The 54,811-nt window shown below is 37.1% G+C and overlaps 1 protein-coding gene across 1 annotated transcript; it reads left to right on the plus strand.

Moving 5' to 3' along the window:
- Positions 1–748: 748 nt before the first annotated feature.
- On the plus strand, positions 749–44,502 carry atp1b3b (ATPase Na+/K+ transporting subunit beta 3b). The gene is made up of 7 exons (XM_055195681.2): positions 749–1,025; positions 17,674–17,802; positions 25,815–25,913; positions 26,358–26,545; positions 31,550–31,600; positions 40,035–40,121; positions 43,493–44,502. The coding sequence occupies exons 1-7, from the start codon at positions 920–922 to the stop codon at positions 43,661–43,663; spliced, it is 831 nt and encodes a 276-aa protein (XP_055051656.2). The 5' UTR covers positions 749–919; the 3' UTR covers positions 43,664–44,502.
- Positions 44,503–54,811: the final 10,309 nt, after the last annotated feature.

Below are 54,811 nucleotides of genomic sequence, written 5' to 3' on the forward strand. Positions count from 1 at the left end.
TATAGCTATATATACAATTTATAAATTGGACATTTTATAGTTGTGCTGTTTCATGCAAACTCATTTAGAGTTATGACTTCCCTGGTGAAAAAAACTATAAAACCATTACAGAAAATTCTAATGGTTTATTGGGAATTTTATTGGTTCTAATGGAATATGGCCCAAAACACAATACAGTGTATTGTTTTTTGTTGGTCCCTAATGGTATGTATTGGTTTTATGTACTGGTTCTAATGGAATATTGCCCAAAACACACTACAGTGTAGTGGTTTTAATGGTAAAAGCTAATGGTTCCTACTGGTATTTTAATGGAAATCATTAGAATTTTCTGTAATGGTTTTGTTTTTTTCAGCAGGGTTATTCAGTTCTGTAGCCTACATATTTTTGCATGCATATATTACTAACATGTAAAAGAGATTTTATTTTTTTATATAGCATTTCATAATGAATCAGTAAACGGGTTTCTGTTGTAAATGAACGCAACTAGTTCGACAGCATGTCCCGCTATAGGCGGAAATGCAGCTCAGTAGCTTTATGTATTCAACACTAGGCACGTGCCTATAGTAATCGATTTAATAAAAATAAAAATAAAACAGTAAAATGAGCTTCAGTCTCTCTTTTATTAACACATTTGCGAGTTATACAAACTACGAGTGTTTTTGGTGTATCTTCTTGTGTAAATTATGTCTAACTCTCATCATTTAGATGAGGCTCTTGGAAATTGTTCTGCCGCCGCACTGCGCATGCGCGTCAAACGCCGCTAGTGAACAGCCAGCCAGACCGCCGGACGACTGCTGCAGTCTAGAGTAGCGTGGACGGACCGCACACTTCATTTACTTCCCAACGCAAAGGTATCAACGCTTCTTTGATTCGTCTCTACCCATCGTCCTCAAACTGGTTTATACATCCCTTTCAAAGCATGGCCAACAAAGAGGAGAAAGCTGACGAGAAAAAGACGACTTGGAAAGATACGATCTACAACCCGCGGACAGGGGAATTCATCGGGCGCACCGCGAGTAGTTGGGGTAAGTCGTCGTTATTAAGTCCCCGTAGTAACCAATGCTTATAATCCTCCAAAATATATTAAACTATAACACGTGTGTGTGGCAATTCAATAAATGCCAACAGATCTGCAGCGTTTCACTGAATTCATGCAATAACGGTCCTGGTTATTTTAATGCTCTGTTGCATTACCAAATGGTTTATCGTAGACATGTAACCTGAGGTAAAAGCCAAATAACGGCACTCGCTTTCATGTCTATGTAGTGTCGATTATAATGTGGCATTATGTGCAATTCAGCGTGCGTATTAAACATTGCGTGTTCTCTCAGTATCTGTGTCAAGCAAGTCATTTAAATGGTTCTGGCAATATTTAATAAGGGCATTACCAAATTTACCTCTAAAAGCACCCGGCGATCGATCGTATTTAATGTCCTTCTTTGAAGAAATGTGCAGTCAGCTTAACCGAACCTGCTTTAAAATGCTTTTAGACGATATTTATTGATATGTGGCTCAATATATTAACAAGTCTGCGTCTGATTCCTCTTCATACTGCAGTGGTCATTTGTGAGATGAGGGGAAATCATTACCGTCATTACGATTCTGAATCTTAACAGATCTTGAATGCAATGGGATTTTAGCGATTAGTCGCACTTATCGTACAGTTGTACACGAGGCTTTGGGTCTATGAATAGCTGTTCATGTATATCGCCTTGCTATCTCACGACAGGCCACTCACATTCAATGAGAATTGATGCGTGGCGGTATTTAATTTGTGCGTTAAATGAAATAAGCGATTCGCGTCGGTTTGTTTGAACGCTCGATAAATCACCGCTTATGCAGTCTGCACCTGCGGTGTTTGATTCATTATCATTTCAAATATTCCTCGCTAATGAACACAACGACAGATACCGCGGTAAATGCTTGTTGGAAATGTTGTTACATTAAAATGAGTCGCGGCGGTAAAAGTGTCAATGCACCCGTTCTTTGAGAATGCTTCAGCTGTCAATCATTCTCGGCCTCGGTGACGTAGCATCCGCATTCATTGGATATGCAAATGAGCATTGCTTTGGTGGATGAGAGGAAATTTCCACATCCCTTGACACAATCGGTTCATGATGGTGGTGATGGGATGAGGAGGTTGTAAAAAAGATGCATGAGTAATGTCTTCGGAGCACTTGAAAGTATTACACTATTTGAATGTCTTAAATATTTAGGTCTTATAAAGATATATCTTTATAATAGTGTCCATAATTATTAATGGGGGTTGGGAGCAATTTCTTAAAAACCCAGTTGCTTGGTAACCAGCTTTGCATGGAACTATTTCCTAGCATGTCGGTCATACGATCGGCCCGGCCATGTTCATAATGCTAAACTCTGCGGTTCCTCTTCTTCATCGGGATGGGTGTTCCTTGATGCATGAGCTCGACGCCTCCACTCCCCTCCTTTCTGTCTTCCTCCCTTTCCTCTCAAGGTCAAACCGGATCTTCGCAGGCTCCTGTAGCTAGAGGCCTTCTGAAAGCTGATGTGAAATTCAAATATAACAATCTGTATTATGACACAATGTACATGCATGCTAATTTATAGTTGCGCTTGTGTTTAATTTACAAAATAAGAGTCCAGTTATTGTGTTAACCTGTGTTTGTTCCTCTCTAGGCCTGTGTTTTTATGTGTCATGCACTGCCTGTAGTAGTGGTTGATCAATATCTAAATATTAATTATTATTATTATTATTATTATTATTATTAATATACTGTTTATTTACTTCTGTTAATAAGCAAATTGGACAAGGTTGTATGCATAAGGACATTTCTTGATGGCGTGTTTAAAAATAGTTTACTGTGTGATGATGTAGCAATTCGTGAAGTAAAGAAATGGAAATGGAGTTTGAGGCTTTTAGTCTGCGTATGTTAGCTTTGAGACTGTATGCTAATAAAATGTATCAAATTAACTTCTAGCAGTTATTGAGATTTAACATTTACAGTCTGTCAAAACAGACTAAATGTATTGACGACTCGTCTTGCGTATATAGGCCCATAGATGTTTTTGTCCTAAAATGGGAGCGCATCGCAATTTCTCCTGTCTCCGTCTAGCAATAACAGTTAGCAAATGATTCAAGGCTGTGACGTTCTGTAAACCAAAGGTTATTAGCTTTTAAAGGGGTCATATTATGAGATTTTTCTAAAGATGTAAAATAAGTCTTTGGTGTCCACAGAGTGCGTATGTGAAGTTTTAGCTTAAAATAGATAATTTATTATAACATGCAAAAATGTGTCATTTTTGGGTGTGTCCTTTAAAATGCAAATGAGCTGATGAAATGCAAAAACTGATCTCCAGGATGGTGGTTTGTTGAAATTGAACCTTAATTTTGCTGTAATTTTTTTTCTCTTTCTTTCTCACTGCACTAAATGACTGTGGTTGAATAGTGCAGATTAAGGGTGGTATTATTGTAATTGGACTTGCTGTCTACGTCACCAAACAGGCGAAATCTGAATCACCTAATTTTTTTTACATGCTTGCAGAGAATCGTTTCCCAAAACAAAGTTACTGGGTGAAAGTTACTCACATTGGCTATGTTTAAATGCACAAAATTTTGTCAATCCGATTGAATTTAATACGATTGAAAGTTAAGACAATACAGTTTAAATGTTCGTTTACAAATTATAAAGAATCCGAACAGAAAATCTGCGAAAGTGCACAGCCAGGGTTGCCAGATTTGCGTATCAAAACCATCTAAATGGACATTTAAAACTTGCCCAAAAGCATCCCAATGACTATTCACAGCCCAAATACCAAAAACTAATGAATGAAATACTTTCATCTTTAACCCACAGAAAAAACAACAACTGGTGGAAACAGTTTAAACAGTAGCCCAAATCTAAACTCGACAAAAAAGCAGAGGACTTGGCAACGCCTCGCTGCGGACAGCATCTCTCGTCGAGTTCAGGCTTTATCTCTGGATTAAAGTCAAAGCGGAGTTGGAGAAAGTTGTTCTTAAGTAGTTTTCAGATATAGGGAATGAAAACACACTTTTCAAAAGGCACAATGCTATTTTATTGCTTAAAGTAGCCTAATGATGTAAAAGTACATACAAACGTGGCAGAATGTACAGCGCGTGACCCCATTAACGTTACCTTATTAATGCGTGATGCGATTGCCTTGCTGTTGCGTGTGACGAGAATCATGTGATATAAGAGGTTAAAATAAGACGTGAACCTGAGCACAAATGTTCTGCGCATGAGCACAATGTATTTTTTCATACGATTGAGAAAATACTACAATTCACGCGTTTACATGCATACTTTTCTCCTGCTGATCGGATCACAAATCGGAGTACACCACCGTTCGTCCTCAATCGTATTGATTAAGGTGTTTACATGAAGGCTTTTCAATACGATTGAGCCATCAATACAATTACAAACTGATTATTTGTTTGCATGTAAACGTATCTATTGTCTAGGTTGATAGAAGTACTGGGGACCCAATTATAGCAATTGAACATGAAAAAAGTCAGATTTTCATGCTATGACCCCTTTAAGTAAAGAGAGGATGAGCCTTTCCTCATGTGTATATGAAGCCATTTCACGGGTTCTTCAGTCATCTGAAATGTATCTGCATCATGCATCCAAACCTGTGACCTGGTAATTGAAAAAAGTACACACAAGAGAATTCGTCATTGCTTCTGGTCTGCTCTTACATTTCCCTAGAGAACGATGAGGAGAAACAGAGTGATGGAGGAAGGATGGGTTGTGAAGAGATAAAAGGATCAGGCTCGAGTTAAACGACAGATCCGGCTCTTCGAAACATCTGCACCCTGATGCATGTCCGTATGGATTAGCACAGATTAACGCTTCTCAATCTAGTGTTGATTTTAGCAGGATTAGCGATCAGGCTAATCTGTCTCGGCTTCTCACGCAGTTGCACTGAATCTGTGATGGGATAGAGGGCTCTGAGTCGAGCTTCTCAAACAGCTTGTAGGATCCCAGGACATATTTACCATGGCCAGTTTAAACTGATGAAAAGGAGCGTTGTTTTTCAGATAGGAGACCGGCTATGTGGCACAGTGGCAGTGATGAATTTATATGAGCGACAATGACCTATTTTCTGTGTTTCATCAATGAATTTTCCTGCTCCTGTTTGTCCTTTTAACAGAGCCTGGAAATGTGATTAAAGCATGAGTTAAACAAGTTTGGCTTGTAACTGAGGTACAGCTGAGTTGCTTTTCATTCACATAAAGTGGTATAAGGTGCTATGGGAAAGCCATTTTCCAAATTCTTGAAATAGTTCACAGTAAACTGATAATTCTGACGCAGTCTCACCCTTATGCATTCTAAACCTATATGCTTAAGTTGCTTTCATGCTGTTTGAATTTTTAAAATTCTCTTCTGACTTACATTTTTTTCATACATAGCTCATAGTTACCATGGCTGTCAAGATGATTGATTTTGATCAAGACAAGATTAACAAGCGCAATAAAAGTGTCATGTCTTACACTTTTCATTGGCTTACAGATGGTAAATGGACTGCAATTATATAGCGCTTTTTACAGACCAATGGCCGTCCAAAGCGCAAAGTTTTTGCCTCACATTCACCCATTCACCCACACATTCATACAGTGATGGCGGTGTCAGCCATGCAAGGCGCCATCCAGCTCGTTGGGAGTGGCTGGGATTAGGTGTCTTGCTCAAGGACACCTCGACACTTGGTCAGATGGAGCCGGGAATTGAACCACCAACCTTCCGATTTTTAGACAACCTACATGAACCACTGATCCACTGCCGCCTTAAGATGCTGTCACTTTGTTATTGTATGTAAAAGAGCTTCATGAAAATTCTGTACAATTCTCATGTTTGTTGTACAGAAAAAATCCATTCAGATTCTAAAGGAAATAGTGGATTTTAATTATCTTTGAGTGAACTATTCCTAATACATGGTGATGGACCCTCTTCCCAGTGACTGGCTTGGATCCATTTTGTCCTCCATGGTGAACAACGGGTGGGAATTGGCATCTTGCCTCATTTAATCGGATAATGTTCGAAACCCATTAGAGAAATCTTGTAGAGTAATTTTTTAAGCTTTCTGGCTTAGGCCTGTGACACACTGGACGATTCTTGGGAGACCACAGACATGAGGACAGTTTGAAGAGATTTTTCAGGCGACATGCCTGATAATAACGTTTTTACAGTGACACGAGATCTCACGGAAACACGAGATCAAACATGACTTGAGGAATAAAAACAAATGTTCGATATTTCTTGCATGACACATACATACGTGACGCATTAATACTCATCTTTCATGTCATGTTTGTGGGTGTCGTCTTTCAGCTATAAAAGCATGCAACATCCGGTTGATGCTTGTTCGTTTTCTTTGGCTTTTGTGGCTGTGCTGTTGGAGGCAGCCCGATCAAGAGATGGAATTTGGTATTGTGGATCCTCTGAAGCAATTATGAGACACAAAAAAATCACAATGACACCACACACCAAAGGATGTGCTTTTTTTTTTTTTACAAAAAATCAGTTGTGACAAGCCAGCAAAACGGGCCAAGCCCTCCTCCGATCGCCGGTCCAGAATCTTCACGGCCATTTGTAGCTCAATGACAATGCAACATTTTGGAAGAACTACATTTGCTGAACTCCTGTTGTCTTTTCCATAGACTCAATAATTGTACCTGAGCTATACTAAGAGGTCAGAAAATCAGAGATTTAAGATGGGATTTTATTGACAGGGGCCAATAAGCAATCACCTCTTGGATCATAGCATCAACATACTCAAGTGATGCACTAAGAAACAACACCCTGGCAACAACTCGCCCTACAAAATTCATGCGAATACATTTCAGATCTTCTAATGAGGGCAGAGAAAGTGTATCTGATGGTGCTAGCACGAGCGTGTGAATGAATTAGCACCAGCCTGAGGGAATCGGTCTCTTTGTGTTTGGCCTGGAGGAGGGATTCTGGCAGTTAGGAAATTCATACTGGGAGACTCAGCTGTTCTCGGGCACTTCTTCCTCACACCATCACTTGTGTTCATCCTCTCTCCCCCCATATCGACTTGTGTATGTAAACATTTATTACACTTTGTAGAAAATGTCAAGATATTTGTCATACATCATTATTTATTGCTATTTAGCCCTAAGGGATTGCAATGTATCTGTACTATACACTAAACATAAAGGCTGCATCCGGAACTGCTTACTTCCATACTATATAGTAGGGGAAGCAAGTAGTTTGCCTGAATTCATAGTATTCAAAAAACAGTAGGCGAAAGGTACCTTTACTCGCCAATGAGACCCACGGGAGAGGAGATATACAATGAAGAAGACAACAGAGGGGCGTTGTTTCATAAAAAATGCTAGAAAACAGTAATGCAACTCAATTCAAATGCATATATATATATATATACACCAGCAGCGGTAGAGGCGTCAAGCGCGAGTGATTGCAATGTTAAGTCAATGTGAAGACCCGTTGACCTGCGCCTGGAGGTCTCGCGGCACGAATTAGTCATTTAGCGAGGCGCGGTAGACACGAATCCGCCTCATTCGCGCATCTAGTTCACGCGAATGGCGCGAATTGAGCATCTGGGGTGGTGCGTGCGAATGCTGTTTTTTGTGCATTTTGTGTTTGACGCGAATTTGCGGCCGACACTCGAGTTGAAAAATTTTAACTTTGGCGGAATTTTGCGCCACATTAACCAATCAGGAGCCTGCTTGCTGCTGTGGCGGTAGCCCCGCCCGTACTCACTCATTCAACATGAAGGAATGCTTGATATTGTCCGTAAGCAGTCACCCGGAGCTATACGACACGCGTTCTTATTTCTATAGAGGCAGGAATAAAAAGGACCTCGCTTGGAAGAGTGTCAGTGAGAACGTCGGGCAACCTGGTAAGTTGTAAATACACATTTCACTTTTGAGTCACGTGACGTTTATCGACCCACGCCATTTATTTTCCCCCTATGGTAAGGTTACCAAATACAAATTGGTAACTCTTTCGATAAATGCACAATCAACGTCAGTCATCTTGCAAACAGACAACCGCATAGCACTTGCCCCTCCCACAAGAAGCGGATTTTGCCTCTGACGCGCGTCAAATGCTTGCTTTTTCCGCGCGTGTACTTCGCTCTAGACGTACAAATGCATTCAAATTGTTCAAGTGGCAAACTAGGCGCGGTAAACGTGATTTTGACGCCTCAAACGTGGTTGGTGTAAACGCAGCATTATGATGAAATGTGTCACGTAATGTATATCAACATGGCGGGTGTAGTATGTCTGAATTCATTCATAAGACTCAAAGACTCACAATATTGTAATATCGCATACAGGCATATATCAATGTATTATATTACAGTTTTATAACAGTTTTGTTATAACAAATCTCATTGAATGAGGGGCTGAAAAATGATTGCAACAGCACTGTGCTGCCTTACTTTTGTTGTATTGTATTACCCCACCGTGGTAAAACGATACAATGATAAAATGATACGACAGTAGTCCCATACGCAAGGGTTTTTGGGCTTTGTCTTTTAACCTGTTGTATAAAACAATGTCATACTTGCATAAATGCATGTCAGCATGCCAAGATTTTAAGCTGAATTACAGATGCCACTTTGCCGATTTTTCACTACTTTTTATGTAAGTGGAGAACCTAAAACCCCCTTAACCATGCTAAAGTCTGCCATTGTTTGGGTAAATAAGTAGTCTATCAACTCATTGGCTAAACCAGTAGTTGACATGTCGGGGTGCTCAGACAAACAGAGCAGTGTTTGAAAGCATCACAGAGTCGCAGTGTTTACAACCTTCAAGTCAGCCTATGAATGGCTCGGTTATAGCCTCAGATTACACTGAGATGAGCGGTGTTTTCGTAGATGGGGTTTTTTACCAAAAAATTGCGTATTAGCTTAAATTGAAGTTAATTGTAACATAAATGACAAATAATATTGTTCATCATTAGCCTAACTGTATGTGATCTTGTGGATATATAGACTTGTTGCATTACACTAAATTGAGTGATGTGCAGTCATAGGTGTGTATTATAGCTTTTCATGGGAATGTGATGCTTTTTGAGATTTGTAATGGATTGTTTTTGTACGAACAGACCAATACCTGATGCTCACACAGTTCTGATTAAGTTTAGTTAAAGGTCATCTGAGAATATCAAATGCAGTAGTAACATTGAATGCATACTTAATGTTCAGCACCTCTGAGATATTGGGTTAAATGTGCATAAGGTTTCTAATTAGTTAAGTCTGATCAAATGTTTAAATGTTGTCCGAGGCATACTGTTGAGTCATTGAAAGTGATTAAATAATGTTTTCACAGGTAGTAATTTAAAAGAAGAATCGTGTGCTTCCCTATTCAACTATTTTTTGTCTTTACACAAAAAGCTTTACATTTGAATAAAGCCGACACAAAATCAAGCATTTATGTCGCCGAAATCCTGTGGGTACTGTAAAATACCATATTAAAGGCAGCACTTCTGTCTTTACAATTAGTTGTGCTTGTTTATGTGAACTCTTGTAGTTAAAGTTCTAGTATGTAGCTCAGGAGTATCAACTTGCAGAAAAACAGATGGGAGGTTCTCTCACATTGTAAGCCACGGTACGGTACCCTAAATTACCCCCACAACACCACCAGACTGGACCCTAGTGTGACTCCACACATCCTCACCCCCAACTCCTGCACAGAAGTATTTTTAACCCAGCGTAAATGAACAGCGCAGTGAAGTATCTGCTACTTAAGTGGGTTAGATTTCTCAACAGCTGAGAGAAGCCCAAGAGACTTTCCTTCTGGAGTTTTATTGTCTTGGGCCTTTTATTGTGTAAAAGGGTTTTAAAGGGGAAATTACTGTTAAACTGGCTTAATGCAGTTTATACAGTGTACTTCTGCAGAATTACTCGAGTTTTAAATGATCAATGAAATTAAAAAGAAAAGCACCACCAGCAATACCAACAGTGCTGAATTAAATTGCAAAAATCATTTTGTATTCATTCTTACTGCTGCTTTTGCCGAGAGTTGCAAAGGGGCGGAACGTTTTCTGGAAGATTCCATTGGAACCTAATCTGGGGAATTTTGGAAAAAGTCCAAAATGGAAACCTAAAGGCAATTTATGGGAATTATTTGGAAACTTAGGCAAAATTAATATAGATTAAGCCATATACATACATAAATAAACATTTTGTTGCATGCAAGGTAATAGAAATTTTTAAAATGACGTTTAAAAAGAAAAGAAAAAATACCCCAAACGTTTAAAAGGTTTTAAAAGTGTGTATTGTTACAAAAGATTTTTATTTTAAATAAATTGTTCTTTGCTATAATAGATCTGTTTTTCTTTTACTTTTTATACATCAAAAGTCCTGATACTTGCACTCATCAAGCCTGGATTATTTGATCAGAAATCATTCTAGTAAGCAGTGTGCTCAGTGCATGTGATTTTTGCAAGATTTCCTTGTTAAATGCAACTTTGAGATTTTTTTTAAACTCCTAGTTTATTCTGATTAATTCCCATGGAAAGTTTTCAGCCATGAAAATTCACAGAATGGCCCTGTCCCAAATGGCACACTCCGAACTTGTGGACTTCCTCTAGAGTCCACACTTTGTTGACATCATCTAGTGCAGACCTTGGGGACCCATGACACCAGTCGTATTGTGGGACATACTCGAGCTTCACGTCAGACATAGAAAGAGAAGTTGCTCATTACTGTGAACTCCTCCCATCCGTTATCTAATTGCTCTTTCCCAAGGTCTTCTGGGTTGGTAAAGTGTGTGAAACCGCATCAATGGTGCAAAGGGGGCGCTGATAAGGACACTTCAGAGCGTAAAGATATGTACAGATGGGACACCCTACAGACTCGTAGACTAAGCGAGCATGCGCAATTTAAGGCCACGAGACTGAAAGTCCACATGAAGTGTGCCATTTGGGAGAGGACCAATTTTGCAACTCTACTTCTGCCGCAACCCCTTTGACCAAACAAACCCCTTGCCCCTCGAAACCGAGTGAAGGGGAAGGGGTAAGACAGATCGTTCGTCTAAAAAATGAGACACCACTCGATTACCGTTTGCGTCACCTTCCCTTGCCGCTAACTGGCTGCTACGTAAACAGTAGGGGTGTAACGGTACGTGTATTCGAACCGGACCGTTTCGGTTCAGGGCTTTCGGCACGGTGCACACGTGCACCGAAAGGCCGAATGCATTTTGTGTGCGCCTGTGCGGAACATAATACGTGCGTTTCCGCACGAACATATTAAGTGGCGGAAGTCTCCTCGTTCAGCGCAAGTCTTCTGTCAAACATATAACATAATTCGGCCCGCAGAAAGATTTTTATTTACTTAATTGTATATCCGTTTGATTATTGATGTAAACGTTTACGTGTCGTATCTAAAAGCGCATGTTAAACGCATGTCAACGCGCTGCTTTGTTCTTTCAAAAGTGAGTGAGAGGTTGCGCGTCTTTCGTTGCTACGCATTCATGAGACGTGCTTTCTGTGACAGCGAGAATAAGGAATGCGTGATCAGATTTTTCATCTGCACCTCACGTCAATCATATTGTCACAATGCGATCAGCTGGTCGGGACACGGAAGAGCTGTAACCCGGGGTTACTCAGCTGTTACTCAGCTGCGGAGGGGTTCGTTAGTAAAGTCACAGGCAGCTTACATTGACAACACAAGCAAAGAATAGGAGAAACGTGCAAAAGATCATGGCTATGCATGCAACTCACTAATCTCAAAATGAGTGTATAATAAGTATATCATCATGTTGCTTGCTATGCAGTTACACATAGAGCAGTAATATTATTTTTATACAGAGATGGTACATAGCCAATTCAATACTGTGAGGTAAACAATCCAAATAAATCAAAACAGAAAATTTTTGGTGGCAAAAATGTAGGCTAATTGTTCATAAATGTATTCAGGAATTGAATTTGTTAGTTCAAGGTTTTAGTAGAAAAAGTTTAAGAGAAGGTTAAGAAAAGAGTTACCTTCTGTTATAAAATAATGTAAAAAAGAACTTTGCAGTAGTATTTTATTTATTATTTTTTCATTTTATATATATTTTATCTGTTATATTTTAATAAAGTGTTTAAAAAAGTGTAAACAAATTGTAAAAAAAAGTTTAAAGTAATAAACAACCTGCAGTTTAATGTTTGCATTTTTCCCTTACTGTACCGAAAATGAACCGAACCGTGGCTTCAAAACCGGGGTTCGCACCGAACCGTGATTTTTGCGTACCGTTACACCCCTAGTAAACAGATACGCGTTGACACAAACTAAGAAGATGCCGTCGTCTCAGGTAGTGGTATCGATTGCCTGAGCTGAGCTCAACAAATAGTGCATAACTTAGCTGCTAGCTAGCACCTTAACTAGCGATTCAAAACAAAAACATTACAATTAAAACCGCTTGAATATTTTATTAAAAGTATCATAAAACATGAGTGTCATAATATAATCTCAATTAAACTGCTGAAAATAACGTTACTTTCATTTGTGCGACTTCTTGACAGTTAGATGTTCAGCCATAAAAAATCTTGATACCGGCTCTTCTGAGAAATTCCTACATTAATGTTTACCCCTCTCTTTCAAGTTTGGTCCTTATCACACTTCGTTTCAAGGGCTATGTATCCCTACGCCTTGGCCCTAGCCCTTGATCAAACTGAGAATTGAGACGCCACTTCACCTCACATGAACGCGCAAAACCGAGGGGTAGGGTAAGGGGAAGAGGTAAGACAGAGAAATGAGACGCACCCTAAAGCTGATAGGTTGATCCAGTAGATGTGTGGGCACTGAAACAACTCGATGTGGATGAGGTAAAACTTTTAATGGGCCAGTAAGGAAATATTAAAAATGTCCTTATAATGGCCACCATTGCATCTATAAATTCATCATGATGCTCTAGAATAGAGTCATCATAAGGGGATTTAGGCCCTCAAAGTCCGGACCTCAACCCAATTGAGCAAGTTTGAGGCGAGTTGGAAAATAAACTGCACTTGTACATTCAAAGGAAACCTTTTGGCTTGAGTTGCAGAGGGGATGAGATAACACTACTGATAAAGATCTGAGAAAATATATTGACAATATGCCAGAGATATGTGCTGCCATTGCTGCAAAAGGTGGACATGCCAAATATTAAAGTTAAAAGTGAATAAAAACAGTACGACTGACTTCATCTGATATTTGTTGTGCTCAGAGCAACTATCATTATGAAATCATATTTTGGAGGCAAAAAGGTCAGTATTTTCAGATCTGTCAAATAATTTTAGCCACTGCTGTAAAATGTATTGTGTAGTTGAACACACATCAGTTGTTTGTAGAGTGTTGTTGGTATTGACCCAGTGAGATCAGAAACACAATTTAAGAGCCATTAGCAAGAGCAAAGATGGAGCGAGAGAGATGATGAGTGGCTTTCTGACAGTGATGGCTGGCTACTTATCACAGCAATGATAATCCTATCTCACTTACTGAGTACAGAGTAGGATCTCTTTGTAAGTATTTTCCAATTGCCCAGTAGCGTCCTCAGAAGTGGACGGGGTATTTCCCTCACAGGGTATTTTTTGCCAACTCATGGGAGTATCGAATTTGTGAGGAATGCTTGTGTTTGGTCTGAAGGGAACTTAAAATGTAGCCATTGGTAAATGGGTACAACCTACAGTCAAATTTTTGATGCAACAACAAATGTGGAGAAATATCGTTTCTCTTGAGTATTTGCACCTCTGCTCATCGGCAGGTTTCAAGCTCAATATCAGTCTAAATGACATCAGACCCTGACAATCACTAGAAATGTAAATGTGTCCTGGTTTCAAATCAATTAAATCCTCAGAGACTATGTGTCGTCTGTTGAATAATGAGCAGAAAATGAAACCTGTTGGTTTGCGTGTGCAAATTAATTTGCTGACAAATCAGATTGCAACATGTCTGGTTGCCATGACGATAACTTCACATCCTTCACATCTGCTGCTCTTCACGTCCTCTCAATCTCAATTCAGAGATTAAGAGATGGTCACTGTAAGTGTCCATTCTTCAATTAGTTTTGGTTTTAAAAATCTATTTTAAGAATTGTTACTGCAGGACTATTTAAAGCAAAGAGCATGTAAAAAATGCTCATAGTTGCTTAGCTACAAAAGACGGCACGGGAGCTTGACCTTGGGCTGCGTTTACATGCGTTTTAGGCTGCATTTTTCCCCCAAATGTGACCAAAGGCTGTCAAGTCTTGAATATACAAACCATTATAAAAGTATACAACAAGTCATCTGAAGAACAGACCAAATGGAAGTAATTATTGGCAGAAAAACCATAACTTTTATATCTTATAAAAACATTAGGGTGTGCCGTATCGGATTGGATGAAAAATATGAGATACAGAAGTACTTAATAGCATTTGTCTTTGACAAATGAGACGCTTCAATGAATCAATGTTGGTCTTTTACTTATTTCAAGCAACAGTATAGCTTCAGTGAATGTGAAATAAAGCGCCTAGCAGCATGTTTTGTCCAATATTTTTATTATTAAGTTTATAAATTACTTTAGATTACATGTCATTTTCATACATGACAATTTCTCCAACAGATATTCATGATTATTGTTCATTTGCATGTCTTCATGACTGATTCAGCAGGAGAATATTATGACAGCGAACAGAAATACAAAGTGTGTGTGTGTACCTGGTAATTATCACGTTGTGGGGACCAATTGCCCCCACAAAGATAGGAATACCCGTGTTTTTGTGACCTAAATGTCCCCATGAGAAAACAAGCTTATAAATCAAACTAAATTATGTTTCTTAAAAATGTGAAGTAGTAGAAGGGTTTCTGTGATGGTTGGGGTTAGGGAATGGGGTAGGTAAGGGGAATAAAATATACAGTTTATACAGTATAAAATTAATTACGTCTATGGAATGTCCCCACAAAACATGGAAACCAGAATGTGTGTGTGTGTGTGTGTGTGTGTGTGTGTGTGTTCATCTCCTCAGGCCAGTGCTGTGCCATCACTAAAGTGTCCTCCCCCAGATATTATTTATAGTTAAAGTCTACCTCAGAGACATCATAGCAAAGAAGAAATGCTTCTAAAATAAACCAACCCCACTCCACCATACTCTCTCAATGGATCTCTCACGCTCTTACACACAGAACATTTTATTTTTACCGTGTTTTTATGTTTCTTTGCTGCTATTTATATTCCTCTCTCTCCACCCTATAAGTGCCAATAGTATTGTTGTGAGATTGAATGTGTAATGGGAAAAGAATGGTATTCCCGGAGTTGCATTAGAGACTACATTATCAATAATATGGTATGAATAATGATAGTCATTCAGCACAATGATGAACTATATATCAATGTCCATGTTGTTGCTGTCTTATCCCATCACAATACTGTCATGTATCGTGTTTAATGTTTTTTCTTTTCCATTTCTTTTTCTATTCCCAAACCCTTATTGACGAGTTTTGTTGTCCCCTACAATTTTAATGATACCTTGCTATACAATGACATTTTCTGACGTACTGCGATATTGTCATCTGTTACCACCATGGTACATTGAGTTGCAAAATTCTGGGAATTTTAGAAACTTTCCATGGGAATATATGGAAATTGTGGCACACAGATGAAGATAAGTCAGGTGTCAAGGAAGCTTATGTTTGTATGTGATACAGTTTGTATAAATTACAAAAAAAGTACGAATTATTTTGTTTAATTCCTTAAGTTTACAACTCGGAATATTACCAAAATTCCCATGCTTTGCAACCCTAGTGGTACCGCTACAGTAGCTTTCATTTGTTTTTATAAACTCCATCTCTGATACACAGCAGATCGAATCTTTCCTAATAAAAAGGAATAGTGATAGTTCACCCAAAAATGAAAACTACCCCATGGTTTACTACCCCCCCCCCCCCAATCTGTCCTCGATGTATACGGTTATATTTTTTCAGACAAAAACAATCGGAGTTATATTATAAAAATGTCCTGGATCTTCTAAGCTTTATAATGGTAGTAAATGGTGCTTCTGATATGAAGCCCAAAACAGTCTATCCATCCTTTACAGAAGTAAACCACATGGCTCTTGGGGGTTAATTAAGGCCTTCTAAGGGTAATCAATACGATTTTGTAAGAAAAATATTAGGGATGAGCAGATAAATCGGCTGATGATGCTTGCTATGCGTCTCAATGTATTACAGTGAAATGCCGCTACATCCAAAAGACAGAGGGCGCTCTCGTGTAGAAACTCAATATGTGCTGCAGAAGAAGAACCATTACACACGCGTCTACAGGAAAAAGCTGTACATAATATCGGTTGTGCTATTCAGAATTGTTATCGGACCGGTATTACAAGTACCGCCATTACAAGTACCGCCATTTATCACCCCCCAAATCAATATTTAAAACCTTACAATCTCAAATAAATAGCTTCCGGTAATGACGCGCGCGTTCACGAGAGCATGCTTTTTCATCATATTCTCATTATTATATTAATGGAGATTTTGTCTCACAAATGTTCCACCTAATTTGTCATAAATGGAGTGCAAGACCTAGGGAAACATTTCATGTCCTTGGGAACATTTTGGATAATTGAAAACCCATTGAGCCAAAACATTTAAATATCTATGTGTACTGCAAAGAATAGTTTACCAGCCCTGTTTTTATTTCAATTATTATCATTTAGCTGTTACATTCTTCATTTCATTATTCACCTCAACCTCGATTTCCAGGTATACTTTTTCCCCATGTGTGTGTAAGTGTGGTTTATAATGTCAAGGCTATTTGACAGCACAAAATTATACAACATTTCGATCACAAACGTATTTGTCTTTTCCTTTGCTGCGTCTGAAATCGGTACTGTGACAGTTAGTACTGAATTAGATGAAGTACTTACTGCTTTATTGTTAAAAAAAAAGTATATTCTGTATAGTATGTGTAGGTGCAGTATATACATTTAGGACATACTGCATCGCCATGTTTTCATTGTCATGACCCATTTGAAAATCTGGCTGGAAGTAGTAGGTCATCCAGGTTCTTTTTACCTGCTGTTGTGAATACTATGAATTTGAACACACAGTAATATGCTTATTTTCGCGTACTATATAGTAGGTGTGGGCGATAAATCGCCTGCGTTTCTCATGCGCATCTCATCAGTTAAGCCGGTTTCATAAGTCGTTAATCACCATCACCTGCTTTCAAATGGAGCAGCATTTACTACACAGAGCCGTATTTCACTGAGCAGCTAGGCAAAAACCGCATTCATAATCGTGGACAAGTCGCATCCGATAATGTATGCGATTTTGCCGAGCTTCTCAGTGAAGTACGGCTGTGTGTCATTGTAATTTAACTTCATAGCTACAATTAGGGCTGTGCAATTAATTGTTTTTATTTTCAATTTTTGATTCAAACAATTACAAAAACAAGATAATTGAGGTAAAACAATTAATAATTAAAATATAAATTGCATGCCGCTGGACCGATGTGTTTGTAAGGCACATCTAAAGCACAACTGCTTTGACATGTGTAGACTATTGTAATACTTGCTCAATAAAAAATTTAAATAAATGCATGTTTTCATACAAATGACCCCCCCCCCCCCAATAATCGTGATTTTGCCCATAACCGAGCAGCCGGAATGGCAATATTGTGCAAATGTGACCACAATAGAGATGATGCACTAGAATTACATTTTTCTTTCTCTCTTTCTTTCTACAGGTCTTATTTTCCTCTTTTATCTGGTCTTCTATGGATTCCTGGCTGGAATGTTCACCCTCACCATGTGGGTGATGCTTCAGACTCTGGATGATTACACTCCCAAATACAGGGACCGAGTGGCTAATCCAGGTAAACAATCCCAAGTCCATTAGAGGAAGGGTTTACTGGGCTTTCACAAAGGAGAAAATTTATACACTCTTATTGTTAGGGGACTTAAAAATTGAAGAAATGCAATTGAAATGTGTGTGATGTTGCACTTTTCAGTTTTTAAAATAAAGTAATTTTGAAAAAAAAAAAATTAAATGCTGCAAACTCGAAGGCTCCTGATATACAATACATGTGACCCTGTCTGTGAAACCCAAATAAAGTCCTTTTTTTTGGTCATTTTTTACAGAAAGTCATTCGATATAAATTAAAGAACATTTGGGGAAAATATCACTTGGTATCTTTGAAATGTATCAAATCTTTGACAAGAAAATCATGTTTTTGAGAAATTCCAATGTAAAGATAAGCGTTTATGTAAAACTGCAACACAGTTGAAGCATAATCTTCTAATAATTAAGTGCAGTGTCAATAAGTTCATTTGACTTCAGTATTTTTCATATAAGTGTTATAAATAAACACTTGAGTATTGTTTCTTGATAGCTTAGTTTTTAATCTATAATTTACAGCAATAAACACAAATTGCATGTTCTTGTCATTTTTAATTTCATGATGACTACTTTGATGCTTTAAATGTCAAAATTTTATTATTCGACTTTATCCAGGTTTTCACAGGCCGGGTCACATATATCAGTGCTTAAAGCTATGTTGTCCTTTAGGTCTCCTCATTGGGTTGCCATGTTGACATCACATGATGAGTCTTGTCTTGCAGTTTGACCACATTCATAAACACAGACGTCAGGGAAACTCGCCTCAGGCGCTGGTATTTTACAGAGAATGCCCACATATAATTCTTACTGATAAAACCAGAGAGAGAAAACAGTGAGGTTGATGCATATGCGTCGGTAGGAATACCATGATACGGCATGATTACCAAATTGCTATGCCCTTATATTAAACTGCTACACTTAGTGGGTGTGTTTCCCAAAAAAAGTTCTAGGATTCTTTAAGGTAAACTTATAGAATCGGATGTGATTCTTCCGGATTAATCCGGAATTTAAGCTTTTCCGACCTGAAAATGAGGCTTTCGTGAATCATGCAAATCCAATTTCTTTGTGTGTGTGTGTGGGGGGGGGGGGGGGTTGCAAGGCAAAGTAGTCTATTTATTTGTCACAATGGAACTTCATTCAAAGCAGAGCTCACCAAAGAGCTTGCAGACGGATCTCCGGCGTGTGGTCAGGGCTCCAGACTGCCCCCAAATGGTGGCATTTTGCCCCTAAAATTTGAGAGTGTGCCACTGAATTTTACATCCAGTCGCACATGTGCAACCAGTAAATTTGACCTTTTTTTCCAAAAGTGCACAATAAAATGTGACACTGAATTTGAAACGGCACATTGTACTTTCTGCATCTATCCTTGAAGTATTTATTAGTAATACAGTGGAAATTAGTAGAAATGTGAATATTTGGTTAGCATGTTGATTTACGGTGTGTGCCCCTAAATTTTCTGGTTGCGCCCCTAAAATTTTCAGTTGGGGGCCACTGTGCTCCTTTTGAAAAAAGTTAGTCTGGAGCCCTGTGTGGTGTTGGCTGCGAAAAAAAAATAATGCGTTCGCCGACAAATAGTATGAGAGGAACACATCTTTCTCTCTCAAACAAACTAGCCAATCAAAAGTAGATTGGGGAGGGTTCTTTGAGGTGTGGCTGAGATTCAGCTGCAGATGCCGCGCAGAAGTCATAACAAGTTAACGTTGTCAGCAGGATGAAGAGTAAGTATATGAAGCAGACGACCTAATTGATAAGGGACTTAAATCAGTGGTGCTGGGCATGAATAGAAGGAATAGGCAGAGACGGGCAGCATTTTAAATTTAAGAGAACCAGCCAGGTGTTTGCTGATTTTACAAAACTGTCCGTTTCAAATCAGGCTATGCCAGTAATGTAAATATCAGATTTCTCGTCGAGGTGAAATGCTGTCTCGCAATATCAATATAAAGTTGCGTTTGTGTCAAAACGTTTGCTTGCGTTATATTATTCTGTAATCACATACATTAACGCACGCAAATACGTGAATCAGATCCAACGTCATCCTGACGAACACACGCATGCGTTTGCTCCTCTTAATGGTTTGTGAATCTGGCAGTAACACTGCCGATTACAAAATAATATAATGACAAACACACACATTTGTGGATCTGGCTGTGAAACGCGTAGCTTTTGATTTTTAGATGCTTTGCCAAAAGAACTAACGTTATGCAAAGACAAATGCACTTGACTGCCTTTCCAGAAAGTCACAACATTTGAATTAAGTAACTTTAATCTTACAATTAGAATTTAATCTTTAAATTCTGCGTTCAAAGGTTTGTAATCAATAATTAATCTGTATTAAATGCCCCCACTAATTATTCTATAAACATTAAACATGTTTTGACCAATGGCGAATGTCATTTATCAAGTTGTGTATGTGGCTTGTGTGCCGCCTTATTATTACAATATGCAACCAAAGGGCACAAATTTGTTTACAAGAACATAAAAATCCTCATAGATGTAGTCACTTATTTTTACTCTCAAAATGCACCACATTGATGTATTTACCTTTTTAAAAGTTCAGTCTGATGCAGTGGCAAGGCTACATAATGGTCAGGGTGGCACTTGCCCCTTTGAATTATTTGAAATTATTCCATGGTCTGTTTAAATACTCGATTCTGATTGGCTGGAAGGTGTGCATTAAAACTGTTTAATGCACAGGTAGTTCTAGTCAGTTTAATTACAGTTAGAAATAATCTGCTACTATAAACATTGGTAACCATAAAAACACAGTTACACTTGCAGAGAGAGCGAGCGAGACATAAGTGCGTCTCTCTTTAAAGTGCGCAGGTTTTATTTCAGCACTACTTAAGTTAAGGCTCTCTGCTACGCGTCGGGTGGTTCTTCGCCTCTGCGTCGTGCATTGGAGCCCTTTGGTGCATGGCTAGCCGTGGATTATCCCTTACATAATGCATACCCGCAGTGCATTATCACCTTAGGTGTGCATTATTTTCTAATTATTCAACGGCTCATCATCAATTATTCTTTACATAACTTTAAAAGCAGAACACATTTTTATCTGTTCTATATTTACCTTCATTTAACACTTTTAAAGTTTTTAATACTCTAATCAACAGGGGCATGGACAAATATGGATGCTTTATGCAAATGTACCATATTTTCCGGACTATAAGTCGCATCAGTCAAAAATGCGTTTTGAATAGGAAAAAACATATTTAAGTCGCACTGAATTTTTTTACAAAATCTAAGCCGAAGAACAGACATTTAATCTGGAAAGGCAAGTTATTCAACTAAACAATAGCAGACAGAACAGCAGGCTGAATAAATGTCTGTACATGTTAAAGTTACATTATTTACACGATACACAATAGCGTACAGGACATACTGGGAGGCTGAATAGGCTAAATTAACACGACAAGCGAAATCAAGTTTAAAAAAGTCTTGAAGTCATTCCGCATCAATGAATCCATTAAATAACATAAATACAGGAGCAGCATAGAGCGGACTCTCAAGGCTGTAGACGGTAATGTTGTCTCTTGGTTCATATGAATTAATTTTAACATATAAGTCGCACCTGATTAGTAGTTTCAGTACCCCCCCCCCAAACTATGAAAAAACTGTGACTTATAGTCCGGAAAATACTTTGTTTATTATTGGTGAAAGAGTCAGCAAAGTTCATAAAAAAAAAAATCCAGTTTAAAAGGTTGTTAAATCACGGCATCCATAGCTTATCCATCCATGGGTCATTTAAATTCTCAGCACAATTCTCTATAATATCTAATATTAAATATTGCCCAGCTCTGCTACCAACCGATTAATTAGTTATCGACCCCCTTTTCCACCTTAGTTACGGACATCTGCAAAATCTACTATTGACCTCAACTCTGAGGATCCATTAAGCGGATGTGATTTATTCAGCGCTATTTTTAACGTTACCTCTGTTGCGATCCGAACGCAGCACCCAGTCTCTAGCAGTGTTACACATCATCCATTAACCTCCTACACACACACACACACACACACACACACACACACACACACACACACATACAGTCACACTTATCTGCCCACACACTCGTGTAGAGTACTCGCACTGAGAGTGCTCCAATTCTGTCCTTTAGTGCTGGAACCCCGGGAATATGAGACACTCTCTCTCGCTCTCTCTCGCTCTCTCTCTCTCGCTCTATCTCTCTCTCTCTCTCTCTCTCTCTCTCTCTCGCTCTCTCTCTCTCTCTCTCTCTCTCTCTACCATTCATCCTTCCCCAAGTGTCAATTTATTCCTCCCACTCCCCCCTCCTCTAGATCCTTAGTAACAAAATGTTCTCAGTACAGACACAGTTGGACATCATTTTAGACAAGTTGCGGTCCAATTATTAGAGATTTGAATGTTCCAAGCTTGTAAATGTGAAGGCAGGTATTAATGAGCACATTGGCACATTACTTTTCTTGACACAAAGGTTTTCTAATCTTATGATGACGCCCATTAAACGCTCAAACGTTGCCAAGACAACTGCAAAAGAGCATCTGTGTAAATCATCAGTCATTTTTACATTATCTTTGCACAGGTTCCAGCCTATCTGCCATTGATCACTGATCCTCCAACTCATGCGCTGACGTGTCAGACTGATCAAATAAACAGAGCAATGTTTGAAAGTACCACACTTGGCAAATTAAAGGAATATTTCACTTTCATAAAACTATTTAGTTTAAAATTGCTCTAAACGAACCCACCTGAGGCATTAGGGTCTTATATGCAAAACAATTGTCATTTTCACCAAGAAAAATATAAATATGTACTTTTAAACCACAACTTCTTACAATTAGCATCCCACATACAACAACATCAGAACGGACCTCTTTCTCCACACTTTTAAACATTGGAGTGGTAGCTTCGCATACGTCATGCATGACCTTTCGACATAATTATGTAATAGGGTAATACAGGTCACAATGGCGCCTCACACGGATGGTGCAAGTCGAGAAGTTGTGGTTTAAAGGTGTTAATAATAGTATTATAAAAAGTAATATATTCCTTTTAAGTATTTCAACAATAAACAAACAACGCAGCTTGATGATATGTAAAAGGAGCTAGGAGTGATGGCAGTTATAGACCTTTTGTGAATAGATGCAATGTGGTGGCAGAAAAATAGTTCAAATGAATTAGACATGAGTGAAATGAACAATATAACTCACTAGAAAATGTCTTGAGTGTCAGAATAGGAATGCCAAAAAAAGATAGCCTTCGTTTATATATTATACCATCATCCAAGACACCATTTGAACATAAATGTAGGTGTTTATGATTGCAATAAGCCCTCAACCGGACAGACTGGAGTGATGAAATAATCTGCAAAATTTTTAATAATAGAAAAGAATATAATTAGAGAAGAAGTCCGGTGTTCTGTCGAAGTCTGTTCCCTCTATATGTTTTCATCACATTACATTTATCATTTATTTAGAAAGATTTAAGATTTGAATGAGTTCATAATATCAATAATATTACCATTCATTAAATATTTCATAATTTTTCTGTTTTCTATTACTTCTTTTTACCTTCTATCTTAGCCTATGTCTTCTTCCTGTTTGTTCTAAATTATGATGTTTGCATACTTGATAAATATATAAACACACACACACACACGATGTAAAGTCTTATTAATATATAAACAGGCCTATACAAATTAATTTGTATGTAAACATAATAATCTTAGAACAAACTCGTAGGCTATAAATATAAGGAAGAAATTGAAACAGGAAAATGATGAAATATTTAATAAAAGGTATTATATAAAATACATAATAGTATTGCTCTTATATGTCCTTTAGCGATTCAGACTGTAAAAATAATTGATTTACCAATAAAGAACAATACATATACATTACATACACGCACACATATCAGTAGCCAAGCCATTTAAACTTTTAATTTATTAAAAATAAACGTAACTTGGTGAAAACGTTATAAGAAACATTACACTTAAGAGAAATATAGTGGAAACAGACTTCGACAGAACACTGGATCCATAAAAATCCTGGTTTAATCACTTTCACTTTCTGCCACCAGTTGGGCTCCCGCTCCGCCCACAAAAAACGTCATCTATGTTTGCAAACACGCAAAAAGGCTGAAACAGTTCACTCCTTCACTATTCCTTATATAGAAAATGACATTTGAGTCCACTTTATGGTGAAGAAGTAATTTTATTTACTTATTATAAGAAGTCATTTATGAATTATATCGCATTAAAAGCCGAAACCAAAGATAACACGGACATCATACTGTTGACAGACATTGTTGAAAACATTTAGGATAATGCAAGTACATGAGTTGTGCTAGTAGCATTTGTATATTTTAATTTTAAGTCTTACATATTGTGCCATTTAAGAGCATTTTCCATACATTCTAGATCAGGGGTCTTCAACTAAAATTGGTGGAGGTCCAGTAAATGAACCCTCCGCACCAGCCGAGGTCCGGACATGTACTGCACGTAAAAACATAAATTGACAGCTTTCGCCAGACTAAAAAAATGAGTGTAAATATTTGTTTTACTAAACAAAATATAGTGCTATCAAGTATATTGAATAACGTTTCTTCATATGTATAAGCAGTAATCCTTCACAAAATGGATTTCATGTTAATGCTGTTCTGTTACTGTATGTCCTTTCAGTTGCTTAGTACAAAAATATCTAAATTTATCCAGTAACAATGTCTGACAAAAATATGAAGGGAACAGTGCAAAATGCATTCATCTCTAAATCTGCAAAACACACATTCATTTCCACATAACAATTTAAAAGGAAAACTAAAGTGCTCTTTTCTGCTAAACTGAGATTTACAATCACAAACAATGAATACAAACCTCTCTGGCTTAATCAAATCATATCTCATGTTACTTTCATTCTCATTTATTGTCTGTACTTAACTAAATGTAATGTTGGACAGTCTCCTCTGTGCTTCAAGTTGCACTGGTAAAATATCATCATCAATATCAGTCCGAAACACAAACAGGCAAAACTAAACTGCCAGTGTTGGAAAAATGAAAAAGTGCAGGAAAACATTTCTCTCTTAATTTGTACTGTTCCTTCAAGTCTATACAAATGTAAATAAGCTCAAATGAAAAATAAATAAAATAGACTGAACTAAGTTGAACTTAAAGACGAAAGCATAAAGTCCTAGTTAAAAAAAAAACAATGTTTATTGATCATTCTTGACATGTTTTTACTTTTGATAATGTTAAGTGTTGAGAATGCTGACTCGCAACTATACGTTGAGCCAAAAATGCAGCATCACGCACTCCTTTGCTATTACCCCATCTGTAAAGGGCTTGCTTTCCTAAAATCCACTGTATTTTCAGTGAACACACATTGATGACTCGTCATAACTCGTGTGGGTCGCTCATACTGGGTTTTTAGTTCATTTATTTTTTGCACCCTTACCTCGGACCTAAGGGTAAGTTTCTTCAAAGTGTCTGTTTAGTTTCGTAATAGTGTTTAATGTCCCCACTTTTGACAACCGCAACAGACTCGCGAGCAGATGAGGCTCTCTGCTTTCTTCCATGCACACCTGTCTGTGACTGTTCGCGATGCCACCGCTGCGCCGCACTCGAAACCTGTGTCGTTGTAGGACCCATATAGCGCTACTGGGCTGACCATATATGTGCCTGATATAAATTTGATTTTAAAATAACGTTAAATAGTGTTTGCTATTTATGTAGTTTATTGTGTTAAAAGTCTTTGCGGTCCGGATGGACACATCTCGCGGTCCGGATTCGGACCGGAGTCCGGCAGTTGGGGACCCCTGTTCTAGATCATGAACATCATTTACTGTCAAACAGGAAGTGCTTTATTTTGTCATGTGTTACAGATGAGTAAAAGCTCTTCATATCTTCTAGGTTAAAATGGTCACCTCAAATAGACGTCTTGGTGATGTTTGTGCGTTTTTTGAGCAACATCATTAGATCTGTGTTATGTATATCTGCATTGGTTTTGTATCCGCAGGTCTGATGATTAGGCCAAGATACATGGATATTTCATTCAACCGCTCCATTCCCCAGCAATACAACAAGTATGTGTCGCACATGGAGTCTTTCCTGCGGCGTGAGTACCATTACTCTTACTCTTTCTTTTTCACTTCTAGCGGTACAGATGATTAATGACACTGAACCATATTGAACCATGAAGGTCAGGTTGATCTTGCAGATCTTTTGTTTTATTCTGCTTTATTATAACCAAACCAATATCACATCCCCTAAAATCAAGACCTGTTCAAACTCCCAACATTTTTTGCATTAGGTCACTGCTGGTCATCTACAGTAACCATTAATGACACGAGTGAACATAAAACTAAGTTTAAAACCCAGTTTATATATTTTATATGTCACTCTGATTTCATTGGAAAAGAATATATGAGAATGTCTTATGCCACCAGCCAAATGTGTCTTAAACTTCCTGTATCAATAGGAAACACACAGGATAGAAGTTTCATGAGATTTATTTTTCTCATCACTCATCATCTTCATTCTCTCTCTTGTGTGTCTTCAGCGTACAATGACTCTCTGCAGGTGGCGAATAAAAACTGTACTCTGGGTGAGTACTACGAGCAAGATAATGATGAGGAGAAGAAGGTGTGCCCGTTCATGAGGAGTCAGCTGCAACAGTGCTCTGGATTGGGTGATGCTACTTTTGGTTACTCAGAGGGACAGCCATGCATCTTGGTCAAGATGAATCGAGTGAGTTTTTATCTGTCTGTCTGTCTGTCCGTCTCTGTCTTTTTTAAATGTCCGTATGTCTGTCTATCCATCCAGCTATCTCTCTATATGCCCATCCGTCTGTTTGTCTATCTGCCCGTCCATCCATCCCTTATCCATCTATCCACGCTTTATCCATCCACTCTTTATCTTTCCATCCATCCACCCTTTATCCATCCATTCAATCTTTATCTATCATCCATCCATCCACCCTTCATCCATCCACCCATCCATCCATCCATCCGCCCACCCATCCATCCATCCATCCATCCATCCATCCACCTTTCATCTATCCACCCATCCATCCATCATCCATTCTTCATCCATCCATCCATCTGTCTGTCTATCTGCCCAACCAACCATTTTTCATCTATCATCTATCCTTCATCCATTTATCTATACAGCCATCTGTCTATCCCTCTTTCTGTCTGTCTATCTATCCATCCATCCGCCTATCCATCTATCTGTCTGTCTGTCTGTCTGTCTGCCTGCCTGCCTGCCTGCCTGTCTGTCTATCTGCCCGTCCATCCATCCATTCTTTATCTATCCATCAATCTGCCTATCCGCCTATCTGTCCGTCTGTCTGTCTGCCTGCCTGCTTGTCTGTCTATCTGCCTATCCATCCATCCATTCTTTATCTATCCATCCATTCTTTATCTATCCATCAATCTGCCTATCCACCTATCTGTCCCTTTGTCTGTCTGTCTGTCTGTCTGTCTGTCTGTCTGTCTATCTGTCATCCATCCACCCTTCATCCATCCACCCTTCACCCATCCACCCTTCCTTCATCCATCTGTCTGTCTATCTGCCTAACCACCCATCCTTTAATTATCCATCTATCCTTCATCCATTTATCCTTACAGCCATCTGTCTGTTTATCCATATAGCCATCTGTCTATCCCTCTTTCTGTCTATCTATCCATCCATCTGCCTATCCATCTATTTGTCTGTCTACCTATCTGTCCATCTATCTATCTGCCTGTCTGCCTGCCTGTCTGCCTGCCTGTCTGCATGCCTGTCTGCCTGCCTGTCTGTCTGTCTGTCTATCTGCCCGTCCATCCATCCATTCTTTATCTATCCATCCATCTGCCTATCCACCTATCTGTCCGTCTGTCTGTCTGTCTGTCTGCCTGCCTGTGTCTGTGTCTGTCTGTCTATCTGCCCATCCATCCTTTATCCATCCATACATCCTTCATCCATCCTTCATCCACACATTCATCCTTCATCCACCCATACATCATCCATCTGTGTGTCTATCCATCCAGCCGTCTGTCTGTCTATCTGCCAATCCATCATCTATTTATCTGTTTATCCATCTTTGTCTATCTTTCTTTTCATCTGCCCATCCATCTATTTGTCTGTCTACCTATCTGTCCATTCATCCATTTATCTGTCTGTCTGTGTCTATCTGCCTGTCCATCCATTCATCCATCTGTTTGTCTATTTTCCTATACAACAGCCAGCCATCTGACTATTTATCTGTCTATCCATCTGTCTTTCTGTCAATCTATCCATCCGCCTATCCATCTATCTGTCTTTCTACCTATCTGTCCGTCTGTCTGTGTCTGTCTGTCTATCTGCCTGTCTATTTGCCTATCCATTGATCCATCTATCTTTGTTTACTCATCCATCCGTCCATTCAATCTTTAGCCACCCTTCATCCGCAGTGATTGACAAAACACCTGAACAGTTTGACATAAAGACTGTGACCCTAAACCGGTCGCACTGCAAATCGCGCAGTAAATAGAAACCTTTAATGGTTTTTAGAGAGAGCTTGAACACAAATGAACACAGGGCCATTTAAAAACTGCTACCTTTTGGAATCGAGTTGAAATGGTCTTGGATGTTAGAACCGCACTCCACTCTTGCTTAGTGCTGGGCGATAATTCGATAACGATAATTTTACAGATATAAACTTTTTCGATAAAACGATAAGGACAGTTCTATAAGTGATCGATAATGTTTACGCACTGTGCGTAATGTTGCGCAAGCACTTCCGGATGCGGCACGCGCTCTTGGTTTACAATCAGAGTGTCATTTAGACTTGAAGGAGTGGAGGATGAGGCAAGTTATTCATTTATCAGTAGAGCCCTATGATTTTCGCAATGCGGATAACGCGGACGGAATCACGGAATCCAAATGCGCGGAAACAGTTTCTTGTGTGTAATGTTGCACGCGCAAACAGGGTTCATCAAACACAGCAGACACAATAGACGGGTTGCACGGCGACGTCACTAACTGGTTGCGCGCGCAACCGAGGGGCAGAAAGAAGAGACGTGCATTGTGTTGTATGCTAGTAGCGGTGTCTGTAATTCAAAATGCCAAGGAACTGTTGCGTGGAAAATAGTACCAACAGAGTCAGTGCTGGGTGCCTGATGTTAACATACCAGTAGATGCGACTAATACGTTACTAGCATTATAATTATAACATTATAATTCATACATGTATCACAGTAACACTGCAAAAATAAAGACAGAAAAACAGATACAACTAAAATCAAGTCTTATTTATATACAAACAATAAAGAACGCTTCAATAATTAAGGTTGTTGCAGTAGCGGATCAGCTCACCAATCGGGCTTTCTGCCTCTTGGTTGCGCGCGCACCCTGCAATGTTTGTAAACTTGCAACCCCTCTATTGGCACAGACACAGTATACTGTACGTTCTTTCAGCGTCCGCCTTCCGCACGCCCACATTCGCACAGCTTTAAAAGTATATTAACAGGACATTCACTTATTCAGGAAACTGAGGAAAAACAGCAGATCCACCACAGCAGTGAATGAAATGTATGCGTATGTGCGCTCCCACAGCAACGTCACACTCTTGACATCCATTTATCAGCGTGTATAGCTCGTATATGTATAACACACGCATGATCACTGAACTAAGTTTTCTTTTTTGTTTAAGTGAACATAAACAGCTGGATATTACTCAGTATATTGGGTCTTAAAGTGACAGTAGCCTGCTGCTTTCTGTGTCAGAAATGTGTTGATTTCATAACAAATATATTTACATTTAATACAGATGCCTGAACATTAAAACAAGATTTTAGTATTTGTTTTTGTCATGTTCTGACTAAAAAGTAGCTTAAAACCATTATTAACTGTCTGGTTTGTACAATTTTCATTCAGGACTAATAATCTGCCTTTAAATGTGACAGGAATAAAGATTTGTTATTTATCATGATAATTATCGATATCGACTGATATGGAAAACATTTTCTCGATAATTTTTTGGGTCATATCGCCCAGCCCTACTCTTGCTTATAGAGTCCCGACCCGCACCTACAATGCAAATGACATGATGATATTATTACACCCGTTACATCAAATATTATGCGCTTCACCCGCGGGTACCCCAAACCTGCTGTTCTGTCTGAAAACAGATGAAACCGTCTAACCGCTGCCTTAAGTTTAATATTACCAAAGTCCGTCTCTTCCCACAGGATTAATGTAAGTTTTCTTCCAAACAGATTTAACTATTAATGTCTTGCAGTCCCATGTAAGTAGTATTTAGCCTACCTTTTGTTTTTGGACAAAAATCTTATAATTTATTGTGAAACGATCTGAATGTGTCGATCTGATGCACAGAAGATTGATAGCCTATATTTTGAATAACTAATGGCCTGAAAACTTGATCACATGAGTACAGTAATTCCAAAAGAATGTTAAAAAAACCAGAGTAATATGTTAAATTAAAAGTTTAATGTCTCTTACAGTATATAAATTAAAAGAACATCTTACGCGTGATGACCCTGCTCCTTAAATTACCCTAAATTAATGGTCATACAGACAAAAGTAAAACAACATTCGAAACTGCAAATGGTGTACTTTTATTTGTGTACACCCACAAAAACATTGTGCTTATTTAAAATGATTAAAAAAACATGCTTTCCGCTGCTTTGGTTTTGAAATGCGTCACAAAAAAGAACAAACTTATATAGGCTAGGTTACTTTTGAATTCTTTTGTTAACCTGCTAATTATTTAAGTGAAACATATTTCGCGTAAGCTTATTTGTTTTATAATTTATTTCATCAAACAGAGACGTAATCATGTTCTGTGGATTTAAAGCTATTCGCTGATGAAATTAAACCCTTTGGGGAAATTATGATATTATAGGAGATTTATTTATAAATGAGTGAACAACGCGAATCAAGGAAGGAATTATTTCTCTATTTAAGACAATTTGGTAGCTTTATTTTGGCGGGAATGTTTTTTGGCTTGGTGGCACGCCACGGCAGAATGCATGTAGCGGAAATACTGCATCCATTGATCCGTCTATCCATCTACCTGTCTGTCTGTCCATTTATCCATCATTCATCCATCTATCTGTCTGTCTGTCTATGTCTATCTGTCTACTAGGGCTGCATAATGATTGATCGCGACTAATTGTTTGCATAATAAAAGTTTTTATTTACATCATATATGTGTGTGTGTGTGTGTGTGTGTGTGTGTATAATATAAATTATATATACATCTAAAAATGTATATACACATATAAATACTTCTTAAATATCTACATGCATGTGTATTTATTTATACAAAATTATTATACACAGGACACACACATATATTATGTAAACAAAAACTTTTATACTGCAAACGATTAGTTGCGATTAATCGTTATCCAGCCCTACTGTCTACCTATCTATCTATCTGTCCACCTGTCTATCCATCTTGAATTAGTTGTTGTATGAGTGTTTCATTACAAGACGCATAAAAACCAATGAGATTCAAGGTTACTGATTTTCTAGTCTGAGGGCGAGTGAATTTGAATATTCGGATGAACGATGACCTCCAACAGGCATCGGAGAAATGACAGTAACATAAAACACACCACCCCTTTAAAGATTGAGGTCAGGCTAGTTCACAAAGTTTGGATTCAATGAATTTTAAATGATGCGGTTCACTCAGGGATCAATGTTGTGAAATTATTCTTTATCTTAGGATGTTTGTTCAGTCTGTATGTTTCTTGTCACTCGCAGGTTATTGGACTGAGACCTCGAGGAGATCCACGCATCAGCTGTGCTGCCAAGGTAACACATTCAACACTACAGCACTTTATTGTGTATGTGGTTAAGTGTGAGCTAGCATGAGTATGACGTGCTTGTGTAAGTCAAAGTTTATGGGCGCTAGTGTGTATCCATTTTGCATTTTTACACACCTGTTTGTATCTGGTCTTTCTCCACGCTGCCTATAGGGTCAGCAGTTTCAATGGTGGGTAAGATGTGGGGCCCAGCCTCCCGATTGTGTCCCCAGGGTCCTTGCCCCGGGCCTTTTTCATAATTTTGCTGCCTCTTTCCTGTACTGCTTTGTCTCTGGTGCTTTAATCTGCCCTCATTCTAGATATAATGTATACCTTCAAACCTCAGCTATAGGGAGTACAAGGCTCAGTGTATGTAGAGGAACCACCGTGATCCCCGTTTACATCTGATATTAACATCTGTCTCAGGTGATCTGATCACAAGTCATTGGCCGAGACAAATTACCCCAGTTTTAGAATATATCACCAATATGTGAATCCTGTTTTTGTGTGTAATAGTTTTTTTATTGCATGCTGTGATGTAAAGAATACTTTAATATGTTTAATTAAAAACATGCATGCACTATATGCTTTTTGAACAAACATTACATGGAAAATTGTCAAAATATCACAAATGTGCACATTGCAATGGTTTGCAATAACAAAATTATGTTTTAGATGAATGCAAATAGACTGCACTGCAAGAGATGACTTTCGTAGTATTTTTGTCTTGTTTTCAGTACAAATATCTAAAAATTCTTTACAAAAATGCATTTTCTTGATGAGCAGGTGACCTGGGAAAGTGGGTCTGGTTTTTAGACAAAACATATCAGGTTTGGGTACATTTGTGCTTAAAACAAGCAAAAAAACAAGTAATTTTTTCTTGAATTTACTTAATACAAGAAAAACGTAACAAAAAATGTCTTATTCCATTGGCATATTTTTTGCTTGTTTTAAGCACAAATCTGCTTAAATTTTATATGTTTTGTCTAAAAACTAGACTTATTTTTTTAGGTCATTTGCTCATCAAGAAAATACATTTTGATTAATGTTTAGATATTTCTACTGAAAACAAAACAAAAATATAAAGTCATTTTTTGCAGTGAGGTTGTTTCAAAAATATATATTTTTTTTCTTGCTGCTACTTGTAAGTACTAACTTGGCAAATCCAGAAACTAGTGTATTGTATCTTTCTCTTAAGGGTGTCCATTGTTGTTTATCATGCCTTAGCATAAATTCGGGTTTACACTTTACACTATAAATGTGATGTCACCACCTCTGAAAGGTGTCTTGTTCGGATCACAAAATGCATTTGATCACATGTACACCTGTATTTAGCCCTGTCAACTTGTGTTCACTTCACCTGAGACCTTCTCACATGTACAGTAAATGAGGCCTAATATCTATCGCTAGTGCTGAACTGTCACGCACAGACGGGTGAAATGTTATATTACCAATCAAATTCATGGTGGTTCAGGTATATTTTGTTCTCTTGTAAAACATTGAGTTTCTGAGGTCAAAAAGATAAGAATTCACATCTACAGAGACTAAACCAATATCAGGGACAGATTGTGCAATGGTTTGTTTTCGTTGAAGTAGTTGCGTGCTGCACATGTGAGGTGTTCATAACAGACCTGGCCCATTTATCCAATGTCCCATTCAAACTTATGTTATTATTTCGCCACGTCTTCCTACGTGACTCTTCAGAGACCGCTCAGCCATGTGTGACCCTTGAAGGTATACAGCGGACACAAGACAGTGTGCTCTTTGCTTTCAAATCGTGCAGATGGTTCTCGCTCTTTCAATTTTTCCATTTCTTACTAAACAAACCTCCACTAATCTAGATCCTGCAGTGCTTCAGTGGCGACTTTCACTATATTTTCTGTGACATGTGGTTCTTAACGTATATGGTACAAACCGTCATAATGAATGTCATAATTTGACATATTCGGTTTAATTCAAACAGAATGGATTTCTTTAAGTTGTTCCTCGCATCATCTTGACATAAATTGTCACCTTAAAGATAAACAAATTTACTTTGCCATAAACTTTCTTACATAAATGAAGGTCTTGAAGTTGCGTTAGCTCCTGTAAAAGTTTGTGATGTGCTTAACGTTTTAGCCCTTTATTGATTTTCTTATGGCACATACCCAAACAATCTGTTACACAAGAATTTGTAAGACAAATTCCTGACATTTTGTTATTGGGTGCATGTTCACAAATGATAACTAAATAGGATATACAGCGTTAAAGTTGCAATCCGTAACTTCAACCATATCGCACATTTTAGAGTGGCCTTTTATTGTGGCCAGCCTAAGGCACGCCTGTGTAATAATCATGCTGTTTTCAATTCAGCATCTTGATATGGCAGACCTGTGAGGTGGATGAATTATCTCGACAAAGTAGAAGTGCTCACTAACACAGATTTAGACAGATTTGTGAACAATATTTGAGAGAAATTGGCCTTGTGTGTACATAGAAAAAGTCTTAAATGAGTTCAGCTCATGAAAAATAGGGGCAAAAACAAAAATTTTCGTATATAATTTTGTTCAGTGTATATAACACTCTGCTAACAGTTTTTGGAGATTTTAATGTGAAAAATCTCTTAAATTTTATGAAAAGGTCTGCGTGTGTGAAATCGCCGAAAGAAGCACTGCACTTTTTTTCAAGCTTCTGTGCTGATGCTTTTTATTTTGATTATTAAATCATACATTAAGTTTTTAGGCTGTCTTCTCTAAACAACTGACTTATAAACTGCTTCCTTTTTATTGGACTACAAGCATGCAAAACGTTGACCTGTACCTGGACACGCAACCATTTTCAAAGCTTACAGCAAGTCATCTCATTTTGGTTCACTTAATTAAAGATGAACCATTTATTGAATGCACACTAGGATCTAAACCTTGCAACTGTTCCAGGATCAGTGGAAACAGTTTGATGCTTCATGCTTTTGCTGGATATATATGACTGCAGTGAGTAGGGCTGCACGATTCGGAGAAAAAATCTAATTGCGATTTTTCTGATCAAAATTGCGATTCGCGATTTAAAGTGCGATTCATTAGTATAAAATAAAAGAGCTACATCCAGGTTTGTTGTGGTGGTTTTAATAGCACCAAAAAAAGATGCTGTGCTACTGTTTATTTAAAACCTCTTAAACATTAAGTTGTCTGCAGGACTTTGCTCTTCTGCAAGCACATTAAAGTACATTAAAATACAATTTAACAAAAATTTATTGAAAGTTTTATTTAAAATAACATATAGGCCAATGTATTTTGGCTGTCACAACAACAATGCTTCTGACAAGCAAATGTTTAGTTTTTCTTTTAATCATAAGACTATACTCATCTTGTTTTACTTTTCAGGCATCTGTAATAAATGTAAATATATTAGTTATTAGAATCTATGATTTAACATAAGCAAAAAATACAAATAAAAGACTGCACAGTTAACACTTTTGGGCATTTTGGGTGCCTTAACATACTCGAAAACTCTTGAAATTTGGCACAGACGTTAGAGTCGTCCGTCATTGCGAACAGACAAAGGCTGGAACACGGGCGTTGCACGGGGGCTCTGTAGCGCCCCCTGTAATGCAAAAACAAACAGTAGTGCGCAGATCGGGCAAACATGTACGCACATTTACGAAAGTTGGTACACATATAGATCTCATCGACCCGAACAACTTTCGCCCTCTAACATTTTAGCTCCGCCCAACAGGAAGTCCGCCATTTTGGATTGTTTAAAAAATGCATGCGGTGAACTTTTGAATACTCCTCCTAGGGGATTCAAGCAAATGACACCAAACGTGGTGATCATGATGTCAAGACATTGGACTTGCTAAATTGCGAAGGGATTTTTGATATCTCGAACGGTGTTGCAATGGCGAAGCGGCAAAGTCATATCAAAATCAGAGAAACAGAAAGTGTCTAATATCTAAGGCAAAAAATGTCTTATAGTGATGACACGCGGGGTGTTTGTTCGTCTGAAGATTCCGATCGCATCGATGTGCCTATTGTGAGTCTCGGGTATAGCGCCACCACCAGGCGCCAGGAAGTGTTGCAGTCACAAAGGTTGATTTTTTTGACAGTTCCATGTGATGTTCTTTTAAATACTCCTCCTAGAATGTTTATGCGATTGACACCAAAAGTGGTCAACATGATGCCAAGACATAGTAGATGATAAATTGCGAATGGATTGTTGATATCTCGAACGTTGTTCTCATGACAACGCGTCAAACTTTACTTTCATTTTAAAAGCATATTTAAGCCCTTCAGTTCCATGCAGTGAACTTTTAAATACTCCTTCTAGGATATTCATGCGATTGACACCAAACGTGGTCAACATGATGCTGAGACATTGGAGATGATAAAATGCGAAGGGATTTTTGACATCTTGAACGCTGTTGCCATGGCAACGCATCAAAGTTTACTATTATTTCAGAAATATTTAAGCCTCTTGGCATGCTTAGATTAACTACAAATTTGGCACACACATCAGAGTTGTCAACTGTTAAGTGTTGACAAACAGGTCAGACATAGGTGTGCCTCTTAAGTCGCTCACTAGCGCCCCCGTTTGTCCAAAATGTGGGGTTTCTTTTACCTACAGTCCCCAATTGGGTCAGTAACAACATAAATAGTCCACCAATATTTACCCACTTGATGCACTTGCCCACCGTGCATCGTTTTCTCGGAGGCACCGTGTAGCGGTAAAAATACGTGCGAGGGCCCGCCATCGCTGCTTGCAGCTATATTTTTTTCTTGAATTTACTTAATACAAGAAAAACTTAACAAAAAATGTCTTATTCCCCTGGCAGATTTTTTTGCTTGTTTTAAGCACAAATTCGCTTAATTTGATATGTTTTGTCTAAAAACTAGACTTATTTTTGGGTCATTTGCACATCAAGAAAATGCATTTTGATTTAATGTTTGGATATTTCTACTGAAAACAAAACAAAAATATAAAGTCATTTTTTGCAGTGAGGTTGTTTCAAAAATATAATTTTTTTTCTTTCTACTACTTGTAAGTTTTAACTTGGCAAATCTAGAAACTAGTGTATTGTATCTTTCTCTTAAGGGTGTCCATTGTTGTTTATCATGCCTAAGCATAAATTCGGGTTTACACTTTACACTATAAATGTGATGTCACCACCTCTGAAAGGTGTCTTGTTTGGATCACAAAATGCATTTGATCACATGTACACCTGTATTTAGCCCTGTCAACTTGTGTTCACTTCACCTGAGACCTTCTCACATGTACAGTAAATGAGGCCTAATATCTATCGCTAGTGCTGAACTGTCACGCACAGACGGGTGAAATGTTATATTACCAATCAAATTCATGGTGGTTCAGGTATATTTTGTTCTCTTGTAAAACATTGAGTTTCTGAGGTCAAAAAGATAAGAATTCACATCTACAGAGACTAAACCAATATCAGGGACAGATTGTGCAATGGTTTGTTTTCGTTGAAGTAGTTGCGTGCTGCACATGTGAGGTGTTCATAACAGACCTGGCCCATTTATCCAATGTCCTATTCAAACTTATGTTATTATTTCGCCACGTCTTCCTACGTGACTCTTCAGAGACCGCTCAGCCATGTGTGACCCTTGAAGGTATACAGCGGACACAAGAAAGTGTGCTCTTTGCTTTCAAATCGTGCAGATGGTCCTCGCTCTTTCAATTTTTCCATTTCTTACTAAACAAACCTCCACTAATCTAGATCCTGCAGTGCTTCAGTGGCGACTTTCACTATATTTTCTGTGACTGTAGACATGTGGTTCTTAACGTATATGGTACAAACCGTCATAATGAGTGTCATAATTTGACATATTCGGTTTAATTCAAACAGAATGGATTTCTTTAAGTTGTTCCTCGCATCATCTTGACATAAATTGTCACCTTAAAGATAAACAAATTTACTTTGCCATAAACTTTCTTACATAAATGAAGGTCTTGAAGTTGCATTAGCTCCTTTAAAAGTTTGTGATGTGCTTAACGTTTTAGCCCTTTATTGATTTTCTTATGGCACATACCCAAACAATCTATTACACAATTAAGACAAATTCCTGTCATTTTGTCATTGGGTGCATGTTCACAAATGATGACTAAGTAGGATATACAGCGTTAAAGTTGCAATCCGTAACCATATCGCACATTTTAGAGTGGCCTTTTATTGTGGCCAGCCTAAGGCACGCCTGTGTAATAATCATGCTGTTTTCAATTCAGCATCTTGATATGGCAGACCTGTGAGGTGGATGAATTATCTCGACAAAGTAGAAGTGCTCACTAACACAGATTTAGACAGATTTGTGAACAATATTTGAGAGAAATTGACCTTGTGTGTACATAGAAAAAGTCTTAAATGAGTTCAGCTCATGAAAAATAGGGGCAAAAACAAAAATTTTGCGTATATAATTTTGTTCAGTGTATATAACACTCTGCTAACAGTTTTTGGAGATTTTACTGTGAAAAATCACTTAAATTTTATGAAAAAGTCTGCGTGTGTGAAATCGCCGAAAGAAGCACTGCACTTTTTTTCAAGCTTCTGTGCTGATGCTTTTTAATTTGATTATTAAATCATACATTAAGTTTTTAGGATATCTTCTCTAAACGACTGACTTATAAACTGCTTCCTTTTTATTAGACTACAAGCATGCAAAACGTTGACCTGTACCTGGACACACAACCATTTTCAAAGCTTACAGCAAGTCATCTCATTTTGGTTCACTTAATTAAAGATGAACCATTTATTGAATGCACACTAGGATCTAAACCTTGCAACTGTTCCAGGATCAGTGGAAACAGTTTGATGCTTCATGCTTTTGCTGGATATATATGACTGCAGTGAGTAGGGCTGCACGATTCGGAGAAAAAATCTAATTGCGATTTTTCTGATCAAAATTGCGATTCGCGATTTAAAGTGCGATTCATTAGTATAAAATAAAAGAGCTACATCCAGGTTTGTTGTGGTGGTTTTAATAGCACCAAAAAAAGATGCTGTGCTACTGTTTATTTAAAACCTCTTAAACATTAAGTTGTCTGCAGGACTTTGCTCTTCTGCAAGCACATTAAAGTACATTAAAATACAATTTAACAAAAATTTATTGAAAGTTTTATTTAAAATAACATATAGGCCAATGTATTTTGGCTGTCACAACAACAATGCTTCTGACAAGCAAATGTTTAGTTTTTCTTTTAATCATAAGACTATACTCATCTTGTTTTACTTTTCAGGCATCTGTAATAAATGTAAATATATTAGTTATTAGAATCTATGATTTAACATAAGCAAAAAATACAAATAAAAGACTGCACAGTCCTCACTGTACGATTTTAAATGTGGAGCTGCAGAAGCTTGTTCAGTTGAGAGTAAGGAGTGATTTTAATTTTTGGTGTGTAATAAACATTTCTAACACAGAAAGCACCAGGTTACTGTCACTTTAAGACACAAGACAGCTTTAAAACTGCTCTGCTTCAATATACTGATAAACATCCAGCTGTTTATGTTCACTTAGACAAGAAAGAAAACTTAAGTTTAGTGATCACGCGTGTGCTGACTGCTCTCTGTGTGCGCGCTTCATGAACCCTCATGCCTGTAAATATTCAAAGCGGTGCAGATGTGCGCGTGCAAGAAAGTATAATGTACCTCTTTCGTCTGCTGTGTTCCGGGCTTTAATGAAACCTGCTTATAGTCTGATGAGGCGCTTGTCATTGTTTGCGATGCATGACGAGAAACGGACTTATATACACCTTTCTTTAAGTCCAACATTACACAAAAGGGAAATGTTTTCGTGCATTTCTGTCCTTTCATTTACCGGTTAATGAGTTATAATGGGTTTTTAAAATGACTGAATCCAAAATCTGTCAACTTCATGACATTCCGCGTTGTGCAATTAATTCCATTTGTATGCATTTCGCGATTCTGTCCGTGTTTTCCGCATCGCGGAAATCATATGGCCGTACACTTTGTTGAGGAGTTGAACTGCTGCTCGCGCTCATGTTTTCCAAATGGTGTTATCTGACGTGTAGCAACTCAGTGTTAATGCACTCTATTGGTTTAAACTGCATCAAACGTAAAATGCGCATGAAGCGAACTGTCAAAAACTGCGTACTAGATGATTGTTATATTTGATAGTTTTGAATCGAAATAATCGCAGCTGTTGCGATTGGAAAATCGCATCCATTCACATCGCGATTTCGGTTTAAAAACGATTAATCGTGCAGCCCTAGCAGTGAGCAAAAAGTTATACTGGCGATGATGAAGAGAGATTTCTTGAATGCAAACCAGTTCTCTTCTGTTGGGTATGGGATGTATGAAGAGTGTCTGAAGCACATTCTTATTTGTCTTTGTGAGCAGGAGCTGTTGCTATTGGCAACAGTATGACATGTATTGTTCATACACAGTGCATCAATATGATCTCACCTTTTGTCATCATCTCTATCTCTTGATACAGAGAGAGAATCCTCTGCAGATGCTCTATTATCCCTCAGAGGGCAAACTCGACAAGAGTTACTTCCCATATTATGGCAAAAAGGCACACGTGAGTACAACACACACGATTTGTATTGCATTTTATTGTATGCACTTTGTTTTAAACCAGTGGTTTTTAAACTTTGTCAGCCGAACCCCCTTGACCTAAATTATTTACTTGAAGTACCCCCTGAGATTTTAAATAATATTTCAAAAATGTTATAGCACATTTGCATATTTAATTAAAATATATATAGGTGTGTGCGTGCGTGTGTGTGTGTGTGTGTGTGTTTTTTTAACACTTTGCCGCCATTGACAAGTTAACTCGTCGATTAAGAGTAAACGCTTCCCTGCCAATGACGAGTATTTTCAGCTTTCCACAATACTGCTATTATCCACCAGGTGGCACTCTTCCGCAACTTCTAAAACAAGGAAGTATCGGCCTAGGGCAAACAGCTCGATGTCCACATAAGTTTTGAGGATCGCTTATCAAAAGTCCTTTATAAAAATGGAATTATCTCAGCTTTTTGCTCAAAATTTGTTGTCCTTGAAGAAACCTGCCCATATTTGAGAGGTGATAAAAGAGAACTAATAAAGGGAGGATGAAACCTTTTTTTTAAGGCAGAGGGTCTGTTCTTTCATTTGATATATTGTATGTTTATATAGTTAAAGAACAACATTTTCTGAAAGCCATAAAACGTTTGTGAAAATCATGAAAAATGCTGGCACTGGCTGGAAACTTAAAAAAAGCAGTGACTGGAAAAGAGTTAAATTAATCCATAATTAACTTAAAAACTTACTTTAATTGGTAACACCTAAACAATTTTTTGTCAAGTTAAATTTTGTTGAAGTGAAAAAATTAAATTGATAGCTTTATATATTTTTTTTTTTTGGGGGGTTACCAATTTAAGTATTTTTTAAAGTAGATCCAACTTTCATTTTTTACAGTGTATTACCAGTTATTAGACTTTTCTATTCTTGGTACATTAAAAACGTATCAGTCTATTTTGCACAAGCTCTCAGTTTTCTGATATTAGGTAGAGTTGTCATGTAATGGTCACATGACCTTCAGATTAAACAAAATATATATTATAAAACGGCCTGTTCTGGTTCTTCATTCTGATCGCGTTCTAAGTAAGGGATAATGTAGAGGCAGCCGGTAGTTATCGGGAAATAAGCCCCGACAGTGTGATCAGGACCCGACGCGAAGCTACTTGCCACATAAGAAAAAAAACTGGACATGAATATGAATTTGAAACATTTTATTGGCATATTTGTTTTAAATTAACATTTTTATCCTTTCGCAAAACTTTGCACAGATGCATAAAATGATCATAATACCTTATTAAGATCTGCTGCTTCATACTTGTCGCCATCTTTTCTCTTTTAGTCAGTCTTTGAGAAGTTTTAATGCCCATTCTGTATTTTTTTGTGTGTTGGCTTCGTAGCTGTCATGCTCTATTTTGTCAAGTTCAGTCTCAGTAAGCTGTCTGTGTCTTGTCGTGGTTGTCGAGTGTTTGTCTCAAGATGGCGCCAAACAGACAGTAATCTTTATTGATCTTTATTGGCGCGGAGCGATTTTACTTGTGCAAGTAGTACCGGCTATGCGTTATTACTTTGGAGCGGTTATTATTTGAAAAGAACGAACCTGCAAATGTCTCAACTGACCAATCAGAATCAAGCATTCCAGAGAGCCGTGTAATAAGCCGTGATAAAATACCCGGTAAACCCAAGGTTCAGACCGCTTTACATATGTATCACTGCGCCACTGTTGCTGCGTACTGATTTATGAAAATTCATATTTTTAATTTGTCTACAATTGCACAATTAATGGCGATAAATATCGTTGAGTCATCTCATCAATAAAGAGAAAATGTTCCCTGAGGAGTTTCTATCTCAAATGCATATTTCTGCTATCCACTGGGTGGCGATCTTACCAAACTTAAACACTGACACATTCACTCAACACTAAAAACAGCGTGCTTCATCAGGCTCTAAATCTGATCTCTTACAAAAGTTCTTCACAAAAATGGAATTATCGCCGCTTTTAGCTGAAAAATTTGAGAGGTGATAAGAAAACAAATGAAGGTAGGATGAAACCTTTTTGTTGTTGTTTGAAAGCGGATGGTCTGTTCTTTTTCTGTAAGGCATTAAACTAAAACTGGGTGGCAACTTAAAAAAAAAAAACGCTGACGGGGAAAAAGTTAAGCATGCTTACAAACATATTTGATCATCACTTCAACAGTTGCATGATATAAATGTTAATGTATATGTTAGATGAATGTTGATTTATAACATAAACACCTTAGTCTTAAATCATATTTTCATCGTGTCTTTGCTGCGTCTGTGTTGGTTGTGACCTGCGCTCTGTTTCAGTTACACTTGATTCTGAGGAACTACTTTGTTTGGCGGAAGAGTAATATTTATATTTAATTTTTATAATTACAACTTATTTGTGTTTTATTTTATGAAATCCTGCTATGCATATGAAGTAACGTTTTATAAACGCAATAAGCCCTGCGAAGCAGCTTCTTGGGGCTTATTGGTTTGTTAGTAAGTGTTTTATTAAGATGTTTTAATTAAAAAAAAATGTATTAACTGTTTTTATTTACATTTTTCATCAACTCACAAACAGGCAAAACTACAGTATATGGATTTGTAATATTGGTCTTAACTCTTTCCCCGCCATTAACGAGTTAAACGCTTCCCTGCCAATGATGAGTTTTTATGGCAATCCATATTTCCGCTATTATGCTCCAGGTGGCGCCTTTACCCAACTTATAAAAAACTGAAGCATACACGGATCAAAAAGATCTGAATCTGATCTCAAACCAAAGTCATTTATAAAAATGCAATAATCTCAGCTTTTTTAAATGATCTTAAATTAGCCCAACTTAACTCATAATTTTGTATTTTTGATGAAACCTACCCATATTTGAGAGCTGATAAAAAGAGAGCAAATGAAGATAAAATTAAAGGTTTTTTAATCATTTTTAAAGATGTCCAAATTAAGTCCTTTGCAACATTTTTATACAAAGATAAATGATTTTTTTAATGTATTCACAGTAGGACATTTACATGACTATGATTTTTGTAATTTAAAAACAATATATTTCACCCATATAATGCATTGGTGGCTATTGCTACAAATATACCCATGCGAGTTATGACTCTGGTTCAGGGTCATGTATTATCGGTGACCACAGTATCATCTACTGTAGTATAATCATTTTGAAAGATTGACAATATGTGAAATAATGAGATGAGGAGCATCAACGTTTAAATTCACACTGATTTTAATATTTATTACTGACTAAGATCCTGTCAAAGATATTAATAATTGAAGCATGTGTCCCGATTATTGGTTTTGAACTTAAGTTACAGTATTAGTAGTCTCATGTCTTGTCATTTTTTAACTATTTCTACGTTCTCTCTTTGCAGCCAAACTACCTCCAGCCTGTTGTAGCTGTGAAACTGATGCTACAGTCTGATGAAGACTTCAATACTGAGCTCACCATCGAGTGTAAGATCGAGGGCACGGACCTTCGGAACAACGACGAACGCGACAAGTTTTTGGGCCGCGTCACCTTCCGGGTGATCGTGTCCAAGTAGACGTGATCGTTCGCCGGAGACACGATGTCAGTTCCTCTCGTTCAAACCCCGTCCTTTTTCATCATGTTTACCTCTCACCGCCCCGTACCCAATCACATACAGCTCAGCCTTTACGCGTCAAACGCTAATCCGAGGTTCATCCTGGATTGTCATGAAGTTTGATGCATACAAACGCTTATTTGTCCTGTGCTATGGGTGGGGGTCAGTGTTGAAATAGTGTGTGCGTGTGTGTGTGAAGATTAACCAAGGTTTTAGTTGTCGTTTTTTGTCGCAGTATGTCAATGTCCCCCCACCCGTTTATCCCAAAGCGCCTCGCTCACCCACCGAAAATAAAATTTGAAAAAAATATCGATTCTGAACCGCCTTCTTTCCTTAAGAGAGAACTGAGTTTCATCGTGTAGTAAGTATAGGGACCTGTAAATAGATGCATTAGCTCCTCATGTCTGCTCCCTCCCATAGTAGTACAGCCTGCCGTCTGTGTGTATGTGTGTGTGCGTGTGCGTGCGTGTGACGTGAAGCCTCTATGTACATATTTAATGGATTTAAACACTCATTCTCTGTCATTCATTGCTCTCACTGCGTCTGACTGCTGTAAGAAATCAAGAGTATGAAATTATATAATAGCTGTAATTTAAATTTATTGAGAAATGAAAATATAAAGAGGAGGGAGGGGGAAAAGGGAAAACGCCAAAAACATCTATATCGAACCTTGTTTGAAACCCGTCCACCATCTGAGGGAAGTGATTTTTTTTAAACCTCTGCAGAAACTGTTATTTGTGCAGACGCCTTATGCTCTGTATGAGTTTAAAGATCAAGAAATAAAAGTGATTTTAAACAAAGCTTGGTTTGGTCTATGGGCTGGTTTTTTCCTCTCTTTGTAAAATTGTGAAAATACTACAAGACATTTGCAATTTGTTAAGTTAATATTTTACTCAGGCAATTACTATTTAAAGGTGTTTTTCATAAGTACAGTCTGCTTAGTAAACAAATTGAAAATGAAAATATCATTTCTCAGATAATGTATTTATTACCAATATATTGAATTTGTTTATTTTTCTTAAACGCCTGATGATGAAGTCCAGAAAAATGTCATCTATACTCGTCATGTTGTCTATTTGGAGAAATATGCATGCATTATGGATGTGACAAAAAAGGACAGGTTTTTGGGAGACAACATACTTTGTAAAAATTCTGCAAATTTAAATGCACAAACCAAAAGCAATACCCGCCCCCCCCCCCCCAAAAAAAATGGAGAAGAGACGGCTCTTCAAGAACAAATTGTATATATTATGGCTGTCAAAAGATTAATCGTGATTAATCACATACACTGTAAAAAGTAATAACTAGATCTAACTAAAAGTAACAGTTAGTTAACTAGTAGTACTTGTGTTACTTAGTTAGATTATCCTACTTGTCTTGGTACAGGTAACTTATTTATGGCTTGCTACAAGTAACCTGTACTCATTTTAATTAGGTTTTAGGAAGCTCATGTTCTTAGTAAAACTGACCTAATCATATGCGAGTCCTCAGAAAATAAATCTAAATGTCTAATCAGTGATTAACTTTACATAAACTGACTTTTTCAATGAAGAAGACAACATTAACTGTTATTAACATTAACAATGTCACTTTTACAGCTTATACACAAGCAGCTCTCTTCTGAGCGAAGGTAACTCGTAGAAAAAAAATTCTTCTAAACCTCAAACATAAATGAACATTAGACACTAACAAGTTGTTCTTTTTAGTTAAAAACTCATGAACAGGATTTAATTTTAAAATGTACTCTCCAAATGCAAAGCATGCTGGGAACTACAAGTCCATTGCCTACACTCAAAAAAATGATTCATTGGATAAACTCAAAATTGTGGGCAGGATTTCCATCCAATATGAATGTGTACCCCTAACTCATAAAAAATTGCTTTACACAATTAAAATAAATTGAGTTAGTCCAACTCAATTTAAATTAAATGGCAATACTCAATTAGTTGCCTCAACTCAAGTTAGTTTAGTCTGAATAACTCAATTTAGCGTAGTTTGAATAACTCAATGTAGTGTAGTCTGAATAACTCAATTCTGTTATTTTATACAAAACGTTTTTGTATCATACTAATTAGCATAAGCACATGTTAGCATGCTAATAATGATAACATATGATACTTTGGATGAGCACGTGAGAAGAGATTGATCTCCAAACAGACATTAACACAGTTAGTGCTCATTTAGAGAAATACATCACATCCACAACCTAACCACAAGCGACACTCTTCTGCACGATGGTAACCAAACAATTTGAAAAAATATAACACAAACGTTTCTAAATCAATAAGATAAATGGACATTAAACACTATTAGGTCTTTCTCTTTACCTAAAAATGCATAAAATAACACTTAATTAAAAAAATTACTGTCCAAAAGCAGTTGCATGCAAAGCATGCTGGGAAATTATTTTTCCAGAACCCAAACTCAAACTAATTGTGTTAACGCAATTAAAAAGAAATCAATAAATTATAGTACATATTCATTTTGTGTTAGACTAATTAAATATATATATACTTTTTGCTCCTAATGAGGTATTTTACATTAATTGAACACAATTTTAATGTGTCATTTCTAAGAAGGGCTTGAATCATTTTTTTTTGAGTGTAGTTAGTTGTGTTTAATAAAATCGTTTATGTAGTCAACACATAATTAAGTTGCTTTCCTTCTTAGAAATGTAAATGGATTATCCACGATAAGATTTTTATTTTTGTGTTATTTTAACTCATATTTTGATAAAAAAAAAAATATATATATATATATATATATAATATATTAATACAGTTTACTCATTTTATTTTTGTTAAGTCTACTAAGGCACAGAAACACTTTTTACAGTGTACAAAATACTGTGTAATTATTTTGTATATATATAAATACACAGAATTTTATTTTGTATGCAATTAATCGCAATTAATGTTTTGACAGCCCTAATAAATATAAAAACCTTGCATGTTTGGAGAGATCAGAATGGTTAAAAACTTTGTTTTTCATGGTAAGGTTGACATTTGCTTGGAATTTCAATAAATATACAAAGAAAAGTAGTTTTTAAATATGAAACACTATTTTTAAAAACTGGTGTAATGTTGCAGCATCAAAATCAATATTCTGTCTTAGACCAGCAAAAGTGTTAAGCCACCGTGCCACCATAGTGATAATGTGTAATTATTTATCAGTCTCATTATTGGAATAAAACCAGAAAATACAGTAAATATGTATGTAGTATTAAAAACAGACTTAAATGATAAGTTAAAGTGTGAAGTATTTAGTGTGACCTCGTCTTACACTTGAGCAATAGCAGGCAGCTGCAGGATCTCTTAAACCTAAATAAAATTAAATCCTCATTTCTTATTCGAATCGAATGACTTCATTACTTCAGACATTATCAAAAATCTCAAGATGTGTTTCGTGCCAGAAGAAGACATTTTGTTTATATATATTTCCTGTTCTTTCTGTTTGTAGTGATGCATTTTCATTAAAACTTTGCTAAAACAACAGAGCTGGTGGTGGTGGCCAAAGACTTTTGCACAGTACTGTTTATGTTTATAATATACCGGACACTTTATTAGGTGTGCCTTGCTAGTATCGAGTTGGACCCCTTTTTGCCTTCAATACTGATTTAAAGGGGTCATATTATGAGACTTTTTGTAGGATGTAAAATAAATCTTTGACAGGGATTATCTTAAGACAGGACTAGGCCTTTAATTAGGAAATAACTAGTTTTAACAAACATTACTTACTAAAATCATTACTTGTGTGCATTTTGAGGCAAAACAAATGACACTGATGTATTTTAAGATATGTCAGTGCAAGTTGTTTTCAGTTTGGACAGCTCATTGACATTTATTTTAGTCTATTATTAGTCTAATCCCTGTCAGGGAAACCGCCCCAAATTCATGTAAAAGAAACTAGTTTAAGATTATTTGTGCCTTTTTGACATGGTGCATTTCTTTTTCTAATGTTTACACCTCAGTTTTGCAATTTCTATAGCATTTTGTCTTTCTCACAGACATTTAATAATGAGTTTTCAATATCAGTTAAACCCATTTAACATGTAAAAGAAAACGTGCATAATAATTCTGCACAGCTGAATTTAACACACATGATTATATGCAAAAAATGAATGGAAGTTGTTAAGATTGATGTGGATTGGAATTGGTCAAATGTGTCTCGGAAAAAAAATGTGATGCATTTCTAATAATTAAAGGGACAGTTCACCCAAAAACATTGCTGTACAGTAAACCTGTATGAATTTCTCTTTTTTCTGATGAACACAAATGAAGATATTTTAATAAATGATGGTGAAGCACACAGACTAAAAAAGCAGCATGAAGTTAAAACAACTGGGATTTGAAAGTCAATTCAACCTACTATTTTAAGTTTTGACTTTAAAAAGTTGACATCATAAGTTAAACAATTTCAACTTGTTTAAGTTAAAGAAACATAAAAATATATGTTGATTTTACAAAAATACTGCTTTTTTACTTCCATAGTAGGAAAATAAATATTATGGAAGTATTTTGATAAATGATGATAAGCACACAACTGATGGTATCCATTGAATTCCATGTATATTTGCTTTTCCTACTATGGAAGTCAAAATGGTTACAATCAGCTGTGCTTACCATCATTTATCAAATTATCTTCTTTTGTGATGATCAGAAAAATAAATTCATACGACATGTGTTTCCCAACCAGGGGGCCTCAAGATGACTTAAAATTATTCAAAATTGGACAAAACGAGCATTAAAATAAGCTATAACAAGCAAAAAGCAAGATATTTCTTATTTTTGGCCATTTTAGTAGCAAATATACATCAATGTCTACAATGTCTAGTCATTCCAAGCTCTCATTAATTTTATTTGGAAAAAAATTGTAAGTGTGGGGGGGGTCTTCAAATATTGTTGTGGGCAACCAAGGGGCCTTTAAGTAAAAAAGGTTGGGAACCACTGTCAGGTTTATAACAACATGAGGATGAGAAAATGATCATTTTTGGGTGAACTATCCCTTTAAGCATGCGCTGTATGCTTGATATGAACATGTTATCATGCTGCTCTCTTGTGGTTCTAGTAGGAACGACAGTAACTTTATCATATCCGGTCTATTTTCAGATCAGAACAGGGGCGTAGCCACGAGGGGGCCTGGGTGGGCCTTGGCCCCCTCATTTACATATCCGCCCCCTCAGATTTCCAATTGCTTAAAATAAAATAAGAAAATGTTGATTTCTTAGTCTGATTGATAGATTGACCAATCAAAATGCTGCACTGTAAAATGCAGCTGTTTTCAAACTAGATTGGATTAGCTTATTTCATGTGTTGTTGTGCGTAACTTATGCTGTCATCTTCGCATGAGAGTTCATTAATATTCAGTGACAATGGTAGCTGGCGCGCAAAGGCGCGTTAAGCCGTTTTATTTATAGGTTTTAAGCTATTGCCCCCTCATTTTAAGATGGGACCCCCCAAAAATAAAATTCTAGCTACGCCCCTGGATCAGAAGTTCTCAAAAGTTCCAAAACCAAAAACAATCACCGATGAAAAATCTCAGCTGAAATTTAAATAACACTAAAATATCCTGGAAATAGACTGTGATTCACAGCAAGTTCACTGCAAAAAATGACTTTCTTTCTTACTATTTTTGAGCTTTTACATGCTTTATACTTCATGCTTCTATGCATCTATAATGGTTTTGTGTCCTGACCTACATTTCTGAAATAACCAACAACAACCCTTTCTACAAGGTGCAAACAACCAACATGTGACTCCTGCTGTGTGATAAAGCTCAAAGAAAATTTCATTTATCATCACAAGAGTTTGTTTCTGAAGTCTTTCCTTTCAGGACTGTTATCACATCCTCCTGATAACAGATGCATTAAAGTCTTCATGGGGTCAAGCGTGTAAGCAGAGGTTGAAAGTGGTGTCCTGACACATCGAGTGTGTTGATAAACAGGCTTTTACACAGAAAGTGACCTTTGTTAAATGATCTGAGGTCTGCTATGAGGTCACCATTAATAAGCAAGACGTATTTAAAATCATTATGTGAAGTTTTACAACGTGCCCAAAGTAAGTTTATCCTAAAGGTGAATTTGATCTGGGTTGATTTGGAGTAGGATTTAATGGTTTTCTATTGGTTCTTGTCTCTCAGATAACATCCTACAAGTAGAAGCCAACACAGATACTAATATAGTTTCCATTGAAACAAATATATTAAAAGCATTAGTAAAATGAAAATATGCTAATTTACTCACCCCTGGCCATACAACATTTTTTTTAGCTGAGGAATCATGGACTTTGGTGATTTATAAAATAAAAGTCCACATGTGTCATCTCTTTGAAAGTGAGAAAGCAGATACATGATACATTGCATCATTAAACAACACTATTAGAATGAATTAGATTTGTTTAGAGCTGAAGAAGTGAAGATCCATCCATATCTCCTCCATGCAGACCCAGACTGAACATATGATCCATCTGCTGGCCAAGATCCTGTCGGCTGAGACTCACTGAATGTTCTTCTGAGCGATGAAAACCATCTGGAGTTTATTGCTGTGGGTGATGATGGGGATTGTTGTCATATTTTATACTACAGTCACTGAATGTTTCTCAGGGTTGGTTAATTTTTTAACATCAGTGTCTGTATGGACCGTTGCTAATCCAAATCTTGTGTACCAGAAAGGTTTTTATCATTTATATCACCAAGAAAATAATTCATTGATTAGCATTTAGTTACTATGACACCTGTAGGTGGAATCAGCTTCCAGATGTGCTTCAACAGTGAACACTTTTAAGATTAAAAACACATCTGTTTACTTCTGCATTTACTGAATGAGCACTGTTAGGTTTAGTCACTTTTATCTGTTTTTTAACACAACTGTTTTAATTAAAAATCATATTTATTTTCTTTTAATTGCTATTTTTAATTCTCATGTTTTTTGTTGTCTTTCTTTTAAATGTTGTGATTTTAAAAGTCTCTCATTTTTATAGGTTTTTGTCTTAGACACTTTTGTGACAATAAGGGAAAGTCAAATACAGGGCAACCAGACCAATTTTTCTTATACCAAAGTTAAATCAGATAATTACTTAATGCATTATATTATAAATTAGTTTAGTTTTACAATTTATTTAATGTACACGTTGTCCAAAACCTTTAGACACTTAAGCAAAACTACAGTATATAAGAGATTGCATTATGTAATGAAATGACACTGTTCTCATGTTCTGATTAGAAGGTGTATGCTTAAATTATTTAAATAAAGGGTTTTGGCAAATCATATTTCCAATATATTTATTTATTTTATTACAAAACAAAAATGTTACTTTTAAAAAGGTGATTTAATAGATGCCAATAAACTTCTTCAATACTGTTTAAAGAACATCTTAAATCTCAGACCTCAAGTACATGTAACCTGGTTTTCTTCTTTTTAATACATGCAAAGAGACAAAAAATACAACAAAAATGTTTTCTTGGCACACTTTAGGCCTCTTAGTGCCAATTGGGCATTGTTTAAATGCCACGGCCTACCTGAGCATTGTTTCTGACCGTGTCCATCCCTTTATGACCACCATGTACCCATCCTCTGATGGCTACTTCCAGCAGGATAATGCAGCATGTCACAAAGCTCGAATCATTTCAAATTGGTTTTTTGAACATGACAATGAGTTCACTGAACTAAAATGGCCTCCACAGTCGCCAGATCTCAACCCAATAGAGCATCTTTGGGATGTGGTGGAACGAGAGCTTCATGCCCTGGATGTGCATCCCACAAATCTCCATTAACTGCAAGATGCTATCCTATCAATATGGGCCAACATTTCAAAAGAATGCTTTCATCACCTTGTTGAATCAATGCCACGTAGAATTAAGGCAGTTCTAAAGGTGAAAGGGGGTCAAACACAGTATTAGTATGGTGTTCCTAATAATCCTTAAGGTGAGTGTATATGGTACATTGATGTAGAACAATGTAATAGTGATTTTTATTATTATTAATTATATTTTCTTTATGCTTCTCCGAATTAAAAAAAAGAGTATAGATATAAATGTAAAACACTTCAAAACACTTTATTACAGCAGTAATGAAAACTAGATGGGTACATTTTTTTCTGAAGAAAATGTGAAGTGGTGCTTGCTCAGGCAAAATTCGGTGGTCAAAATGTTACATGAATGTGAAAATGAGTCAAAAGAGCGATGTCTCTATGATGTTCTGATGCATAGTTATAGGTTGCTGGGAGTGAATTGGCATCCACCAGTGAATATACTCCGAGCCAGAAGTAAAACAATCCAACCCCCGTGTCTCTTTAATGTTCTGATGCAGAGATATAAGGCTTTGCTTATTCCGTTGCTATGGTACTTCTGTTTGGTTGCTAGGGAATAAATTGACATCTACTGATGATTATAATCCAAGCCACAAGTAACATGATCCAATCTCCATGTTTCCACATTGTTCTGATGCAGAGATATAAAGATTTTTTATTCGGTTGCTAGGGTACCTCTGTTTGGTTGCTAGGGAGTGAATTGGCATCCAGTAGTGATTATACTCCAAGCCACACGTAAAACGATCCAACCCCCATGTCTCTACGATGTTCTGATGCAGAGATATAGGCATTTTTGAATTTATTGCTAGGGTACCTCTGTTTGGTTGCTAGGGAGTAAAGTGGTCCCTACTGATCAGTGTACTCCAAGCCACAAGTGAAACGATCCAAACGATCCAGGTTAAAGACACACTCTTAAAACTGATGTGTTAAAAATGTACACAAAATATGTGTGAAAGAACACATTTTTGTGTTAGTACTGACACATTGGTTTCTTTGTACTGTAAAGGACCCCCTCGAAAATGAGATGGTTCATCTCAAGGAGTTATCCTTGAAAATAAAGAAATAAATAAAGAAAGAAATAAAATAAAGATATTAAGCTTAATTTACACAATCAAATAAATGCATAATTAATGTAATTTAATGAAGATTTATATTTAAACAAAGTAACATGAATTTATCCAGTTGTTTCATTTAAAAAATGTAAATGAAACGGTTTTAACAAGTTTATCTATTGCTATCTGATCAGAGAAGTGACCAGCTGTAAAATGTCCTATAATGACTGCTGTAATGCTAACATGTTCATTGTTAAATAATGTGAAATAAATAGATCAGATGTTTGGTATTCGGCCTTTGGCTGAGTATTTTATACAGCTTGGACCAAGAATTTTCCTTCCGGTGCATCCCTAGTCAAAAGTGCTGGGAAACTGACAACTTAACAAAACAGAGTTGTCTTAACAAGTATCTGTTGATAAAATATTGAGATTTGACAAAAAAATTTCAAGAGTTCATAGACACTGATGTGAATGCAGAAGTGAGGGAGTCATTACCAGTAAACCATTATTGTCTTTCACTTTTGAAATCTGCTATAAACATAAATTAAACATACCTTTGAATGTTTTCATCATTTTGTAGCATCATTTAACAGATGCAACCGTGCCTGGCAACACAACTGGACTGCTGACACTACTTGAGGAAAAGTCCTCTACAGTCCTAAAAGAACATAAAAAGACAAAGACGCTGTCTGTTTCACCAAGAAAGTTATTTTAAAGGTAGCTGTTAGTGACCTGGTAGAGAAACATGGATTGTGAATATATGGTTGTTGTAAGTTTTTTTCACTATTCATGTATAAATACTGTCCAGTAATACTTAACTAGTGTAAATCAAGGGGGCTGTTTACACCTGGTATTAATATTTTCTTTAACAGAGTTTCCCTTTCAAAGCCTACAGCGAACGGCTGGTTTGGACTACAGCTCTCTACTTCCTGCTTTAATGACGTCACTAGAACAGTTTTTTGACGTAACTCCGCCCACAGGAATACGTCAGTCGCCAGTTAAGCTCAAACAGCAAGCTAAGCTGCTGTCAAATCACAACACACTAAACAAACGACACACTCAGAACTCGTTACGTACTTCTGAAGGAGGGACTTCATAGAACAAGGAAGACATCAGACCGTTTTTAGGAAAGTGAAAACAGTGCTATACAAATAAAGTAAAATAGTAGTGTGAAAAATACCACATTTTTTACACACAAAACATGAACACATGTTATATTGCCCACTATAAACACAATCAAAACTTCAAAAACACAGAAAGAACAGGAAATTAGACCTTTCCTAAATGAGCATGCTACGCAGGTCCTCGTCCAAACTCTTGTCCTGTACAGGCTGGACTACTGCAATGCACTACTGGCTGGACCTCCAGCCTGCACAACCAAACCCCTACAGATGCTTCAGAACGCAGTGGCAAGAGTGGTCTTCAATGAGCCAAAGAGAGCACACGTCACTCCTCTCTTTGTCAAGTTACACTGACTTACTGTAGCAGCTCACATCAAGTTTAAAGCTCTGCTCCTGGCCTTTAAAACCACCACTGGGTCAGCACCCCCTTACCTTCACTTACTTATACAGCCTTATGTACCCTCTTGATTCCTGCGCTCTGCCACTGAGCGATGGCTTGTGGAGCCATCTCAAAAAGGGAAAAAAAAACATTAGCGCGTACCTTCTCAGGAGCTGTTCAACAACTGTGGAATGATCTGCCGGTCGTGACACGATCTGCTGACTCTGTAGTTGTCTTTAAGACTCGGCTAAAAACCTATCTCTTCCTCCATTACCTCACTTCCTAATAACGGACTTAACTATCTTTCTCTATTTTTCTTTTCTCTTTATCTATACATTTCTTTAAAAAATCCTAACTAACCCTTGGCTGTGTATACTGTGTTGGACTTGATAAGACTATTTCTAGTACACTTATGTATTGATGTTCTTGTGTTGCTATAATTGCTTCTATTGTTTACCTCATTTGTAAGTCGATTTGGACAAAAGCATCTGCTAAATGACTAAATGTAAATGTAAATGCAAACAGAGGAAGAACTCAACTCAATAACGAAGACATCATCAATACCACAAGCCAGATGATTAGGGTACTCAGGCAACATAAAACTTTAAGGATATTAATACAAGAAATGTGTATAAAGGCAAAAGTCATATGTGTAACAAACAAGGTTGAAGCTTTAGTACTCAGATAAGGTGTTAAAACCCTATATTGGAAGAATATATGTTGAAACCACAAAAGCTAATGGTACATTAACT

This window comes from Misgurnus anguillicaudatus, chromosome 24 (genome assembly GCF_027580225.2).
Source record: "Misgurnus anguillicaudatus chromosome 24, ASM2758022v2, whole genome shotgun sequence".
NCBI classification, from domain to species: domain Eukaryota; kingdom Metazoa; phylum Chordata; class Actinopteri; order Cypriniformes; family Cobitidae; genus Misgurnus; species Misgurnus anguillicaudatus.

Coding starts and splice junctions, on each gene's coding strand:
- atp1b3b (XM_055195681.2), top strand. CDS start 920: ATGGCCAACAAAGAGGAGAAAGCTGACGAGAAAAAGACGACTTGGAAA. Junction 1,026..17,673: donor GCGCACCGCGAGTAGTTGGG/GTAAGTCGTCGT, acceptor TTCTTTCTACAG/GTCTTATTTTCCTCTTTTAT. Junction 26,546..31,549: donor TCTTGGTCAAGATGAATCGA/GTGAGTTTTTAT, acceptor TGTCACTCGCAG/GTTATTGGACTGAGACCTCG.